Here is a 72089-nt window from a genome sequence, read left to right as displayed (position 1 = left end):
AGTGATTAATCCTGCATGATGATACCAGAGACTAAAATTACTACTGTTGGAAATGTCATTCCATTTTTATACAAGACATCAACAAACCTGTGCACCTAAATCTAATAGTTGAATATGATTGTTAGTTAACAAACTGGAAGCTATACAAATGTTCATTTGACTTTTTTTTCACTCAGTAAGCAATGACAGATGTGATATAGGGTGGAGGAAGCCAGGCCATGCAGGAAATGCAGGGAGGAGGGGAGGCGAAGCCATGAAGCATGTTAGCTGAAGGTCAGTATCCCTATATGATTCACCTTCACTTTATAACTTTGCCGTCATTTATTCCTGTCATCCACCCTCCATGAAACTGGCACATAGACCGGACCTATTACCCTCCAGAGAGCTGCCTGCAAATCCTCCTTCTAATCACCCATTGTCACACTGGGACTGTGGAGTTTTGCAGGAGGGCGGTGTAAGCAGGAAGCAGGTTGGGCTTTTCCTCCGTTACAAGATGGGAGTCACTGATTAAATATCCTGTGGGTCTACTTGTTCCATGCACACTTCTGGCTGGCAAAAATTCTTAGACATTAGGATTTATACAATCAAATGAGTGAAAAGAAAAAGATCAAAAAAGTTCAACTTGTGAAATCTTTTACATTTGTGAATAGACAGTAAAGTACGAGTGTGATCTGTTTGTTCATAGGGGATATGGTGGATTGGGAGTCCCACATTTCACAAAATATTACCAAGTATCTCATATAGCCTCTATAGCATCTATTTATGCAAAGAAACGAGCACCGCAATGGGTCCAATTGGAAACAGTTGTGTAAAACTTTAGAAAAAGTGATGAAATTAATTTAAATAATCTACACTGAACTTAGTAAATTAACGACTCCACAGGATCATAACTATGTGGTAGGCTGGCAGAGTGAACTTAGCCGTTCTAGAGGACAAATGGTACCATATTTGGTCAAGGATGGCCCCATGTTCTATAAACATGACAACAATTGAAAGGGCATACAAGGTTATGACCCGATCGATGGTATATGGTCTTTAAAACTACAACAGGATTGGGTTACTGTTATAAAGGACATCAGGATTTGGGCTTAGTCATGCATATCTGGAATTGTTCATTGCCATCCAATTCTGGGAGAGAACTTTTAGATTCTTAAACAAACTATTTCAAACACATTTACCCAAAGACCATTGGTTGGCATTATTGCATTTTAAACTGCCGAACCTATCCAATGTTCAATTTAAACTTTGTACCTACATCCTTATCGCAGCTAAGCAGACTATAGCGAGTAGTTCGAGAAAGCAATCCCTTCCGTTCCACGAGGTTGGACAACATTTGTATTAAATGATACTCACCAGAAATTTATGAATGTATGAGAACCTTGGATTCAATACTCCATGCCAACATTGACTACATCGGTCTTTGTGACCTGCTAATGGTAGTATTATGGTAGCGCTGGTGGAAGTATGTACTCTTTGGTGACCCTTCCCTTTTTTTCTTAGTGTTTTTGTATTGAATGTTCCTTTATCTGTTATTATGTACACCAGGTTCTTATATTGTGGTTTTGTGTTATTTGTTGCTTTGTACCCCCCCTCTACATTTTATTGCTATGGAATCTTCTTCTTTTGTGTTTATGTGCACTGTCTGTATTCTGATTCCTTTTGTTATTTAAACAAATAAAAATTATTGAAACCAAGTGTGATCTATGGTACTGCTGTAATAAAGTGTTATTTTGTAAAATAAAGCGATGCAGAAACATTAATAAATTAAGATTTTACTCAAAAGAACTGAAACCAGAGATGCCATGCAGTAGGTATTTTTAGATGCAGTTTAGCCATAGCAACATCCAAACCCCACTAATTGATGTTCTCTTTAAGTTGTAAACTTTCAGCTTAGGGAATGTGCTTGTCTATCTACCTGTGATCCCTTTTGGAAAACAAGTCCCTCATCCATACATACAAAAACACAGTGCGACAGGAACATGGCTTTATGAGTGATCATGAGTTCTTCGTCATGATGTAGACTTTATCGTAGATTTTTCTAAGTCCTTTCTAGAGTTTACTTAGCCACTGTTGGACTTTACTAAGCCAACAAAATAGGAAAGGTGTCTGTTTTATATTTGCACACTCAAAAGGTGGTGCACTATTCCATTGTAAGATGTTTAGTCCTACAGGTCATTGATGATAAACAACTGAAGATCTAGACCTGTGCTCCAGAACAGATTTTGGAACATGCCAATGGAGTTGTAAGGAGTTTGAGGCACCAATACAGCTAATGTCAGCAATTACTGGCAGATGATCCCACCTGTACTTTGGTTCTCTGAATTACCAGCACAACAAATCCAAGTGAATTTACTCATCACACATTATCAAGTGTTGATCTGCAAGCTACCAAATGACTATATGGACTTTATTTGTAATGAAATGTCAGCACACAGACTATTACATGACATTAAATTAAAGCTTATTTCATTTTTGCAGTCTGTAGTCACAGAACATAAAAAGGAGGCCTTTATAAAAGATCCTTATGATGTGCCTACAAGTGTATGAACTCTAAATACGACTTGCTTTTTTGCCACTATGATGATACAGAGAAATACAGAGAAATACATTGCGAATATTTATATCCCACTATGACGAGTCATTTAAGCTGGTTTTTCTAGTGACGCTTAGCACCTGGTGCAATTCCAAGCTAAACACTGGGAAAGAGAGCACGATGTCCTGAAAAAAGCACATTTTCCCTTGTTTGGGTCTGTGTAAAAATGCCCTGGAGGACATCCAAAATTTCATATTTCTTTAACCTCCAACATTCCAACATCAGTTCCTGTGAACCAGCAACCACAAAATAACGTTCCCTAAAGACCCCCAGTGTCTGGCTGACTTCACTGGTAGTGTGTACTGTGCTGACTTTGAATACCATTAAGCTAAATTTATAGTCTTAAAATAAATGTTTCTGTTCCCAAACAGAATCTCGCTGTCATTTCTAAGTTTGATATACACTCGTATTGCAACAAGTTTCAGATGTTTGGTTCACAATCTAGTTTAAATTTTAGCTCAGCATGAAAGTAAAAACTATAGCCAACACATTTCAGGGGCTTTACATATCCCACTTCATCAGGACTACAAATAACATATAAAACCTAGAGTTAGAACTGTTTATGCAATAAAGCCCATACACTAGTGGTGCAGTGTAAAAAGGAAGGTGGACTATTAACTAGACTGTCATACATACATCTGGAGGTGGCTAACAAGGAACTCTGTGAAGAACTGGCATGGTGCCCCTGCAGGTGTTCAGGACCCTCATGCACTGGCACACTTTGCATTTCCATTCATCCGACCCTGGTCTGGCACTTTCCTTTTTTTAAATACTTTCATTCCAGGGACCTCCTTACAGAAAATGAGAGAGGCACTTAAAATATCAACTGATCCAAATCCCTTTTAAAATGCTGAACCAGTACCACACCATGATATTCATTTAAAGTGGACCTATTATGATATTTTTAATGTTATTTGAAAAGGTGGCTAACTCCTTCAAATAATGAAAAAAAGTTTTTTTGATGTTTTTTTTTAGTTTGAAGGGGAGGACCCCTCCCAATCCATCTTTACTGTTGCCCAGACTGGCCACGAGCAGAAGGGGCTTTCCTGCATTTAAAAAGAAAAAGTACTGATCTCACGCATGAACAGTTGGGTCTGTACATTGTTACGTAAAGATATGTCATCTGATCTCACGCCAGCGCAGTCCAAGATGATTGACGTAAGAAGAATAACCCCAAAACTGCACACACGTGATTTTTGGAGATTCATTTTAAATTGGAGCTGTGGTTTCAGTGCACTAACACTTATTGAGCTCCATTTTTATCCATACATTCCATCCATCCAAGTTTCATACTTACCTCTCCCACTCTACCAAGATCTTTCCTCTGTGGCCTATTTGTCTGCTTTTTATACATGTATGCTGCAATCTCATTGAAATTCTATGTACAGTACATTCTCCATTAGGGTAAGCAGTATGATCTTTCCATAGCACTGAATGCAGACTGCAGCTTGCATGCAAAGGTGAATCTATACGCCAAATGTAAGCTTTTTGAAGAAAGGATCTGCACAGCTAATCCCAGTAAAGCTGAGACAAGAGAACTATAAGATCAGAAGGTGAGATGGGAATGGGCTTTGGACCCCAAAAAGTGTAGCTGAATAATTTTTTCATACATATTAGTCCGTCACATCCGAAAAAAAATATACCTGGCTACAAATGTTGCATTGGAGTATCAGTTTTGGGGTTTTCAGAGAAACCTTTTGAATTAGGGATGTTCTATTTGCTGCCCCCAAATCTATTGTCATTATAGTAAATTTGTTTTTACTACAGTTAGGTTAACTACCAAAGACTATAGGCCTCTCCTACTAAAAAAAAAAAAACATACATTTAACTCAACTGTATAATATTATTCAACAAGGAAACATTAGTAATTCCTCAATATTTTGGATTAATACAAATTAATTATATGTAGTGGTATTTAGCAATTATGGACACATTATGGAAGATGAACATTCTGTTGCTGTATGAATTGGAATCCACGTCTAGTTCAGATACTACTTAGTTTGTCATGAGCCCATCCCAACTTCAGTGGTTTTTGAATATGGATGTTATTACGATAAGACTTGTTTAAAATTTTATTAAATAAAAGATTGGCACTCAGTCTAGTTTATTTTACTATCAAAACTATTCATAGCCTTTGGATGATAAGGTCCAATAGCCCCAAGTTACATACTGTCTACGTGTTGGGCAAGGGGGGTAAAGGTTTTCTTCTGCTACTAAGATTTGCCTCATTCAGTTGCAGGTATAAAATATACAGAAGATTGTAATAAACACTGTGATGAGATAAAAGCAGACAGGAAAACTGTTTTAGTATACAACTCATTCTGTGTTGATATCATGTGCATTTCAGACCTTGTTTTAAATTAGGAAAAAGGAAGAGAATGGCGTTTGTTTTAGAATACAATTCCTGTTATTAAAATATCGCATCAAAGAAAGATTTAAACGATGTAATATAAAAGCTACATCGATGGGTGGCTGCAACAAACTTTATGAGGAGGATATCTTATAAATGACAGTGATGTTGGGTGCATCTACACAAGTTCTATTACTTTGGGTGTAGCAAACATTCTGGGTTCACAGCAAGGAAAACATTAGATGTGAGCCAATCTTTAAGGTACCCAGTGGGCAGCAATCCTAATGGCTAGTGATTTTCAGAAACCGTTTCTTTACAATGGGCCCATCGCCAATCCTACGCTTTCCAACCATTCATTACAATCCCAATGTGGGTGTCAACTAGGGTGAATCTGCAGACACATGCAGCAAAAACCTGACAATGAATCTGTCCTTTGCTTTGTATCCGGATGGAGAGAATATACCTCAGCTCCTGGATAAAAAAATTCCAAGTTGGGACCTTTTTTTCTGCAGACCCCCCCCCCCCCTCCTTCTATGGCACAATGATAGTGTAAAGCTGTTTTTAATCCTGAATAAAAATACACTAATATATAAAAAACAGTACTACTAAATTAAAAGTCAGAAAGTAAATTCAACAATTCCCAACACATTTCCCCACTTATGTCATCATCAGGGGTAGCTAAAAAGCAAAATAATGGGTCGGGCCATGCTACCTATACAGTCCACTGACTATGGCGGCTCACCCATATTTTTCAGTTGGTTTCAATCTTATTCATCTTATGTAAGGCCCTGGTAAGCACCAGTATTCCCCAGACCCCAGTCCCTCCAATCTACGCTGCAGTCTTTGCCTTTAGTAAGCCCCCACTCAGCCTTGGGAGACTGGTTGCATTTCCCAGGACCCGGTTGCCCCTAGTGCACAAAGGATGGTGTCTGGAGATGCCAGCAGACCAGGAGCCCACAGATAGAACTACAAAGATTCCAACAGAGGCAATCCAGAATTCAAAGCCAGAGATCATAACAGATAATCCATCTACCAGACGAAGTACAATAACAGAAACACAAGCAGATTTGGGGTCACAGGCAATAGGTCGGTTCAGGCAGCAAAAACTCGCAGGGTCAGAAACAGGCAAAGTCAGCAACAGTAAATCAACCGAGAATCTCCAACACAGATTAGGCCAGCTATACGCTACAACAGGCACTGGTGACTGGGAGTGGAGAGGCAATAAAGTCCCAGCAGCCAATGAGTGGAGAGGCTATAAAGTCCCAGCAGCCAATGGCAGCACAGGACTGATTTAGGAGCCGATCAGCCTCTAGAATTCTTTTCAGCGGTGTACAGCCTAACAGTGGATGCTGGGATGCCATAAAGTACATCAGGCTGCACGACTAAAGATAAGCAGGGGCTGCTGCTATTTTTCTATACTCTTTGATGCTTCAAGTGACATTTCTGGGTAAAATAGGCTGTGTGGGATACTGCGATTCCTATATCCTGTGGGATAAGCGTTTCCTTACATCCTATTTATGATACAATGCCTATATAGTTACAAAATCTTGAAAAGCTTGTTCCTTGACAACATGCTGAACCTTCTGTCCATAGCTCTTGGTGTGGAAGCAGTGGTCTCTCCATAAAAGTCCACCACCATCATCCTGCAATTCAAAATAAATTAATCCTTCATTTATCGATAGATCAAATGCACAAAAAATTACACATGAAACCTTACAGCTACACTTTTTGTTCAAATAAAATGTATTACTATATACTATAAAACCCTTAACATAGTTCAAAGGATTTTAAATAAATAAAAATATAATTTATGTAATTGTTATAAAAGGAATATACACTTCATAATAAATGTATGTGATATACATCCAATCTTACTCAGTAACGCGTTTTACAATATTTTTATTTTATTATTATTAAACAGGATTTATATAGCGCTAACATATTATGCAGCGCTGTACATTAAACATTAAAAAATTTGCTTCTTCATATATGATAGGATGATAGGATCATCAGTTATAAATCATATATTCTGCATCTTAAAATAGTTTAACTACTATTCACTGCCAAAGCTGACAGACTGAGACCAGACCGGCAGTGTTGGGGGATCACAGTTTATTCAGGGGTTTGACAGCCTGCAATTTTGAAAGAATAGAAGGCGCTATAAAGGAATGTCTCACTATTCAAAATGTTACAGATTATTACATTATTGGGGGTGTTTTTCTAAAATGCTTATGTCATCAATTTTTATATATAAATAAAATTTCTATGTTGACTGCGGACAACAACACTGCTGGTCTGTCCCAATATACATGCTAAGAAAGTTGTGCTGTAGTTTGACTTATGGAAATGTTAATCTGAGCTCGATTTCCTAGGTGTGACTGAAATTTGTCTGGCTTCTTAGTTGTCATGGCTGGTGGAACATTGGAAAGTCTGAAAAATCTTGTACATATTTAATGAAGATTGTAAGATGTCTACATACACTCCCGAAAAAATGATATGAAGGTTTATTTCAATTTTCACGTCCTTTATATAAGTTTTTATATGCTTTATAGGCTTATACAGTATATGACACACTGATCTTTCTTTTTTTTATGACAGCCTAATTTAAGGCAAAACTTTGTGTACAATAGAGTGGTAAAAGCGGTGAGAACTTCTGAGGCTTTTTAATTACATTCTCTTTTCTCCGTACTTCCTCTTTAACAATATATGAGACACCACTGACACCAATGATTAGAGCTTATTTTATCCAACTGACACCAATATCTGGAGCTTTTCTTATCCCAATGACATCAGTAATTGAAGTTTATTTTAACTCACTCACGCCAATGATTGGATCTTAGTTTATCCCACTGACACTGATGATAGAGACTAATTTTATCCAACTGACACTATTGATTGGAGCTAAGTTTACTTTACTGACACCGATTATTGAAGCTTTTTACATCCCACTGACACCAATAGTTGGAGCTTAGGTTATCCCACTCCACCACACCACAAGATTGGAACTATCCCAATGACATCAAAAATTGAAGATTATTTTATTTCACTGACAAAAATGATTGGAGCTTTTTTCATCCCAATGACACCAATAAACTGAGCTTAGTTTATCTTACTGGCACCAATGATCAGAGCTTTTTTTTTTTTACCGACACCAATAATTGGAGCTTCATTTATCCCACTGACACTGATAATTGGAACTTTTTTATTCCATTGACGCCAATGATTGGAGCTTGGTTTGTCCCACTGACACTGATAAATTGGTGCTTATTTTATCTCACTTACATCAATGATTGGAGTTTAGTTTATCCAGATGATTAGGAATTATTTTATCCTACTGACACTAATGACTGTGGCTTAGTTCATCTTACTGACACTAATATTTGGAGCTTAGTTAGTCTGACAACAACGATTGGAGCTTACTTTATCTCACTAACACCAATGTCTGAGACTTTTTATACCTCCAGTGACACCAATGACTTACAGGATGACTCTAGCAATGGGTCACAGGTTTACTCACATTTCTCACAAATTTTACTCACAAATTGCACAGTATCTGATTCTGAGCACTGGATTGGAATGGATCCACTTCTAATCTGTTTTACTGCATGTTAAAAATCTGACTTTATATGGGGATTTTGGTAGAAGCTGGAAAATGTATCCAGTTATAAACAGGATTTAGTAAGCCTGTTGTTTCAAAGATTTTGGTATCACAATAATAGTCTTCTTTTTTAAGAGTAAATTATCCCTACACTCTATTTAATTTTACCACTCACGCTGCTACCTAACCCCTTTGTTTGGTTTCAGGCCTCTGCTGCATGATCTGCATTTGTCATATGGATAAAAGGTTTCTATACCTGTTGAATACTCTCAAACAGGTTTGAGTACTTCTAGCTGCCATAATAATTGTGTTCAGTTTGGCCCTACGGAGGGAAAATCTGCAAACAGGGAAGTATAAAAAAGTTCTTGAGGCAAGAAGAACAGAGCAAACTGAAAGGAAAGCAATGATATAGAACTGTGAAAAATAAGAATCAGTCATAGACAAATCTTCTATTGCCAAACTTAGTTTCTGGTTAACCATTCTAATTCTAAGAAATTTAATATTAATAAATTAATAAAGCAAAATATGCTTCTGAGATTCTGAAAAGCCCAAGTTTTCTCTTGTAGCATACAAATTCTTTTTTCACAGTTTTTTATTAAAACATCTGTTTTGAAACGTAATATTTAAACCACACAAGACTGTACAAGTTGCAATTCTTTGGTATCATTTCCCTATTACAAACTTACATGCCTTGTCCTGGCCATTTCGGTGGAGAAATGTCTTTTCTTCCCTATATCAGAGCCTCCAGCAAGGAAAACTGTGAGCAGCACAGGACTGACATCAACAAAACTTACTACCTAGGTACCCTCACATACCAGGAAGTATGGGGTAAATCTTTCAGAGTCTGCAAACAAAGTAACATTTACAATGTACATTTCTACTTCTCATCCTATCTTTTATATGTAACTGAATATATTTTTGTATTTTTACTCACCTACTGCCATTGGCTGTTATTTGCAATGTTTATTAAAATCAAGATTTCTATCATTCTACAATGAAAGAATTACTAAGCATTTCTGGACATAGTGTAAATGTGTACAATTGAAGAGAGGTGTTTCAAGTTTAATATTCTTAGCAAACAAAAGATTATTTGAGAAAGATTCCCCTTGCCTGTAGGCTCTTCCAATCATTAACGTACCTGAAAACAAACCATAACAGCAGCCCATTGTCTTGCATGACAACCATGTATTGTAACCCAGCTGTATAATATGTGTTAGTATACCTTAGTAGTGATACATCTGCTTATTAAGAGTAAAACTTGTAAGCTTTGCAGTTGACTCAAACAGCCACAGACACACCCATAGACTATAATGCAAATATTGGGTATATCATCAAATTGAAACCAATTAGGATTACCCAATTCGTCAACTCTGCAAGGTCATCCCAGGTAGACGTTTGTCATATATGTTTTATATAGGACCACAGTATGAACCAGCATCATGGGAGGAAATACTATCTGTTGAGATAGTATTAGAGTCAAGTATAGATTAATGCAGCAGGTGAAAAACAAACATTCATCTACCAGCTACAAGCTTGGGAACTTGAAAAAAAATAACTTGAGGCAAACATGCAAAGGACATTACAGATAAGCAGCGGGAACACTTATACATAGCATTTGCAACCACTTCAAGAACTTCAAAAGATGAGACATGAGAAGTAGTTGTCGAATAGGAATGTTTGCCTTGTGTTCATACAGAAAAAGATGCAACAACCATTTTCATGACTTATACTGTAGTTATCTATATTACCACTAGATGGCAGTGTTATAGTTAATGCTTGTATAAGGTATTCTTTGCAGTGGAGCTATAGTACATGGTATGATGTAGTTTTCTAGGTTTTTTTTTTTCCAGTAAATAGGTGATCATGTGTCCAGCAATATTTAAGCAATTTAACTGATCAATGTCATTTCTGCAATAGTTCTCTGCATTTCCTATCCCCTCCTTCTCCAAGGTTAATCCTAATTTTAAAATTATTGGCACCATGCCAAGCAGTTCACAAGTCACAAAGAATATTTAAAAATAAAATCCACAAAAAAACCACCAACATTCCTCCTATTATTACACAGCATTTATATAGTGCCATCATATTACACAGTGCTGTACAAAGTCGTGTCACTAACTGTCCCTCAAAGGAGCTCACAATCTAATTTCCCTACCATAGTCATATGTGATTAATGTAGTCTAAGGTCAATTGTTAGGGAGACGCCAATTAACCTAACTGCATGTTTTTGGGATGTGGGAGGAAACCAGAGTACCCAGAGGAAACCCACGCAGACAACCTGCAAAGTCCATGCAGATAATGTCCTAGCTGGGAATCAAACCTGGGACCTAGTGCTGCAAAGGCTGGAGTGCTATGTCCTGAGCCACCGCACTGCCCTCCCCCTCTTAACTCAACAACAACTACAAGAACTGAAATATTAGCTTTTGATGATGGGGCCCTTTAAATTCTGTATGTTACTTTGTGTCAGGCTCATAGTGTACATATATTATATTACACATTAGCAGATCACTAAGGACCAAATAACATTTCATTATAAACAAATTCCTTCATAGTGATATCTGCAATATTCTGACATGTACTGTACGTAATAAATGATGTTCTGGCTTATCTCACTTTACCTTCTTCACTGACTGTTACAGGCAATCCCACTTGGCAAACTTGGAATTCCATATGAGTTCAACTCTTATAACTTGTTTTTTTTTTTTTTTTTTTTTTTTAATAAAAACTCAAATAAACAGATAAAATAATTGTAGGAAGAATTAAAGAGACTCGGTCTCCATATCCTGTGCCAAATACCATACAGGTGTAGGTGCAGAAGTGCTGCCTCCTACAGCAATTTGGGAGTAATACACAAAGTTATTTACAATTTTGGGGTGTCAGTCATCATTTATTTTCCTATGAGAAGAGACATTTAAAGCGTACCTAAACTCAAATATTTCACTTTACATAAAAGGGTAGACAACCCTTTTATGTGGAGTAAAAATTCGATTGTTTTTTTTTTTTTTTAAGTGCAACAACTTTTTTTTTTTTTAAATGTGCAGCACCGCCCCCTAATTCTTGTTTGTAAATGAATGGGTGTGCAGAGCCTCCCGGAATACCTACGTCATGCATCCTCGGTGGCTGTTGGGTGCTCCTTCTGCACATACCCGAACATCTCAGGCATGCACAGAAGGAGCCCTTTTGACAAAAGGAAACAAATTGCCGATCTCACACATGTGCTGTGAAATCGGCAAGTTTTTTTCCAACCTATGTCACCCGATCTCGCGCCTGGGTTGGGTGACGTAGGAAGAAAAACCAGGAAGAAGAGGCGAAGATAGCGGCCTCGGCCTGAAGACCAATGCCGGGACGATGCAGGACCCGATGCAAGAGACCTCCAGATGGATCAGACTGCCCTGTGGGATTGAAGGTAATTGTATTTTTGTTGTTTCGGGAACTTTTGAGTTTAATTCCACTTTATGGATGGGGGGGATATGATTACTCTGTATAATTATATACATGGTCCATATAGAGAACTTGCTTTATAAGGATTAACATTTGGGTCAAGGCGGCTCTTTGCGTCTGGAGAAAAAGAAGTTTAAACTCAGGATTCTTTACTGTAATATCTGTGAAAATATGGATCAGACTCCCCCAGGACGTAGTTTTAGCAGGTACTATAGATTGCTTTAGGAAAAAGCTGGATGATTTTCTAAAATATAACTGGGTAATAAAGTTTAAAAGGAGGCAATCCAATTTAGCAAATTAGGGAAGGGTTTTTTTCCCCAATGGAGTAAATTAAACATTAAATTGCATGTTTAATATATTTTCTATCTGGATTATTTAAGTAGAATGCATATTTAATTCCCTACTTGATAGTCTTTTGTTTTTTTCAACCTGACTATCCATGAAACTATTAGACATCCACTCTGGGCTCACCAAATAAAACTGTGCCTGAATGACCCAAATTTAGGTAAAACCTGGATGATGAACACTGGAGTTCACATGTTTAAAGGAAAGAAGGTTTTTCAGCCAAATAAAACAAGGATCAAGAACATGAAAACAAATGTCCGGATTGCAGACCGTGATACATTTCCTCAACACTGACAACTCTGATTCTGCATTTTAGAAGCCAACTTTATCTGCTATCAAAAACACATTGCTCAGCCTACTGAAAGACTAATAAAAGTTGCCAATTCTAATTATAAAATCCATTATCAAAGGAAAAGGTGGTATAAAGATTTACTGTTGTGTAGGTATGGAGTTTTCTTTATATTAGCACCGACATATTACATAGTGCTGTACAATGTCTGTAGTCATGTGACTAGCTGTCGCTCATAGGAGCTCACAATCTAATGTCTCCACCATAGTCATATGTCATTAATACAGTCTATAGACAAGGATACAGGAGGAAATTGGAAATTCAAACCTGTGCCCTAGTGCTACAAAGGCAGGAGTGCTAGCCACTGGGCCAACCATGCTTGTTTGTTTGAGCTTAATGCTATGCAGGTTACACAGAGATATTACTGATATGCTAATGTTGACTTATCGTAAAGTCAAGGCCTCATCTTCTTCTCTAACCCCCCCGTACTGGCCTGCTGCACGTAGATATGGGGGCTGTGATTGGCTGTTCAGACATTACTATTCTGTGGTATGGTAAGCCGGTAGAACGCAGTAGGAGAAGAAAAGAGAACTAAGTGTCGGGCTGTGATTATGAACCGGTGGATTGTTGAGAGATTGTTAACTAGCAGCAGTTTTCTTTAAACATTGGTATAGGAAATAATTGGTTTAATAGTCAATTTATAAACAAACCATACTGAATCTCTCCAGCAAAGGAAGTAGGTACTTGTACTGTTTTCCTGGCTGGTGTTCAGAGAATGTCATTATGTGTCTGTCTAGCAGGAACTCGTGTTCATGTGGGAGATAAGAGTTGTCATGTTGATTGTTTGCACGTTATTGCGATGGTTATGACAATGGATATGTCATGGTGGCCACTACGCCCAAAATCAGATGATCGGATCCAAGGGTAATCTGCAGAGAATAGATCAACTAATTGATCCTAAAAGATCAATTTTTAGGGGATCCATTGGCTGTGGATAGATCGTACGTGTTTGTAAAGACCTAAAACACTGCACACATGTGTACAATATTCTGTTCTTTTGATACTTTTCTCCTTACAGAAATCGATTGGAACACGTGTAGAATGTAATCAATTGCCATTAACCACAACACCAATGTACTTTCACCAATGTACTGTCTCCCCCAACTGAGCCAAATCCTTCTTCATTTGTGTATTTCATGCCTCCCCTCCTAGGCACTGCAGGTAACAGTGACAGGGTTTTGCCAGTAGAGGCAGTGCAGCCAATCCAGAAAGCAGTTGTTGGGACTGGGAGTGGCCAGGTGATGACTGACAAGCTCCAGGCATGTAAAGCAGCAGTGAAAATGCTGATAGCCACACCTCCTGCATCATTTTCTTATCCCACTGTAATGCAAACAGGCACAGCCTACATGAGAGTAACAACTCATTTCTGAATTCAGTAACAGTGCAGCATTGTTGCAACACCATCACAGGAAGCTGCGTTAGGTGGGCCTCAATATCAGGAACAACTGGTATTTGTGAGACTGTGCAAAAAAAGGTAACTGCAGTTCATTGTGCTACACCAAATATTTCTCGTAGAGGCTATAGTTCTTCTTCAGGCATTAAATTATTTTAAATCAATTCCTCACTGAACTATGTAGCTGCAGGCACTGTGGAACAATTCATCCTCAACTTCACAGCAGACATAGTGAGGCTACAAAAATGTTGCATCTGATTTTGTTTGGACTTTAGGATGCCCACAGCCATTAGATAACAGTTAATGATAATAAAAAAAAATTAAAAAACTTTAATCTGGCCTGATTTGTCAGTGATCCAGTTGGTCAGTGGACCAGGGAGATCACTGGATTTCTGGCAAGATAAACAGGTATTTCTTCAAGGGAGGAACTATAAGGACTGCATTGTTGGGGTTACTTTTTTTTTCTATTGATTAAACTCAATAGACACATGTTTTCGTACCTAACTATATCGAGATGTGATTATCAATAAAGTGAAAGTGTATGCAAATCCAATGTTAAATATTGCATATATCTCTATGTACACATTATATAAAACCTTGCATTGTGATTCTTTCCTCCTGACGATCCTGCTTGTTTCTTTTTTTTTTTTTGACCATGACAAGCACAGAAGCAGATCCGTGTTGGTATTTTCAGTTTTCATCCCAGTACTGCTGCTAAATATATATATGGTGCCAAGTAGATGCATTGCATGCCTGTATTTCCCAGGGTTTTTATGCCCACCACTCTGCCCTGCTTTGATGATTGATAGTGGCTCCCTGCTGTGTATAATAATAATACCTGCCATCTTTCAAGGCCTTTATAGTTCATTTTTCACCAAGCCCAGCCCTTTAATGAAGCAAGCATGCCCACCACTATAGAGATCCAAGGCATTTGATCACATGACTGCAGGTGTAAAAAATTATAAAAGTGTATATATACTCTTAGATTGTAAGATCTTCTGGGCAGGGTCCTCCTCTCTTCCTGCATCTGTCTGTCTGTCGTTTGCAACCCCTATGTAATGTACAGCACTGCATAATATGTTGGCGCTATATAAATGCAGTCTTGTAATAGGAGGTAGTGCCCATAGAAAACAGCATGCAATCTTGTGACTATAACATAGACAAGTGCGGTCTTGTTTACTGAATAATGACTGCTGTGAGAAGAGCGGTAAAGTCATTGGAAAATGATTTCCTGTTATTGTGTATTGCTATATGGTATTATAACAATGCTCGGGAATCCTGGAGAATTCTGGCTGCTATGGGCTTGATTTATTAAAGCTCCCCAAGGCTGGAGAGGATACACTTTCATCAGTGAAGTTTGGTGATCTAGCAAATCTGGAATGGATCTGGTCCAGAATTGAAAATATTTGCTAACAAATAGCAAATTACCCAGCTTCACTGGTGAAAGTGTATTCTCTCCAGCCTTGGAGAGCTTTCATAAATCAGGGCCACTGTAGACACATGGGGTCTGATTGATTAAAGCTCTTCAAGGCTGGAGAGAATACACTTTCGTCAGTGAAGCTGGGTGATCCAGCAAACCTGGAATGGATTTTTTCAAACTCATTTGCTATTGGCTAGCAAATGTTTTAATTCCTGCACCAGATCCATTCCAGGATTGCTGGATCACCCAGCTTCACTGATGAAAGTGTATCCTCTCCAGCCTTGGAGGGCTTTCATAAATCAGGGCCATAGTATCAATTTTCATGGGGTATTTCACTAAGCTTAGTTTTCTTTTCAGATTTCCTTGCAGGCCATAGTGTATTCTTTGCAAAGTGAATTTTAACTGTATTCATTAAGCAAAATATTCATTGTAAGGTGATAATTCACATTGTTAAGTGAACAGCATATTGCTATAGTAAATTGGCTCACTTTGCTATGTGAACAGTGTATATTCAATTAGTAACTCAACTCTTTGGCCCTGATTTAATAAAGCTCTCCAAGGCTAGAGAGAATACACTTTCACCAGTGAAGCTGGGTGATGCAACAAACCTGGAATGGATCTGGTCCAGGATTCAAAGCATTTACTAGCAAATAGCAAATGACATTAAGGAAATCCATTCCAGGTTTGTTGGATCACCTAGCTTCACTGGTGAAAGTGTATTCTCTCCAGCCTTGGAGAGCTTTAACAAATTAGGGCCATTGTGTCCACATGCGTTCATCAACTTTTTTTAACATCTGGACTATATTCGAAAAGTTCTGGACCATGCATGTGCAATGTTGGGCCTCTTGGAATAACCATCAGGAGAACTTGTGAGAAGATGACAACATAGGAAAAAAATTGGAAGACAGTTGTCACCCCATAACATGAACAGCCAGAACAAGAACCTTATGGACCACCAGGCATTAGTTTAATAAAAGCTACAGATATAATATAATGAACTTTATCTAAACACAATGTTTATATGAGTTTTAATGGTTGAGATTTACTGGTGCTGGTGTTGAACGCTGCCCTGATAATAAAGTGATGAGAGGTTCATGAGGGGGAGATGTTCGGCAACAAAAGCAAACCATGCTGGGAATTTAGCAAAGGATGCTGGGAAAAAGAGAAAACTCTGCCAAGTATTACATGACCGCCCTGTTTGGAATCTCACAAGATTTATAAAGGGAAACAACTGTATGTTCCTGCTGAAAGGTAAAACATTCCTGGCTCATGTACGCAGCCCTTCATCTTCTATCATATCTGTGTTGCATAATACGACCACTTACCAGGACTCTGCTTGTTGCTCCTTGTAATGTATTTCTGGCTTTAGCAAAGACTATATGACATAAAGAAGGCAGCCGCTTTTAATCATCGGGCTGGTATCCATGGACAGTGGCAACAGTGGTTTCCAGATGGCTCCAGGTATTTGAAACTGCCCCGGGCACAATCTACATTCCTAATTTACAAGGTTTTGAGCAATTGGCAGTGGGTGGTACTCAATAGTTTCCAACCTCCCCATTTATTCCATATGGGCACCTGCAGGTGAGGCTCCACATGAGAGTAAAGGGAAGAATACCCAATTCCTCCCACCATCAGGATGGTTAAAAAGATGTTTTTTCATTCATCCCAACCCTCCCTGCCGTAAATACTGACCAAACGATACCCCCTTGCTGCTTTTGAAATTCCTGATTTCCTTTGCAGGGCTTCCAAGCATGGTGGAGCTGCTGACCTTCCCTGTGTGACCCAACTAGGGTCTCAAGGGCGAAACCCCAAGCTTGAACCTCATCATATGGAGGGGATGGGTGCCATGATGTCATCTTCCCTGCATAACCGACGACGACTAAAACCTCAGATTAGACAAGTAGGAGTGCTGCAATAGCAAAGAATCTAGATCAGTGTTTCTCAACCAGAGTTCCATGAATCCCTAGGGTTCCTCCAGAGGTTGCTAGGGGTTCCTGGAGCAATTAGCAGTTTGTTCCCCCTCAGTTTAATTTAACGAACACCAAGTGTAACTGGAGGAATGGCATTTATCCGGAATGAAAGGAATCCCCTTCTTCTGAAAAGAATTTCCCTAAAACCTGAGCTTCTTTGAACTTATTACCATTGAATAAGGACACCTATATTCACCTTCTTGTAAATACATCTAATCTTTTCCAGTATACTTTATGAGTGTTTTGAAATTCCAACTCTCTTGATATCCCCTAAGGACGATTTTTGCAAAACGCATTGGGCCACTAGAACTTTTTGGAGGAATTTAACCATATTGTAACACCTGAACACTTTTCTATATCACCATACTAACGTACTTGTAATTTACATATGTATTGGTCTTTTGCTAACAACCTAAAAACTGTCATTTGGACCCAGATCTGGCTATGGGCCCCATGTTACAGACTTATAGACCCTGACAAGGAGTTTGGACCTAAACTCTCTTCTGCCAAAACTCTGCACTCAACCTGCACAAAAAACAGCTCAGACCCCTAAATGAGATCCCCCTTCTCAGTGAAATAGTTTCCTCGGTGAGACCCTAATGCAGGTCCTCCTCAGAGACAGTACCATACCATACCATGCCACTTTGCAGATCCCCTTCAGTGCAAAGCGTCACAGTGACTCCACAGTGAAGTCTCCCTTCAGTTGCAGGACCCCCTCAGTGCAGACCCTATTTAGTGACAGACCTCTTTTAAGGACAGAAATCCTCTCAGTGTGGACCCCCTCAAAGCAGACCTTCTAGAGTAACTGATCCCCTACAATGACATTACCCACTCAGTGTCCCACCCCACTAAGTTGCTGCTCCCTCTCAGGGCAGACCCGACTAAATGCAAACGCTAAGAAAAAGACCTCCATACTGCAGACCTCTTAGAGACACCCCCCTCAGAGCAGTCTACCCCAGTGACATATTTCCCTCCATTTAGATTCCCCTTTTGTACAGAACTCCAATCAGTGCAGACCCCCAGAATTAGCCTCCTGGGTAACCGTACCTACCTGATTCTCATTTCCCAATTGCCAATGAAATATGCAGCGGCAGAAAGATGGGGGGAGATTGACAGGACAGGTCATGTATGCAGACCCACAGTGAGGGGTACATCTACAAAGGCATGAGAGCGGGCTAAGAACCCTATGGCACCCCCAATCCCAGCTAGCCCCCCCTATGGGCCTGTATGCAGAGCCGGTTTCTACTCACATGTCAATGCTTTATAGGGATTTATTTTTTGCCTTCCTCTATCAACTATAAGGTTATATCTGGGAAATGTTTATTATTTCCCTTGTGATTGAACTTAACAGACTTATGTCTTTTTTCAACCTATTATTATTATTAACTTTTATTTACATAGTGTTGACATATGGCGCAGCGCTTTTCAAAGTCCATAGTCATATCACTAACTGTCCCTCAAAAGGGTATCATAATCCAATGTCTCTACCATAGTCATTTGTCATTATCACAGTCTAAGGCCAATTTTGGGGGTAGTTAGTTAACCTGACTGAATGTTTTTGGGATGTGGGAGGAAACTTACAAACACGGGGGAAACATACAAACTCCTTGCAGTGTCCTGGATGAGATTTGAAGCTGGGACCTAGTGATGCAAAAGAAAGAGTGCCAACCTCTGAGCCAACCGTGTCTATAGTTACACATACGTAACTACATGTCAATCTCCACCTATTCTGCTGCTCCATAGCAATGGAATTCCCTAGGGGAAGATGAGGTTCAGGGACCCGGTTGCTATTGCCCGTACTCCAGGGACCATAACCATTTCCTACTCTATCCAAAACTTTTGGCTTTGCATACACTGCCACTACCAGACTTCCAATCTCAAGAAAATTAAATCTAAATCTGCTGATCCAAAAACTTGATTACTCTGAGTCACTGACTTTGTATGCAAAATAGCTTTGATTTCATCCCATGATGCCAGAGACAACCAGGCACCTTGCATTTCCTGCAAGTGCTCAGCCATGGCAGCTTCTCTGCTCCGTTCAGCACAGCTTTCCTATGAATTTATGTAAAATATTCATCTCATTCCTGTACCACTCTTATCCCTCCCACACCATCCTAACCTCTGCTTGTCCTTTTCGAAAACTTTACCCATCTTCACTCCATCCACAACTCAACATTCTCAATCGACTCAGGGGAACAAAAAAAATCCCAGTCACCTTTTTAACCAATTGACTTCCTTCCTTCTATTGTTTGTGATAAGTCAAAGAGCTTTACAAACTCCTTAAAATTCATTCCTCTTGCTGCACTGAGATTTACACTGCTGCCTCATGGAGCTCTGCGTTCTCTGGACCCCGGCCATCATACTTGTTTTTCATGCTTTACAAGTGTACGGTAAGTTTGATTCTTTGGATCTGGATGTCTTTAAAGAATATTTTTGTACCATGGATCACTTTTATGATGCTGCCATTAATGCATGGAAAATGAATGTGAGTGTATGTACCCATGTAAACAAAACAAACCCAGTGTAGTCACAGAATTGTGACATTACTTATAGAAAAGATCTAAAACTTCAGAGAACTTCAAAATGCAGAACTACCGTAATCATATTCAGGTTTGTTTCTTGTGTAATCCTCATCCTTTAATCATATCCAGGTTTGTTTCTTGTGTAATGCACCACATGCATGGAAAAATGTTATGCATATATATATATATATATATATATATACTGTAAATAAATATATAAATATATATATACATATATACATATATATACACACACACACACATATATAGGGTGCATACAGCACGCACCAAAAAGCCTAATGCAAACTTTTTAAGAACTTCCACCACTAATTTGTTAATATACCGAATGCACTAATAGGCGTAGTTTGCTGTGTAATGTTTCCTCCAGCGTCTGAACATATGCCAGCAAAGCCGTGGGGTGCCTAAAAAATAAAGTGATTTTCTTCAGTGTTTTTGGGTCTTTCTAACCATTGTTTGCATTTTTTATTGTGCATTTTGTTAATAAATATATTACACATATACACAATACTTGTGCAAACTATAAAATGATTTAAATAGTGCACAACTGTTATTAAAAGAATCTGCTTGACTTATAAAATGCCTGAAACAACAGATAAAGGTTGATGATTTCAAATGTTAACCACATCATAAATGAATAAGTGGCAGTGGTTGAGTTTTTGGGGACTGTGTAGAAATCTTGAATTCTTCATTGTAGAATAAAAAAACCTTTGTGATGATGACACAGTTTATGTTCCATAAACACAGATCCAGCAAAATGTCCCATGCCATCCAAAGACTCTGATTTAAGTTTTGGGTTAGACTGAAAGAATTGCACCAAATCATCAAAGTAAACAAACTAAAATATTCACAAAGACACGGAGCATTTATTTTACATATTCTAGTCTGCGTTGAGGCTCGGGCACAGGGTGCTCCACCACCATGCTGGTTTTAGGAAAAACTTCACATTTTTTTAAACTGATATATAACTGTTATTTAATTTATTTTTGTTAGTATGTACATACAAGTAAATTCACAAAAATGATCTCATAGCATTTTATTTACGTACTTCCCCTTTTGAAGAATTGCAAGCTGCTTAATGGGATTAGAGCCAACTTTGTATTATTATTATTATGATACAGTATTTATATAGCGCCATCATATTACACAGGGCTGTACAAAGTCCACAGTCGTGTCACTAACTGTCCTTCAAAGGAGCTCACAATCTAATGTCCCTACTATAGTGTCTTCGCAGTGTGTTAATGCATAACGATTAATGCGTTACATTGCACATTTTAAAAATCTGTTGCATTAAGTCATCCCATTTATTTTGGATCTGACCCTTTGCAGCAATGCAGGGTATCCCAACACACAGTAATGCATTGCTTTGCAGTCAGACTGGAAGATACTACAACACACCAATGTGTGAATGGTGCATTAATGTGCATTGCGGTAATATGCGCTGTAAAAGTGTAAGGTCAGCCTAATTGTTTTGAACGTTTTTATGAGGATGACTTTTTAAAGTCATAGGTTGATGTGCATTTTGGTAACATATATTTTATAAGTGGGATGCCAATGATATCCAGTGCACAAAACACTTTTTTGGGAATGCCCAGTAATGCGTTATCATTCAATGCATTTGGGTTTCATACTCACCTATATTCCCGACCTCTACCATACCATTTTTCCTTTAGATGTCCCAGATCTTGGAGGTTTAATGATTGCCAGCAAAACCCACTTCTTCTGAGCCCAAGCTGTCATTACCTCCCCCATCCTATGGTGTGATTGTCAGTTCTAGATCCTCTATATTTGCTATGAGCTGTGTGGTGGGGTCAGGCAGCCCATTCACGAATAGCATTGTAGTACACAAAAAAATGTGCATACGCTTATTTTTTTTTTTTTTTTTTTTTTTGATTATAAGTGCACTGCAATGCACCACAGGCACATGAGTAAGGTGTGTTGGGTTTCCTGCCATTGAACAAATGCATGCTATTGTATGTTGATGTGTGCAGATTCATCACAAACAGCAATGAGATCATCTTTATATATATCCCTTCAGCTTTAAAGTTTTATACCTTTTTTTGTATAAACAAAAAGTAAGTAAAGTGGGGCATCTGAGGGAGGAGATAGGTGTAGGGAAGTATGGGTCTCCGGAGCAGTGGTAAGGGCAGGGGGTTCAGTGTGAAGGGTGGTGAAGAGGGGGTACAAGTGGTGGTGGGGATGCTGGCGCAGTCATAGGGGTTACAGGCATGGTAGTAAATGCTGTAGATGTTGGCAGGTTGTAAAGTTGGGCTGGCTTAGTGATGTGTGTTGCCAGCTTTTACAGTGCTTTGATTCAGCCACAGCAAGAGCCTAGGGGTAGGGTAGGTAGGGTGGTAATATAGGCTGATGAAGCCAGAAATTTAAAGGTCCTATTCTGCAGGGACTGCTGTAGGTGTTACTACCAAACATGTGCAGTAGTGTCTTTGGAACAAACAAAAATTGCATTATTACTTGGCACATGCTTGTTAGCAGGGCTGTAGTTGTAAAAAAAGAAAGGGCACATTAATAGTGAAAGCTATCCATGGCGAGCACACAGGAGAGCCTATACGGGGGTCCCCGAAAAAAGGCGCACCAACACGAGCCACCCCACTACACCCCTGCTTGTTAGTGTTACCAAAGCAAAAAAGTTACGTTACCCCTTTGAGCCTGACTATTAGTAACAGTACTGCCGATCTACCTCAACCTGCAGCAATCTTTGCATGGAAAAACTCAACGTTATTGCCATATTATTTTACAAATATGAACAGAATTGGATAAAAAATGTACTTCCAATCCAGTGCTTAATGGAGGCATAGATGAGATATGACAAATGTCTTCTTCACATAAACTTGTAGGGCTTAGGAGGTGAGGATGCATGTCTGACCAGTCTTGCTAAGATTATGAGTGCATTGGACTTGTGTGGTCAAATTCTTGTGTTGATCGGTACAGCCAAATTTAGATGCATTGGACTATTACAATACCTAAGCAAATGTGATCTGTTGCATACAAAATGGTAATAATTATCATTAGATAACATGAAACTGGTAAATCATATGCAGTCCACCAATGGTGATTCTTAGGCCAATCGCTCTTAAAACACAGACCAAACACATGTAGGTACCATGGAATTAGGGTTATGGTGTCAATTTACAGTAATGTTGGCAACACAAACTGAAAATTTCACATTATTTTAACCAAATTTTAGGCAAATGTAAACTTTCAAGTAGTAAGTTTCAATCACAACAAGCAATTGAATAGATAACAGCAGCCATCATTACAACGGTATATCGTATGGATAGTAACTGTTTTTTTTATGCTACTTTCAACCATTTGGACATTTTGGACCAATTGGGGCATTGCAGCTTAATAAGCTTATGCCTAAATCCTAAAATGACACCAGCAGAATAGGGATAACCTTAAAAAGAGATAGAAATAGTAACAAAACTGCTCCTTTATAATGTTTATTACATACAAATATATTTATGCCTCTGATCCCCGCTAATAAAACATTTATTACCTGTCTATACTTTGTATTTGAAGTCATCGGCTTTTTCCCATATTTATAGTTCATGCAGGACAGCCAGGGAATCTGTGACCACTCTGCATGGAAGGATCATGTCCATTACAATATATTATAATACATTATATCACAGCTTGTAGTAGAAACTGAACCTGCAGCCAGTAAAGAGATAGAATTAACATTGAGATAATATCTTCAAAATGAAAAATAAATAAACTGCACAGCATGGAATTTTCTTGACAGCCACAGTATATCATTAATGTATATAATGTATACAATATAAACCATGGAGAGCAGTACAAATATAAATATCTGTTGTTATGGAAAATTTCCCATCATTCATAATGGGCATTCATAAACCAAATCTGGCACAAATTTATTCATTTGTTTGTATAGCACTGACTTTTTTATCGAATGCCGAATTCGAACACCATTAAAGTCAATGGTGGGAGAATTCGGGTTATGTGTTATTGCATAATCTCTATCCAGGAAACTCTATCCAGGAATAGGGATAGTGCTCCCGAATTGGCTGAGGAAAGCTTACCTCAGCCAATCAGAGAGCACTAGAGCTTTTGAATGGGAAGACTGTCCCCATTTACCCCTAGTGCTCGGAGATTGCTCACTGTTTCCAGTGAATGTTGGCCGTGGCCGCATTAATTGTGAGGATCCCTGGCACGAGAGGTTATTCAACCTCTAGTGCCACGGATCACACACTGTTCTCAATAATTGCAACCGCAGCCGCATTCATTAAGAAGATCCCCGGGGCACTAGAGGCTAAATGGGGACATGTTTCCCCATTTATTCATCTCCAGTGCTCTATGATTGGCTGGGGAAGGGAAAATCCTGTTGACGCTTGAGCTGTCATCAGGGTTTACCTTTACTCAGCCAATCACAGAGCACTAGAGGTGATGAATTGGGAGACTTGTCCCCATTTAACCTCCAGTGCCCGGGTATCCCACACTGACAGGAGGATTCCCACGGCTGTGCAGCACATTCCAGAAATTACTTTTTTTTAACACTATTTTTACACACGAATTTGCGCCGTTGAATCCCGTGTTCTTTGGGTCGAGGTCTATCCGAATTTGAACAGCCATATTCGAGTCGAATATAGGGACAACCCAAATTCGAACACCAACACTACCCTTGAAATACCATTCAGATCTTAGGGAACCTCTGCTATAATTACTGTATCCACAGATCACAGTATATTAGCTTGGTGGCCACTGGGAAGAATGTCACCCTGACAAAAAGTTCATTGGTGTCAGTTATTCTGACCTGAGAGCTACAATTTGCTCATTGCTCAAAGAAATCCCCAGCAGCCTCTGGAGGCTGTTTCAGTCCTGGATCTGATCTTTTTAAGGTTTGGGTCACCCAGGTTCTCCCACAATAGTCGATCTTCTCCAGTATTGCAGAGCTTTAATAAATTTGGCCCATTGTGAACAAATATTTTTGGGGGATTATTCATTTGTGAGCATCCCTCAGAACAACAACAAAGCATATAGTCTCAGCGTGTATGAGCAAATCAAAGAGCTGTCCTTTGATGTGCATTGAATGTGGGATCCAGGAAAGCCACAATTACATTCTAAAATGAACCCCTTGGACACTTGTTTAATCAGTCCTTGGTATATTTCCCTTCCAACTACTCTTTTTTCTTTTTATTGTTCCTATTTAGTCTTATTTTCTGTTCATGCTTTCTATTTGTAAGTAACTTAACCATGCACAAAACATAATTATAGCACAATAACGGACAGATTAGGAATAATGTTGCTGTTCATCCGGAACATCCAACATTTGTTTCTATTTCATTGGAACCCAAAAAATCTGCTGCCTGCTCTGAACATTAACACCAGGCTCACACAGAGTGCTGCCAGATTTACAGCCTGATATTTACATTGTTACAAGCTGGTAACTAATGTAAATATTGTCCCCTGATTAACATTAGTTTATTGGAACACTGCCCAATGTTTTCCTTGACAACTGGATACAAAGCCCTAAATATTTTCAAGACTTTATTGTAATACAGTGCTGTAAGCTCAGCAGTGTTCCCTATTACTGCATATAGTGGGCAGCAACAGCCTGCTGTTTGCAGCTAAAAAAGTTCATTTTGGTTCCAGTTTAAAATATTCTGAATCAAAATTTCAGATTTTCAAATTAAAGCAAATTTGAGAAACACTTCTCAAAAACAAAAAATATGCTCCTTTGTTTTCACTGACTTTAATTTTTAAGCTTATTTACACTAAAATAGGTATGCTGATTTTGAAAGTGCAGTTAGTTTTCTGCTATCACATCAGGTATTTTCTCTACCGCTTATATTAATGTGATTACTCTAGCGTGGATTTGTATAGGCTATTCATTTACACGCAAGACAGTGTGGTCAGAGGTTACCGGCTGCTCTACATAGTGAATAAACAAAATTTATTTTTCTACTTACGTATTTCCTTTCTTTCAGATCATGTCTGGCTCTGCTGTTTCTCATTGTAAGTGCATAAAAAACCTGATTCATTTTGTTATATCTGTGGCAGTTTCACCATTCCCAGTCAAAGGGTGAACATCAGCACATTAGTAGGGCAAGTCTATTGGCATATTTACAAAGTTAAACTTGGTGATCCAGATAAGTCTTGGGCCCCTCATAAGGTGTGCAAACAGTGTGTCGAGGGTTTACAGATGTGGACAAAGAGAACACGTAATAAGATGCCATTTGGTATACCTATGGTTTGGCGAGAGCCAGGAGATGCTTTCAGTGACTGTTACTTTTGTATAGTGAAAACTTCGGGATATAACAAGAAAAATAGATGTAACATAGAATATCCTAGTCTACCATCGGCTATACGCCCAGTGGCTCATTCAGATGAAATCCCAGTGCCGGTTTTCGTTACACTACCCTCTCTTGAAGAACATGATAATGGTGATGAACTTGGTGACAATGATGAAAAGTTTGAAATTGAAGAGGACTCTTCGTAAGAGATTTGATCAGAATGAGTTGAGTGATTTCACACGTGATTTGGGACTATTGAAGAAGGCTTCAGAACTCCTAGCATCAAGACTGCATGAGAAAAACTTTCTTGAAAAAGGAAAGAAGGTATCGTAATTTCGAACCGGAGAAATTGCATTTCTGCAGTACTTTAGAACTGACAGTGGCTTTGTGTATTGCCATAACATACCTGGTTTAATGGAGGAATTGGGAATTCCAATCTATAACTCAACTGAATGGCGACTACTCATCGATAGCTCAAAGCAGAGCTTAAAGTGTGTCCTCCTTCACAACGGCAAAATATTTGGTCAGTCCCAATTGACCATTCAGTTTTTCTTTGTGAAGAATATGCAGACATAAAGAGAGTCATTGATTTTTTGCAATATCACCAACACAATTGGGTCATCTGTGTTGACCTTAAAATGGTATGCTTCCTTCTTGGTCAGCAACGCGGATACACCAAATATCCCTGTTATCTGTGCATGTGGGACAGCAGAGCTCCAGAGAGGCATTGGGTGGAAAGGAATTGGCCTCCAAGATCTGCCCTAAAACCAGATGATCCAAACATTCTACATTAGCCACTTGTTGATAAGAATATTATATTCCCGCCTCTGCACATGAAACTGGGTCTGATGAAGCAGTTCGTTAAAGCTTTGCCAACTGAAGAGTTTCAAGTACCTCATTTTGGCATTTCCTAGCCTGTCATTTGAAAAAATATAAGCTGGTGTGTTTGATGGTCCACAGATTCAGCAGCTCATCAAAGATGAACATTTCATCCGGACAATGTCAGAAGTCGAAAAGAATGCTTGGTTATCATTCAAAGCCACTGTCAAGGACTTTCTTCAAAACATACGGGCAAATAATTACACAGAAATTGTCCAGAAACTCCTGAGAGCTACAAAATGCTTGGTTGCAAAATGAGCATGAAGGTGCATTTTCTGCAAAGCCATCTTACTAACTTCCCGGAAAACCTTGGTGCAGTCAGTGATGAGCAAGGTAAACGGTTCCACCAAGATTTGAAGGTCGTGGAAGGATGTTATCAAGGTAGATGGAATGTACATATGATGGCTGACTATTGTTTGAGCATCCGGCGGGATTGTCATACCCATAGGGGAGCTGATTTACCTGCCAAAGGATTTATATTTCTGTCCAGTTTGCCCAGTTTACAGGGTAATTTTACAACAGATTAAAGAAACATTTGCATTCAAGTAAAATGGCATGCTGAAAAAAATAGGGGGTTAAAGACACATGTTTTAATCCAAACATGAAAACATAGATTTTAGCTTTATATACTTTTTAATTGATTTGCATTAAAATCTATTCCACAAAGTTTACTTTTTTTACTAGGTGCTTTAAAAATGATTTTAAATAAATAAAATATGTTTTTAGTTGTAAAATGTATTATAAAATGATGTATATCATAACAAAAACTAAGATTTTTTGACTCATCTAATATAAGTAGCCATTCACCATCGCATGGTTTCCTCCTCCCACAATGCCAAGCATTGGTGCAGTTTCCTGAGTTCTTTACACGTTAGTTTTTTTTATTTCCTGCCATTCGTATGCATCTGAATTAAACAGGAAATAAAGATATGAAAAGTGCACATGGTTAAAGTGTTTTTTTTTTTTTTTTTGGTAAACCTCAATAAAATGTGATTAATCAGCTCATTAAATTCAGAGTGGGTGGTTAGTTCCCCTGTTCATAAGTAACAGCTTTGACATTTTTGGTCTTTAGACACTGAGACTTTGGGACTAATTAATTCAAGTTCTCCAAGATTACTATCATCGGAGAACCTGGGTTATCCAGAGAACATGGATTTATTTCTGTAGCAAGATCTTGTATTGTATGATGGGAGTATAATGGGAGTCAGAGCCTTGTGTAAAGTCTTCTCCAGCACTTCCCAAAGATTTTCAATGGGGTTAAGGTATGGACTCTGTGGAGGCCAATCCATGTGTGACAATCTGAGCCAATGATTCCTGGCATTGTCATCTTGGAATATGTCTGTGCCACTAAGAAAGAAAACATCCATTGATGGGAAAACCTGATCATTCAGTATATTCTGGCAGTCAGCTGACCTCATTTTATGGGCTCATAACCTTTGTCCTCCGGCTTCTGCCTACGTCACCCGATCTCGCACAGCACAAGAATAAGATCGGCTGACATGTGGATGGGAAAAAAGGGTGCCAATCTTACTGCGCACGTGTGAGATCCACATTTTTTCCCCCATTGAATAAAAAGCTCTTTTTGTGCATGGCCACAGAAGAAACTGCCAAAAACCTCTTGGGATGCGTGACATGGGTATCCCAGGAGGCACTGTGCTCCCATTCTGTCTACTCTTTTATGTAAAGTAAAAATTTTGGTGATAGGTCCACTTTCAGTGCAGATAATTAGATGCTGCAGCACTTTTCTCTAAAGGAAAGTCGTATACTTTAAAGAACATCCAACCATACTTGATTTGGAAATCTTGAAACCTGCCAGTATTAGAGAGTTTTACAAAATTGTGGAGTTAGCTCTCCAGGTTTTGATTTGCCATTGGAGGTCGAGTCTCAAAATTACTTGAACTTAAAAAGGAGATTGGCCACGTTTAGAAGTGTTACAAGTACCCTATAAAAGCCACCTTTTTTGGAGTTCCTCCTAAAAAATGGCAATGCACTTTCTGCTAAATGAGGGTGGCTAGGCACTTCTATATCTACATTTTCATAGTTCTGTATTGTGAGATTAAGTGTGCTGCTGTTTCTTATGGCTAGCCTTAGGAAATCTGGTGAGATTTGGTGTTGTCACTACTGTGCTGCTCCCTGTTCTCCTTGCTGGAAGCTCTGACATGTGGAAGCAATGCCCTACCTCTACCAAGATGGCCACTTCCACACTGAGACACAATAAGAATACATCAGCAATGGAGAAACTACCCGCTGCAGGGAGACCACAGGCAATATGTTTACCTCCAGGGTCCAGTGACATTGCAGGGATCTCCACATACAATCTTTGAGCTAACTTTAACTAAATGGTTTAATATAACAACCTATTTCTATTATACAGTTGTATTACATAATTGTTATAAGACTGCACAGTCAGATTATATATGTGCAGGGAGCTTTAAATATGCCCAGCCTATACATGGGAGAATGAAGTTATGTTTGTTTATAGCAATTAAAAAAGTCAAAAACTAAAATGTCACAACTAATTTATGATAATTCCAAGGAAGGCAAGCTAAACCACACTTGGGGAATTTGCCAAATCTCTAAAACAGATGCATAAATAAGATCTTTCCTGAAAATTAAAAAGACAATGCTATTCAATTGTGAGCCTGGAAAAACATCCACACTTGATTTTGTGTTGCCACACAATTGTCTTTGCTAAATATTGTGGGTAATTGATATTATATCTATCAACACAGACTTCCTGCAAAGGCATTCCACACTCACACCGCCTTTCAGTGAGCAAAACTTTCCCTCGGACACTGGAAGCTTGATTTCTTTAGGTGCAACTCTACTTTTCTTCTATAAAGCCAAAATAAATAGTAACAATGCTTTGTTCTGATGATGATGATATTAAACAGGATTTATATGGCGCCAACATATTACGCAGCACTGTACGTTAAATAGGGAGTGCAAATGACAGACTAATACAGACCGTGATACAGGAGGAGAGGACCCTGCCCCGAAGAGCTTACAATCTAGTAGGTGGGGGAATAGTCTGCTGTTAGGGTTTCCGAGATTCCAATGGCCTTTCAAGTTCACTGCATGCATTAATTAGTGTAAATGCATGAAGCCAAGAACTCAGACAAGGGAAAAGCTATATGCAGGAAATAAAAGAAAGGAAAAAAGAAAAAAATTACCTTTACGTTCCTCATGGACCAGAGCTAATGTTACATTTCCACCATGGAGCTGTATATTTGGGAATAACTTTGCATCACTTAAAAAAACTATCACATAAAAAAAATAACAGAGACAGCACTCCCAGTACTAGATCCAGAGGTAATCACCCAATTGGAATCTCCATTTACTGAAGACGAGGTATCGGTTGATATTAAATCGACACCTGCAGAGAAAAGCCCGGTCCCAGATGGTTTTACACCACAGTTTTACAAGCTCCACGCTGTCCAAATGGTACCCTTCTTGTCCAGGGTGTTTTCCTCTATTTCACCCAACACGCTATTTCCAACACAAAGACCTGGAGGCCCATGTCACCGTTATACCAAAGCCTGGAAAGAACCACACACTTTGCTCAAACTACAAGCCTATCTTCCTAACTAATGTAGACATTTTTAAAATTTTTAAAATACATTTTTTACAAAATGATAGCTAATAGAATATCGCAGTATATGCCATTTTTGATTCACAAGGATCAGGTTGGGTTTATCCAGGGGAGAGAAGACAGAGACAACACCATTAAACCATCCTGTTGACCCAGTAAGCTACAACTAAAAAGATTCCAATGTGCATGCTTTCAGTTGATGCAGAAAAAACCTTTGACAGGGTCAGCTGGCCTTTTATGTATGCAACATTAAAGCAGATAGGACTGGGACTCAGCATGGTTTCCAGAATGGCTGCGCTTTATTCCTCACCAAATGCTAGGGTACAAGTAAACGATTTACTATCAGTCTCCTTCCACATTTCCAATGGTACCAGACAGGGAAAAGGTTTTCTCCAACTGTATATTGACTGTACAGGGTCTGACATTCCTAACATTCCGAAGGTAACTTTTTTTTCTTTGGTCCCCGGATCGATTCAATCGATTAAAAAGGGGGTTCTTTGTCACTTCCTTACAACCACTAGGGCTCTTATCCCGAGACTCTGGAAACAAATGTCAGCTCCCTCCATAAAATATTTGGTCTCTGAGTTAGAAAAAATATTACATATGGAGCTGATGGTTGCGGAGGATGATGGTCATTATGAACAGTTTTAAATTATCCTGGGCCGTGTGGAACTCCAGGTATATCTGTAATAGCTATGCTTGTGGAGTCAAGAAGAGTTTTTTTTAATGGTCATATTATAGGCCTTTAGACAGAAATTCTATCCCCATTTCCCCCCCCCATTTTTTAGGTTTCCAGCCATTGTTAGTCTTGTTTTTGTCCCACCCCCCACCCCCCCATTTCTGGCTTAGATGTTTATCTACAAAGGTAATAAAGTTGTTTCAGGGCATAAATGAGCATGTACATACCTGCTAAATTAGCTAGTTGTGTTTGATATAAGATGTATAGGCGACCATTACAGTATAGAAGGCTGGAGCCCTCATGAATGCGGTTCTGTACAAGCCATGTTGTATACTATAAGTTTTATTCTGTACTCCTTTGGATTGTTCGGATTTTGTATTTTCTTTTTAATCTTTTGTTCCTGTTCAATGTATGTTCACTGTGTATGTTCTTTGTTTTGTTGATTATGTTATACTTGTTTAAAAATTAATAAAACAATTGACAAAAAAAAAAAACAAACACCTTTACAAGTGGAAAGCCATCAATCGCTTTGGGATCCTAGTTGAGCCAGTTGCGCTCGTTCTTGTCTTCCTTCTTCATCTCATGGCGGGCTGCACACCAGGCACAGCCATCTTCTTCCATCTTTTTCCTGGTTCTTCTTCCAACAGCAGAGACGCAAGAACAGGTTATGCGTAGAATAAAAGTGCAGATTTCCTTGCTCATGCATGAGATTGGCTCTTTTTTTTAGAGAAGTAGAGAAAGGCACCTTCTGTCCATGCCTGAGATCAGGCATGCACAAAAGGAGCAGCTCACAGTCTCCTAGGATATGTGACGTAGGTATCATGGCGGTAAAGACAATAGGGGAGGGGTCTTCCCTTTAAATGGCAAAAAAGTCTAAAAAAACATAAAACAAGGGTTATTTAACTTTTTGCACACTTTTCTAACTTGTGATGGTAAAGCTTTAGGGTTTTGTATATTTTTTTTTTTTTCTATAAAACCTGAACAATTTTTTTTTTCAAGTTTATTTAAAAAAAAATATGAAAATAGCACAAATAAGAGCTAAGATTTAAAAGGGAAGAATTAGTTAATAATGGCTAATTGAGGTTAAGTAAAGAGTTAAACAGGAATACATGATGTAAAAAAATAATTTGTAAGTGATGTCCTCTGTAGGTCAAATTCTAAACTAAAAAAAGACTTTCAAGGTCAGAATGAAAAAGCTGAATGTCACAATATAAATATACATTTTCAGAGTTTGACATTCTATTGTTTATGCCAGGAAAAAAATAATTGCAAAGCCCTTGAATATAATATCCTCATAAAATTACTGGGGATGTCAAAGAAACTTGTGGGAATTTAATTTCCAAAAAGAAAACATTTCAAAAGAAACAGGAGGCCGGGTGTATGAAAGCCCATAGGGTGCCCAGGCTGACCAATCGTCCTTTACTGTCCATTATTCTGGGGGAGATTGGAGACAGAGCAAGAAAAAACACATTTATTGGTATAGGGTATAAGTATAGGTGACATTTTGTAAGCTGCTGGGGAAGTACATTTGTATTAATTTAGGTTGTAAACGACCCAATGTTTTAATCAACAATAGGTTTTTGTTCCAAGTCAACTGGCAACATTCTTTAAGTGACTCTTTCAATTATTCACAAATTTGTCTCAATAAAGACTATTGTATTTTTTTTTAACACAGAGACACTTGCTGGCTGCTGCCTAAAGGAAATATTGTAACAAATTATTGCACAAATCATTCAATTAAATGTGTTTTCCTGACAATCATTTAAAGCTGCATACACACGTGCAATAATAGTCGTTGGAAAGGATCTTTCACAATCTTTTCCATTGACTAGCACTGCACGATGCATGAATGAGTGTTGTACATACAGCACCGTTCTGCCAGGACGAGGACGGTCGTCGGGGCGATGGACGACTGGCGCTGTACACACCCCAGATTCTCGCCCTATATGGGCCCTGAGCCGATTATCAAGCGAGAACCATTGAACGTAGCTTAACTTTGGGAAAACAATGTTTTGTTTTTTTAATTTACTTTAGAAATAAAGTCAACAGGCAGCTTTTAAATTGGATTTGTCTGACTGTATTTTAACTTTGGATTACGAAAAAAAAATGTGCTTTTTTAAATTATATATAAAATATTCCTATAGTTCCCATTATATCCCCAATATATACTTTGCAATTAACTAAAATAAATCAAACCATGAAAAAAGGGACATCTGTAAGTTATCTACACTCTTTTATTCATATGATCTACAAATGAAGTGGTTTCTGCAATTGTTGTTTCTGAATGGCAAATAGCATTTCATAAGCTTCTATTGCTGGAAGAGTTTCAGGAGTAGTGCATAGGGGCATGTATGGATGCAAATGATCCTAGCACACCTATTAAACCCAATTGTCTTATATTCATATGGCTGCCTTATGTGATTATATAAATATATAGGTAGTCCCCAAGTTAAGGACATCCGACATACCGACGACTCCTAGATATGAATGAGCTTCCCTGCTTGGTTGTGTGCAGGACTGAGTCTTGATGGGGGGAAGGGGGTGTTTACATGACTTGCAGAAGAAGTCTTTTGGTTGTAACTCTTTAAGGACCAAGACAAACTCTGCAGTTGTTTCTTTTTCATATCAAAGCACAGCTTGCTCTAGAAGTTAATGAATGTCTAGGCTACATAAAGTTTTTTTTTGCTTTGTTTGTGATTAATTCACAGTGAGGATTTTATACAGTAACTGACACTACACTGTCTAATAATATGTTGAGACAAACATCTGTCCTAATTGGATTTTTTTAATATGTACCTTTTCCGACTTACATACAAATTTAACTTAAGAACAAACCTACTGTCCCTATCTCGTATGTAACACGGGACTGCAGAAATGTCAAATACCCAAATGACCCATTGAAAATTTGCTTCACTGCTGTAACAGAGGATGATGTATCTTACCTTTCCAACATGCCATGTTCAAAAAACGCTGCCATTGCCAATATTGCAGATCTAAGGCTTTTGCACGTATCTGACCTATATCTTATAGGATTTTATATCCGGGATATGTTGATTTCCCTAGTGGGTAAACTTGATGGACTTATGTCTTTTTTAAACCTAACCTACTATGTAACTTTGAACTTTCCAGCTGAATAAAATACCCTGTCAGACACAGTGGTTTCTTCAATTGTCTTTAAAGTGGCCATTCTGTAGTTCTGTAAAACTCTAGGATTCCTTTAAAGATTCATATACATTCTGTAGGGTGGAATTTTAACCACTAACGTAAAGGGGCATTTTTTCCAATGACCACTGATGTAATTGCCATAGAATTGATTTTGGCAGAGGTTCCCTGACACCTGAAAGTTATTTCCAGAGTTCGTCTTGGATAAAAAAGTAAAGTGTGCTCCAAAGGATATAGGGTCTTGTTGGAGGATCCATAGTTTCTGTTTCTGATCATGTAATGACCATGACAGCCAACTGACAGTGACTGAAGAACTTTATTTTAGGGTCGTGAAATACAGTGGTATTGGTGGTGCTGGAGAGTGGTGGAGGAACCCCTCTTTGGTTTGGTTTCCTCTTAGTTTTAAGGAAAATGGTGATAAACAGGTGGTGAGACCAGAGGTGGGTCTGCGGATAATTTGATATCAACATTTACCAAAAATATTAGTCTGTCACAGATTTCAAAGGCTAATGTGCTTGGTTAAAATCTCATCAGAGATCTAAAACCAAAAAATGTTACATTTTTTGGTCAACATCACTTATATACCGTAGGTAACTTAATTTGAATTTGAGAATCATAGGGTTGCATATGTAACTTTTTGGTAAAGGTTTTGATTTGTATATAATAAACTGCGGCTTCAGTTAATTTTATCCCAAATGTATGTTTGGTTGTACTATTTAGGTTAAAAAAGGGGTTAAGGTTGGCCGGGCAATAGGAGTGGGAGATATTGGGGCCATTTGAACTATCATGGTCAAGGATTGTACCGAAAGTTTGCCTAAAAATAAACTTTTCTGCACAGTATGCATATAAGGCTTTTTTAAATTGTGCTCCATTTATAAAAGTGTCAAATAGATTAAAGATATCTGTTACATTAAAGTGGCTAGAAAAAATCAGTCATACGGCTACTCCATCAAAGTGTTTGGAGGTTCTGATGGCCAATTTATGGTAAATACAATATGAGAGTGTTTCCCGACCATTTTAACATTGAAAAACCCTTTGAAATAACTTTCAGGTCTTCAGGAAATGCATGGAAGAATGTCGTGTACATTGCTGGCCATTGGGAAGAATGTCATCCTTACACATAGCCAAAAAGATCATTGGTGTCAGTTATAGTGACCTGAGAGGTACAAATTACTCAAGGAACCCTTAGCAACCTCTGGAGGAACCCTGGTTGAGAAACCCTGCAATATTGTAATCAAAGCACTGACCGCCATTGGATAAAATCAGACTTTTTATGAATATTCAATCAGATTTTTTTAAATAGAGAACTATCTGATTACAGTTTCTTCATAAATAGCCCACAAAGTCCTAATACAATGGTTTATTATGGAAGCCAATGATATGTTTTTCTTTTTCTCCTTTCAGGTAGTCTGCCAATTCCCATTTTGATTTTCGAAGACAAAATTATTGAAGATGAAACCACTAAAATTACCTGCACTTTACCCTACCTCGGCAGCCAAGATGTTGAATTAGTCATCATTGGTAATGCGACGTTGTTTGATTGCATCCATGGAAGAGGAAACTACCCGAATGTCACTTGTACTTTAGATGTCACCCAAGAGATGCATGAGATGGAGTTCACCTGCGAGGCTAAGTTTAAAAGCCAAAGTCTTCCTAAAAAGATGTACATTCAAAGTAAGTATGAGTTCCATGAGTTGCAGGATGTATTCTCCACATTGATAATGGTCAACCTATGGCCCTCTCACAACAATTTGGGCAATCGTAAGGGGACCAGGTTCCAAACATGACATGTCAATTAGGGCCAGAAGAGGGACATATCTTTCAAATTGGTTTATTTCTTTCACACGTTCCTTCTAGGCTGTCTACTCTGTTTTTATATACAAATTACCATTATTAGGGTCTTTGTGAGACAAACATCAAATGTTGAGCCAATACATTTTGTTAGAGGGAATCTAGATAGCACATCCATTTTAAGGGCATTTTGGCACCCTATATTCCCCCTCTGTATAACAAAAGCTTAGCTCCCCCTTCCTCGCCATATAGGCAAAACAAAACAAAAAGCTTGGTATATTAACCATACAAACTTGTTCTTGCACTGAGCTGAGAAGTTGTGAATCCAATCCCAACACTTGTATTGTGATTAAACTGGAACAGTACACTAGGCTAGCTCTGGATCTTATACCATTCTTGGTCTGCACATTGGGTTAAAAAGGGGGAATATGGCTCTTGTGATGGAGGGTGGGCAGGTATGTGGAGAATGACACCTGCCAGTAGTTGGCACCCAAGGGAACTTGCTTAGGTTTTTATGCCTAAAACTAGCCTTGGCAGAGAAAATTAATGTGGTTGCATTGACATTTAGAAAAGATATTGATACTGTTCTTCAGAAGTAGTAATCCTTGAGCAAGCCTCTGTTCAGTTCAGGTATAGACAAACAGAAGCTAATAATCAACTTTAGCACTTGGTTGACAAAGTAAATTATATTTGTTGATCCTAAATATCCACAATGGGCAGCTGCTGTGTACATCCATCCAAGATCATACCTATTACTACCATTTACTACAATGGGCTCTAACACTCGGTTCACTTTTGGCTAATGGTTCCTCCCCCTGACACCCATTCCATTCAAAGAACTCAATAATATCATTGAAAATGGGTTTCCAGCCTGTTGTAGTTAAAAGTAATTCAAATGCAGCAAATGTACACAACAGACATCACTGCCCACTGTGAACATTAACAATCCATATTCTTATAGCCCAAACCAAAAGTCATTATTTAAAAAAATGACCCAAATCCTATCTCACAGTCTCATGTACCTTAGGTCTATTGTTCACGTGTAGGACCATGTAAATATTTTTTCACATAATTACCAAATGTGTATAGATTTTGTAAAACTTTCATCGCAGATTCATAAGTCTTTAGATTTAGTAATTGCAATAAATTTTTTTTTTTTTAGACTCCTTTCCCATTATTTCTACCTTGTTATACTGAAAGTAGCAACTTCCAATGGCAATGCACACTCACTGTACTATATCTATGAAGGAACAGGATTGTTACCATAACAAGGAAATGTATTGCTACTACAGAATAACTACCTATCTATTCTGTCTCTATAATATAGGGGAATGTGTTCTAAGGTTCACTGAGAGAGCTAGCAAAGCAGTCCACAATATTTGAGATTTCAGTTCAATACACAAGAAGTTCGGATCTCTTTGGTTTACTTAACGGATCAAAAGGTGTTTTATGTAATTGCAGAAAATCCCTGAAAAACGAATACAGCCGCTGCAGCCAAAGACTGTGGAGCTGCAATATATGATAGTTGTGTTCTAGATTTTTTATATATTTGAAGTAGAGTTAATTGTCATGATGGTAACATACCGAGGTTTAAAATAGGTTAATCATGAGAATTGCCTTTACCGATGATAATGTTCATATTTTGGCTTTGTCTTCCAGTTGACCCCGAGTTCACAGACTGCCCTAACAATTTGGTGTGGGTTGAGGGAGAGGAGAGAAGTTTCTATTGCAAGGCCAAAGGATACCCCCCGCCCAATGTGACATGTACGAAAAACAACACCACCTATGAAGAAGGGAAGACATTCCAAGTGATGAGAAATATGTCTGGGGAGTTCACCTGTTATGCTAAAAACTTTGACGTAGTCAAAAGACAAATAACAGTGTCTGTACAGTGTAAGTATCTTGTAAAGCAAAATTACAGTCTGACACAACATATATTAAAAGGTCCCCTGCTCCTTATTGGCCATATCATTATCCTACCTACCTTTGTCCCAATGTCATCTGCGTAAAAAGCACAATTCTCCCATAGTTCATTGGTAAATGTAGCAACCATGATGTATGGCTAGATCATGTCCTGTTTAAAGGGAGAGAGCTGTACATGAAAGAAAAAAGCATTTTGCTCTTTACTATCAGTTGAGTGTGGTTATGTGGGGTCTTCTTGGTTTGTTTACTTAGCAATTAGGAGCTTAACACCTTCTTCCCTACATCAAATAATCACAGCATGTAGTTGATCGGCACAGGCTTAGATCATACATAACATTGTATGCCATGGACTATAATGTAGAAGTTACATGGCCACCCTTCATCCTCACAGCACAATGTATAATATCATGTTTGATGTACTGGGGTCACATTGGAGCTTTGTGGATCTCCCTTGAAATTTCAGGCCTTGGGGAACCCATGCTATAATTACTTTATCCATAGCATAGCAATCATAAATTGTTAATTGCTTAAAGAACTCCTAGAAACCTTTGGAGGAACCTTGGCTTACAAACCCCATGCTAAAGCACTGAAGGTGGCTTTCTCTTCCACCTACTTAGGCCCCGGATAAAATGATCATTTTATAGTGGGTACAACAGTATCCTATACTGAACTTGTCATCCACAGAGGAGCAGTTATAGCTTCACTAATCCTTTCTACTCTTCTGTTTTGTATCAATTCTAAGGCAGTTCTAGGCAAAGGGGTCAATCTACTCCAAACAGATATTTCCTTTTTTGGTAGATACTGGAGAATTAAGATACACATGTTTATTAATCATAGAAATAATCATTGTTGTTATAGCAAACAGTGGTTAGTGTTTCAGTTATCTATTCAGGCTGTTCAGGAGCACTCCCTGGTGATTTACATTAAACTTTATGGATGGCAAGAAAGCTTGAAAGCCCAATCAGGCTGCTCAATGGGTGCACCATAGTTATGTCAGTTAAAATATTGATGTAAAGGTAATATAAGTCATTAACTGGTTGTGCACCTATCCACACATTGGGCCTGATTTATTAAAGCTCTCCAAGGCTGGAGAGGATAGTTCATCAGTGAAGCTGGGTGATCCAGAAAATCTGGAACAGATTTCTTCAAAGTCATTTGGTTTTTGCTAGCAAATGTTTTGAATCCTGGACCAGATCCATTTCAGGTTTGCTGGATCACTCTGATGAAAGTGAAAGTGATGAAACTCTGATGTTTGCTGGTTTCACTGATGAAAGTGTATACTCTCCAGCCTTGGAGGGCTTTATTAACTCAGGTCCATTGTGTATGACCACCTATAGTGTGTTGACTGTTAATTACATTGTTTCTTAGAATGACAGAAACACATTCCTCAAATCGTATTTCTTTTGTCCTGGTGTGGAAGGAGAAGTGATTGTCAAAATGTTAGTGGCCAGCTTAAAAAAGAAAAAATATGCACAGGAATGGCCCTGCTCATTGTATGAAATGAACATTCTTCTTTTTGTTTGATCCTATTTAAAAGCTGTTGATTAATTTACAATAGCTGGAGAAGCAGATGTATTTATTTTGTTGTCTCTACTAACTTTCTTCAATTCGTGTATTTCAGATAAACCTAAAATATTAGGCATACAAGTGAGTCCGCCTTTACATGCAGAAGGAGATAAAGTAGAGATAACTTGTGAATCTGATGGCATTCCTGAACCAAATTACAGATGGAGAACACCTTCCTCCTCCGATTTACTGTTCTCATCTGATAACCGAACTGCTACAGTCCAAAGTCTAAAAGATAGTGATTTGGGACAATACCAATGCATGGTAGAAAATATACATGGGACTGACACCGCGAGTCAAGCACTGAATTTTGCAGGTAAACTCTTTCTTTGCTGAATACTTAAAACAATACTACCATACAGGGGAAACCTTTTCTCCCACAGATACAGTCCTTGTCTGACTGCTTAGACCAGCATTTCTCAACCTTTTTAACATGGGTTTGAATATGTAAATATAAAAAAGAGGAGAAGGAAGCTGGTGTTTTTGGCAAAGTGATGTTTCTCAGCTTTCCTCCTCTTCTTATTTATATTGACATAGCTAAATCATAAAGCTTACAAAAGTATTTACCTTCTTGCAACTGTCAATGCTTGTTTTGTATAGATCTTTAAATAAAAATGCTTTCTGTTTCTGTTTTAGTTTAGCCTTGTACACATTTTTAAACAAACTATATTTTAACTATATTGCCCTGAAGCAAGGGTTTTATTAGAGATTTCTTTAAGAATCCAGGCTGTTTTGCTAGAGAAATTTAAGCATCTATTTAAAGAAGTTATACAAATATAGATATGCATGCTCTAAACAAAGAATGAGAGAAGTGCCACATCTAACAATGAATTGATTAGATCAGAAACATATAACCCAAACATTTCAGGGGTCAAAACATTCCTCCCTTCATCATGGTTCAATAAAAGTAGTTGTAAAATAGGTTAGATGTATAATGACCAGAAAATACTGGAGATATGCTTACCAGTGTAGCAGGAAACAAGTGAATGCCATTCTTTGAGTCTCTATCATTGCTTTCATTCAGCCCTGATGGGGTAGATTTTATGGTCCCTTTTAGCAAAAACCAACAATAACAATATCAATACCAATATCAACATAATGAGTAAATCCTAACTAGGGGAGGACTAGACGAGGAGAGAACTAGGTGAGGAGCACCTCACCTCCTTATTGCCTTGGGTATTATGCAGTCACTTGGAATGTTGTGTTTACCTAAATACATAACTCCCATCTTTAGACTTAGAAAAATAGTGTCTAGTGTAAATATTTGCTGCAGACCTTGAGGAACATACTTCAGAGGTCAACCCATTCTGTGCACACATCAGTGAGCTACCCCTAGTGCAGGTATCAGTGATAGACCCCTCAATAACAGATTCCTTAGTACAGACTTCCGTTGCAGACTACCTATTAACAGACCCCCTTTGCAGACCTCAGTAACAGATGCTTCAGTGTAGACCATAGTGACAGACCCCCAGTATAGATCTCAGTGACAGATCCTTTATGACAGACCCCTCAGTGCAGACTTCAATAAAAGACCCCCTAGTGACAGATCAAACCTAAGTAACATTAAAAATAATTGATACATGAATGTGTAATTTGCTTTATATTTTTTCCCAGTGAAGCCCACCGTATTACATGTTACATTTCACCCATCTGCACAAGTACTGGAAGGCGAGAATGTAACAGTGACCTGTGAAGCTAATGGTTTCCCCCCTCCTGTTCTGAGTTGGAGCAATCCAGTATCTGATGTAGAGCTGTCAAAGGATAACCGTGAAGTCAGAATATGGGGAGTAAAGAAGAGACACGTAGGATCATACAGCTGTACAGCCCAGAACCAGTATGGCACTAACACACAGAGCCAACAACTCTCCCTAGCAGGTATATGTGTTTATGTATTAATGATGCTTTCCTTTCTCCTGTTGTTATTAAAATATGTCAATTAGTACCCATAAATCCCTTATATCTATTGCAGAGGAATGGATATCCTTCATACTTATAACAACAATTCATGCGCTGTTCAGAATATCTTCATTAGTAGCCACTTTGTATTTCCCTTGAGTAATGTGCAGAAAGTGCACCGAGGTGCACAGTGCCACCTTGAGACTGAAGAGAATTGTTTATAAACTAATCTCCCTAGCCTGTAATTGGCTGCCACGGCAATCATATGATTAAAATCCAAGCTAATTGGTTCCCAGTTGTAGGTCTGATATATGGCCCTTTCAGTGGCAGCTGGATCTCAGAATTAGTGTGTTCATTGTTCTCACTTATAACATAAAATAGCATTTTCATGGCACTGTGCTAAAGAATTTTATTATGCAGATTGTAGGCATCTAGTGATTAAAGAATCACTCAAAGCAGAAATGTAAAATGTTGCTTGGACTTTTGAGATACATATTAAAAACTATGTTAAATATTTCGTCTTGTTCTAACATTTTCTTTCATACTGTTTGCTTCTAGTGAAACCCAAAATAAGTAAAATCAAAGTCCAACCATCGTCCCCTGCATCAGAAGGTTCCAATGTAACGCTGACGTGCGTAGCAGAAGGAGTGCCACCTCCCACCTATGAGTGGGTGACCCCAACGGCCACTGTCCAGTTTAGCACTGATAAAAGTACAGTCTACATCTTCAATGCAAAGAAAGAACATAGTGGAAGTTATGAATGCAAAGTGGATAACAAACATGGAGTGGACACACAGATCGAGAAAATCTCAGTAAAAGGTAATTCATTGTCTAGAGAGCCATGCTGCTACAAATACTAGAAATAAGCATTTAAAGTCATATGCAAATCTTGGGTTGTTTAGTAAAAACTGTTCAGCTTGGTTTTACCCCTCAAGTCTCATGAGCATTCCTATTTGTCTTTAATATGAAGACCATCCACTGGACAAATAATAGACTCAAGCATTGATTTTTCTTGCCGATGTTAAGGTTTGCCAGCAGGCAATGAGGGAATACCCAGTCCTGGGTGTGGGATGTTTGTGTACTTCATCTAATCACTATGGGTGTAGTGTAGTGGTGTTGGTTGAGTGAGAATAAACATTTAGGCATAAGCTTGTTGAGGGAATTCTGGTTGAAAGACAGAGCAAACATGAGAGTTTGGGCCTGGCCCAGCCAAGATCCTAGACCCTGCCCTATCCTTATTGTTTTGAGCAAAGTGAATCATATGTGAGGTGTACTATAGGTTCTTATCATTAGGACCTGGTCAAAAAGGTGGCTTCCATTACGGAACATCTACAAGGCTGAGTCTTCTGCTGAGTAGTGTCTGTTGAGGTTTTGAAGGTAACCATATTGCAAGAAGAACTCTCAACTTTACTGAAGGAGGAAGATTGCTTTATGTTAGGTCTTTAGCTTAAAGAGTGTCTGGAGAGGGCTTGTATGTAGTCCCTCGATGACATGAGGGTTTGGGCCTGACCCAGCCAGGATCCTGGTCCTTGTCCTTGCTTTATTTAGTGATGTTGCCTAAATGGCCCATGTTTGGGATATTTTAGTATCCCTAGAGGACATGGCCAAAAGGGTGTCTTCCATTAGAGAGCATCTACAAGGTTGTGTCTTCTGCTGCGAAGTGTTTTGGAGGTAACCATATTGCAAGAAGAACTCTCAACTTTACTGAAGGAGGAAGATTGCTTTATGTTAGGTCTTTAGCTTAAAGAGTGTCTGGAGAGGGCTTGTATGTAGTCCCTCCATGACATGAGCGTTTGGGCCTGACCCAGCCAGGATCCTGGTCCTTGTCCTTGCTTTATTTAGTGATGTTGCCTAAGTGACCCATGTTTGAGATATTCTAGTATCCCTAGAGGACATGGCCAAAAGGGTGTCTTCCATTAGAGAGCATCTACAAGGTTGTGTCTTCTGCTGCAAAGTGTTTTGGAGGTAACCACATTGCAAGAACTCTCAGCTCATTGAAGAAGGAAGCTTGTTTAGGTTAAGTCATTAACTTAAAGAGTGTCTAGAGAGGGCTTGGAAGTAGTCCCCCGATGACATAAGAGTTTGGGCTTGACCCAGCCAGGAACCCCAACCTTGTCCTTGCTTTATTTAGTGATGTGATTTAAGTTACCCCTGTGTGAGATGTTTCATAAGTTCTCCTCAGGAGGACATGGTCAATAGGGTGGCTTCTATTAGGGAGCATCTACAAGGCTGAGTCTTCTGCTGAGAATGTGCTCTGAGGTTTTAGAGGTAAAGTAGAATGTACGCCTTTTGCTTAAACAGTGTCTAGAGAGGGCTTGGATATAGTCCCCCAAGGATCTGTGGGTTTGGGCCTGACCTAGCCAATACACATGAGTAGTCAATTTGCAGATAATAATTTTGCCCCTTTTCACTTTCTTTCTTCTTTCATTTGCAGAATCAAAGGGCAGAGGAGACAGACAAGAGCCTGTAATTTTCACCATCTTGGTCACACTGATCTCCACACATTTGTTTTATTATTTGTGTTAAAAGATTTTTTTATATCATGCCAACATTTCTCATAATTCATAAATTTAAAATCTCTACAACAGTGTTTTCAGTCGATGAGCCTCTACATGAAATAAACTACTCCATAAGATATATTCAGAGTCATTATTCATATTTTACAAAAAATGGGTTTTTATGTGTGCCTAATATAAAATATTAATTGGGACACTAGAGTCTGGGCTCGGAATACTTTAAACAACCTTTTGATTTTGTTTCCTGGACATTTATTCTTCAAATAGTAACTTCAATCAGAAACATTGTGGATGAAATCTAGTGTCTGTATGTATCTTCAGTCTGTGGGACATTTTTTGGTAGTCCTTCAGTCCAAAAGTCTGCCGTGTTTGATTTTTATTTTATGTTTTTATTTTTTATCCAGTTTGGCTTTAAGCTTTTAAAGCTTTTGCTCAGGGGACAGAGGTCATTTTTATGATGAACAGCAATGCAAAGGGGCACTTAAATAATGACCAACGCAAGGGGACTCTTTTTCACTGATACTCATTTTTTCCATTGACCCCCACTAAAAAAATCATCAACTAATGTAGGCAGGATTTCTCTACTATAGCCCCCAATGTAGGGTGTATTTCCACACTAAAGACTAATGTAGATGGGTATTTCTTTACCATAATTACCAATGTTGTTGAATATTTCTGTACTATAGCCACCATTGTAGGGGGTATTTCCACACTAAAGCCAGTAATGTAGAGGGGGTATTTATCTACCTTAGCCACTATTGCAGGGATATGTCTGCACTATAGCCATTAATGTAGGGGGGATTTCTCCACTAGCCACCAATGTAGGGGGTATTTCACCACTATAGCCACAAATGTAGGTGGGTATTTCTTTACTATAGCCACCAATGTAAGTGGGTATTTTTCTACTATAGCTACCAATGTAGGTGGGTATTTCTCTAAAACAGCCACTAATGTAGGGGTATCTCTGCACTATAGACACTAATGTAGGTGGGTATTTTTCACTATAGCCACCATAATGTAGAAAGGGGTATTTCTCTACTATAGCCAACCATGTAGGTGGGTATTTCTTCATTGTTGCCACTAATGTAGGGAATGTTTCTACACTATATTCACTAATGAATGGGGTATTTATCCACTATAGCCACAAATGTAGGCAAGTATTTATTTACTATAGCCACCAATGTAGGTGGGTATTTTTCTACTAAAGCCACCAAAGTAGGAGGGTATTTCTCCATTGTTGCCAATAATGTAGGGATTTTTTTGCACTATATCCACCAATATACGGAGTATTTTCACTTTAAAGCCAGTAATGTAGGTGGGTATTTCTCTAATATAGCCACTAATGTAGGGGTATCTTTGCACTATAAACACTGATGTAGGTGGGTATTTTTTTCACTATAGCCACCATAATGTAGAGGGGGTATTGCTCTACTATAGCCACCCATGCAATTGGGTATTTCTCCAATATAGCCTCCAATCTAGACGGTATTTTCATACTAAAGCCAGTAATGTAGAAAAGGGTATTTCTCTACTATTAGCCACCCATGTAGGTGGGTATTTCTTCATTGTTGCCACTAATGTAGGGAATGTTTCTACACTATATTCACTAATGAATGGGGTATTTCTCCACTATAGCCACTATTGTAGGGGGTATTTACACATTAAAGCCAGCAATGTAGTGGGGTTTTTTTTCTACATGATAACCACCAATGTAGAGGGTATTTCTCTACCATTATCACTAATGTGAGGGGTAATTCCCTACCATAGCCCTCATTGTAACACTATAGCCAGTAATGTAGAGGGGGTATTTCAATATTTTATTATATATTTCAATATAACCACTGATGTAGGGGGATATTTCTGTAAAGAAACACTATATTTTCCATTGTTCATAATAATTCTCTGTTCATTATTATTTATTGATACTATTAATTGCTGAAAAAAACATTTTCATTCTGTGAGGTGATGCTGAAAATGGTGTGTGTGGGAGTAAAATGCTCAACATATGCCACATTCTTTTTTATTTTTATTTGAAACTTTTTTCAGCTTAGCTTCCTGAGACCTAACATAATTTTAAGTGTTCTCATGAAGGAATGAAGAAGTTTAAAAAGACTGCAGTAAGGGGATCTAATAGAGAAGTGTAATTTTCTTACTCCATACTTCAGTTTATCTAATTATTACAACAATTAGGAAACATTTTTTCTCTCATGGCTTACTTTCATTTTTCAGGAATTGAAACTAAGGTTCTTGTTTGTACCATATGATTAGAGCTGCAGACGGTCTACAGTTGGTGCTCACAGTGCTGAGTCATTGTTAAAAAAAAGAGTCTGTGGCAAGACTTTATGTAGGCTGTGTATTGCATTTATTTCTTGTATCTATATAGAAACATATGTCAGCATATTATATTAGCCTGCACTTTAAAAAAGAACCAATCAAATCAAGTCATCAACCTTGAACTAAAACATTATTTATCTCTCCTAGTACTACCAATGTAGTAGGTAGGTTTCTGGGAAGAAGACCACCCACGGTGAAAATGTAGGTGATTGCACACACATAGAGCCTGATTTAATAAAGCCCTCCAAGACTAGAGAAGTTAGACTGTCAAGGGAAAACCTGGGTGATCCAACAAACCTGTAATTGTTTTCTATTACAAATCTTTGTTATTAGTTATCAAATCTTTTTAATCCTGGACCTGATCCATTTGCTGGATCACCCAAGTTCACCCATGATAATTTATTGTTTCCAGCCTTGAACAGCTTTAATAAATCAGGCCCAGTGATACAATGTTTAAGATTTCATGTGTTGTGTATTCATAAAAGCTCTTCTGCATACATTTAAATGGTTATTTTAACTTTATATTAGCTCAAACCAGTCTAGCCATTCTTATTTTACCTCTGGCATCAACAAGCAATCTTCCCCCAGAGAACTGCTGGTCACTGGATATTTTCAGTTCAGACCATTCTCTGTAAATCTGGACATGGTGGTGTGTGTAAATTGCAGACATTTTCAGGCCAGCCTACCTAGAACCAACAACCATAAAAAATTCAAGTCACTTAAATTACCTTTCTTCTCCATTTTGATGCTTGATTTGAATTTCACCTGGTCATCTTCTCAATGCCTACATACCCAAATGCTTTCATTTACTGCCATGTGATTAGCTGCTTAGATATTTATGTTAACAAATAAATGAACAGGTGTACCGAATAAAGTGTCAGGTGAATTTGTACACACACGTTTTATGCTATACATTGCCCTTGCTTCTTCCTGTTTCCTCCTTCTCCATTCTTCATCATACCTACATGTTTAGTGGTCTATAGCAGTGGTCGCCAACCTTTTATCGGACCCATGAACCACTAAATAACCTGCTCCGGACTACGCATGCGCGGGGAGCCATGTGTCACTCAAAGGACAAGGAACTTCCCCAGAGTGACGTCATGATGACACAACACAAAAAAGTTTCTAGCGAACCACCGGTTGGGGACTGCTGGTCTATAGTAGTAGCTGCAGAACATGAACTAAAAATTGTAGTTTAGCACAAAGTGTAGGTAGGAAATATTTAGTGGTTACAAAGAAACACGGCTCTAAAACAGCTGCAAGGGAATGCCTTAAAACCATTAGGAAGGCTGGATACAGCAAGTCTTTAGAGTTTGAGTAAACATAAAGCTAACTATAGCAACCTCATACAAACTCCAACATATTTATTCCATTGCAGAAGGTATTCTTTTTTAAAATAATACCTGCTTGTCATGGTATGGGGTCTATAGGTTGTGCTCTCGGATTCTCACTTTCTCAACTCACCATTGGTGAAGACCACAAGTGGCTTGAGCGAGAATAGTCTACCACCATCCCTATCTGGAAGGTAGTCCATACTCATGATGTGCAGCTGATGCTGAAGGTAGTGAATGTAGACAGGAAGTAGACTGTAGGAAAATAGAAGTGGCATTTATATTCCAATACTAATACAATGTTCTCACCACCCTAATTGACCTGGATATTGAATCCAGCCGGCAGTCTCACCACAAACCAAAGCTATCACCAGAGACCTGGCTAAAGAACTCAAGGAGAAACATTAATCAAGCAAGTTAGAAGCAGATCAATTCTGCCCATCAGTAAGTTTCACTGTTAAAATATATGCAAGCCCAATCACTACAATCTCTTACATAAGTTTAAACATGCTAAAGTAAGTTCAAAATTGTTTACTTAATTTTGTTTTTCAGCTGCTATAAAACAGTACCTGGTGATCTTGCATTGAAAGTTGTTTTAGGAACATCTCTTGGTAAAAGTTAACAATGCCCTTTCTTTTTCTTATTTTCCTTGATCCCTGTTAGAGGCGAAACCGATTGAAACTGCAAGATATAGACATTTTTTTCACTGTTGCCACCATCAGGAAACATAACATGCAACACTGAGTGCTTTATTTATATAACAGGAAATCAGACATTCCCTCAACCATTCTCTGGTGGGAATCTCCCTGGCCTATGTGTTTCAATGGCAGTAATTTATTCCCACCAGGGAATGTTTGAGGGAATGTCAGATTCCCTGTTATATGAATAGAGCCCTTAGATCCAGAAGTGCTAAGAATGAGAACGGTTGAGAACCATTTTTTTGTAGCAGATCTCAGCACAAGTTGATTTTGGCTACATCGTTGCTGTTGGAAGATTCGCTCCATAGCTTTGTGCAAATGTGGTTTACTGTACTGTGGTTTGCAGCAGCAGTTTGCCATGTGCGCAGAAGTGGACAATTGTGGGCTTTTCAACCACAGGTGTCAGAGGGCCCTTACTGAACAGATGCATGAAGATGTGAAAGTGACTGAGTTTAGCAGTGCTGATAGACAACGAAGAAAGTTTTAAGAGTAAAGTAAAAAAAAAAAAAAAAAAAGCTATTACTGATTTATGATACAAAGTACTTTACCAAGCTAAATCTCATCCAGTTAGGATTTACATCTACTCCCTGTACTCCCTTCTCTGCGCGGTGCCGCTCCAACAATTTTACCCACTATGCCACTGGGAGTGGGAGGAGGAGGTATTGGCATACATTCATGAGCGTTTAAAGAACACTCTAGCAAGCAGTTGTGGTATGATTGTGGCTCTCTCACCCCAAGTTGCAAAAAGATAACACTGATCAGCTGTTGTTTTCTACAACACGTTTATTACATTTTACTGCTTTCAACTACTTGCTAATGCTGTTTAGGGGCAGACCACCCTGAGACACTGGTTATTTAATGATAACAAAGGCTTTAGCCTACGTACACATGTGCAATAATTATCATTGGAAGTGAACGATTAATAACCGATCTGCCGATAATCATTAACATAAAAAGTGCACAACGACGACAACGAACAAGGAATATCACTGTTAATGAACGACTGTCCCAGCAGATCTGATTGGGTGACGATCATTCGCTAAATATTGTGTGTACGGTCGTTCAGTGATCATGGGTTGTTCTGTGATACACTTTCTCCTGTACACATCACTTCCTTCATCGTTGAAACAATCGTATCTAGCGTGTGTACATTATTGGTGGTCTATATTTTAACGATCGTATCGTTACAGCGTGTACAGAATTGTGCACAATACAATTGTTCTGGTAAGATTCTGGTTGATTCTGGTAAGGGACCTGAACAACAAATTAAATACCCTGTTTCCCTGATTATAAGGCACTGTCTTATATTTTTTGAAATGCCAAAATATGCCCTTGGTCTTATTTTCAGGGGGATGTCTTATTTTTCCATGAAGAAGACTACAGTACACATTTATTGTTGAAAGTCACTCATGATCACCCATGTGTCATTGATTGTCCCCTTCTGATCACTCTGTGCCATTGATTGTCCCCTTCTGATCACTTTAGGGCAGGTAACTCCGTTAGGGCAGGGATCTCCGTTAGGGCAGGTAACTCCGTTAGGGCAGGGATCTCTGTTAGGGCAGGGATCAGCGGCTTGCTTCCTGGTTCAGAATCGCAGGGGGCGCATGTGCCAGCTTCTTACTTTCAGTTTGGCTCTGCACTGCAGCCAGGAGGAGACACACACTGCAGCCAGCATCGAGGAGACACACACAGGATCAGGTATCGGAGGATGTCTTATTCACGGGTGAGTGCCTTATTTTATTTATTTTATAAAAAATCGGGGGTGGCTTATTTAATGGATGCCTTATGTTTGGGGAAACACGGTAGTAATATATCTTGATTTGCAAAGTCACAAAATACAAAGTCGGAGGGGGTTATTGTTTGCCTGCCCCACAAAGGAGAAAGGGCGAAGCTGCCTTCAGGGTGCTGCACTAAAATAAAGGTCAAGGATATATAATTAAAATAAAGATATAAATAATGATAATACATCACATAAATATTAAAAAATAAACAAAAGTTGTCCTCTGTTTTTAAAAACATTTTGATTTTCCTTCACCTATTTGTATTTGCGTTTGAATATTTCTGAAAAAACAAATATGACTCATTAAGCTGATGATACCATCTGACACTTTTTAGAACTTCCCTAAGTTTCTATGTCACCTTTGTCCCTCCCCATTAGAACAAACTTTTTGTTTTAATAAATACTTTCATTTTTTTGTTCAAGAATCATCTGAGCTTTCCACAACTACTATACCTTCACTGTCCTCCTTACCTGCACATTCTGTATAACTGTAACAACATTTGGGGTAAGCAGAAGATTTGTAAGAGATCTTTAATGACAAACAGACTTCCTGCACTGCGATCAACACTTCTGGCTAATGGCGTTCTACTGTTTCTGGATCTGGGCCATTATTCTCCTTCTCAATGTTACAAAAGTCAACAGTAAGTTTCATGTTAAAATATTTATCATCATTTTAACTAAAATGTTATTACTATTATGCAAATATATGTATATTCAATATTAATATGTACAGCTGTAACTGTACAGACATGGAAATGTACAGATGATTAAAAGAGTGTACAAAAACACAACTGTAATAAATTGCAACTCACCAGATCTTAGATTTGGAGCTACATTTGTTTTTTTGTAGGCTTTTCCCCATTTTTTATTCTCCCATTAAAACACCTGCTGTTCTAGCAATCACTTGTTGTACTATATCTATGAAGGCAAATCATCGTCACCCTAAGAAGTGTGTTAGGACACCCCACTACCCCTCCTTACCTCAATAGGGGGCTTGCTTTATAATTCATAGAACAGAGTATATACCAATATTTCAGATTAAATTGCACAGGGGGTCTCTGGATTGCTGGCAGGACAGCAGACTAAACATAAGGAAATATGCATGTGTTGCAGAGATGTATTTCTTTTTATTTTGGTCATACTTAAAAGGAAAAATATAGTGATACATGTAAAGCATTTGCTTCCATTTATTTTTTGAAAAACAGCTGTTTGAATTTTTCCTGTTTTAATAGTGAAATGACTGTGAACTTTGTACAGCGCTGCGTGTTATGATGGCGCTATATTAATACTGTGTAATATTAATAGTGTCAGTGCTTATTGTTACAGTGGCCAGAAGCATAAACTGATGGGGAGTTCTGAACTGGTTTAGGCGGCTTAATACCAGCAAAGAAATTATCTATATGTGTATCAGTGCACATATCCTTTAAAGTAGCACTCTAGCTGTACAGATATACATAGACTGTACACCCTGGCCTGGGTTTTTCACAGTAATGTGAAATATTGGTCTGAAGGTCTACAATAGCAGGTTTTGTGCAGTGGAACTACAGCTGTGTAGACTCAGCACCCAACACCCCCACCCTGAGTTCTGGTCTGGTGATGCCATGGGTCCTTCTTCCTTATTCTTATTGGGAGCTTCGGGTGGTATTTCCTCCTGGGGTACTATGAGCCCAGGCTGCATGATGGCACACCTTCAAAGATATTACAGGTGGGCTCATTATAAATTGGCAGAATGGCATTCACTGGTACTTTGCCCATGCTGGACAGAGGAGGAGGCCGGGGACAGTGTTAGGGCATGGAGAGGAATGCGAAAAATGAAAAAAAGAACTGGAGTGTCAGTGGCAAACAAAATTATTTTATACAGTATATATGTTCCTCTTTACCTTCTATTGTGAACAATATCTGCAGCAAAGGAGGCAGAAAACACTGCAAATATACAAGGGATCTAAAGCTCCCAAAACACTTCCTTAATAGCAGAATCCCCTAATGCAGGCCACATGGCAGCCAGTTAGGTAATAAAATGTCTTGGCATATTGTTAGATGATTTCTGCTGAAGAAGAGGATCAGCCAGTCCTTGGACCCAGTGATAAGCAGTAAGGATAAGCAGAACAGAGTAGTTGGTACCTTTTTTTGTAAATGGGGACCTTGGGGTAATAGGTATACTTTACTTATGTAAAATATATCTGCAGTGCATGATACTGATTTGTAAACCATATCCTATATCGGTTTCTATCTGATTTAGGTACAGTTATGTATAAAGCGACCACACCATGGTTTCCCTTTATATAGACGTCATATAGGACTCAATGGCCCTGATTTACTAAAGCTCTCCAAGGCTGGGGATAATACACTTTGATCAGTGAAGCTGGGTTATCCAGAAAACCTGGAATGGATTCCTTAAAATCCTTTGCTATTTGCTAGCAAATGTTTTGAATCCTGGATCAGATCCAACCAGGTTTGCTGGATCACCCAGCTTCACTGATCAAAGTGTATTCTCTCCAGCCTTGAAGAGCTTTAATAAATCACGGCCAATGTATTCATGTGATGAGCTCTCTGCTGAAGATCAGAAGAAAGGGTTCATCAAGCACTCACAAGGACCGGTAGTCAGAATACTAAAAGACAGAAGGTAGATACATTGCTGTGCACAGTGAACGCACAGACACAGGATTCTTTGTATTCACTGGTGAACAGGATGTTAAAGGTTAATACATTCAGTGTACATTATTAAACTCTATTGTTGCATAATGTATTTGGCATTAGCCTGTGATGAACAAGAACGAGTGCTTTTATTACTCTGGAAACAGGAACACGTGTATCTCTTACGAGTGGATTTCGCTTTTGTCTGTGGCTGCAAACACACAAATATATATATATATATATATATGAGCCTCCGGAGGTGATATGCCTGGATTGGTAATCAATGGTCCATACACTCAAGCATAGCCCTTATTGGCCTTTGTATAGGGGTGAACCCCTGAAATAACTGGGGAACCCCTGATAATAATTACTATACCCACAGCTCACAGTATATTAGAATGGTGGGCCGTGCTGGCCAGAGAGAAGAATGTAATAGCCAATAGCCCAGTAATAAGAAGTACAAATTGCTCAAGGAACCCCTAGCAACCTGTGAAGGAATCCTGGTTGATCTAGCACTTTCAGTATCCAGTTCTATACATGGGAATGTACATGGGATCTTCAGCCTGGCCAGGGTGACATACCCCATATATGTGCATAGGACTCCAGTAGATGCTTGGAATGAATAGTATTGTTGTCCCTTTACAGCATACTTAAGACTGGGAGAGGGTGAAGTGATGCTAATAAGTTGTTCTGCAGTGCTTATGTTTAAACTAAGAGCATGTACAAAAGAGGAGGGAGTAGATTGACAAGATGAGCTCATCAGTCTGTTGCTTTCAATTGTGTTTAGAAGTTTGCTTGCAGTTCAGCTTTAAAAACCATCACTGACCTTCCTAGCTGTTTGTACTGTGAAGTAATTAATTCTCAAATATCCTCAAAGACCTCAACAAGGACTGTACAGTTTAGTTTACATAGATTGTGGCTTATAGCCTGGCATGACCTTAGCCCCACCACCACCATGCTTATTCATTAGCAATGGTACAAGTTGTGGATCTTAATAAGGCAAACAAACATTGTAACATGTACAGGTAGTCCCTGAGTTAAGGACATCTGACAAAGGGACTACTGCTAGATACAAATGGGGTTTCTCTGCTCGCTTGTGTGCAGGACAGAGGCTTGATGGAGCGGGGGGGGGGGGGGGTTTGCATGACTTGCAGAAGAAATCTTTTGCTAAACACAGCTGAGGTTGTGTGTGATCCTAAAGACTGAGCTCTTTCTGCAGCCTCTTGTAACTCTTTAATGACCAAGACAAACTCTGCAGTTGTTTCCTTTTTTGCAAATCAAAGCACAGCTTGCTCCAGGAGTTAATGAATGTCTGGGCTCCATAAAGATTTTTTTTTTGCTTTGTTTGTGATTAGCTCACAGTGAGGATTTTATACAGTAACTGACACCACCCTGCCTAATAATATGTTGAGACAAACATCTGTCCTAGTTGCATTTATTAAAATAACGTACCTGTTCCGACTTACATACAAATTCAACTTAATAACAAACCTACAGTCCCTATCTTGTATGTAATCCGGGGACTACTTATATAGCGAATGAAAACTAACACACAATGGAGTGAATGAGCACAAACACAGCATCATCCATGCATTCACCAATGTCTAAGACATTAAAGTACATTCGCTCATCTCCAATTTATTGATGAATAAATTCTCTCAGCTTGCTATCTCATTCACTGGGGTTGATTTTACTAAAGGAGCATATATTGTTCACTTAGCATAGTGAATTATCTTTTTGCAAGTAAATGATTTGAAATTGACTTTACACTTTACAAAGAATGTGCAATCACATGAATGGAGATCTAAACAAACAAGATTTTACTAGCACATGACTGGAGGTCAGCAGAGCTTCATCCCATTCACTAACCTAACTTAAATAATTTTTTGCAAGAGGATAATTCATTTTTCCATGCATACAGCCCATATCCTATATACCAGCCTATATTTCCTATAATAAATCAACCTTACCATCTCAGTTCATACAAAACAATAAAACAATCACTTTTGTTGCACAGATCACTATGGGAATTGTTCATGAATATACCCCATGGGTGGGAAAAATCCTGCCTGCTTGCTACATTTATGGGGCAGATTCCAACCAAGCTTGCCTTCCATGGGAATAAGTATCAACACATGTAAACTGCATCTAAAACACATCAGAAAAAAATGCAGAACTATTAATGTTGCCATAAACAGCATTCACTTCCTAATCTTCCCGAAGTATATAGTCAGGGCTGGTTTCAATTTCTCAGTTTGCTTAATCTGGTTTCCATTTGTGTTTTGCTGTCCCTGATATCAGCAGGAAATGCTTACAACATCAGAACTGCTTTATGTTACAAACTGAATGATTACAAGGAGGTGCAGGCTTTGGTTCTTTCCCCCTGACCATGGCACCCCTACCCACTGAGTTGCTAACCATAGTCTAAAATAAGGGTTGGGTAACAGATTTTACTGGCTGCTTGCTTGTTCCATTTTATAGGCATGCTGCTTAATGGCAGCCCGAAAGAAACCCATTTAGGTCCCCTTTACATCTATGCATATGTACTAATGTTAGTTTTTGATGCTCACAATCACAATCCTTTTATATACATATATTCCAAATATAAACCAGTCCGAATACCTACTTTTACCTGAAAAAAAACATAAAACTACAGTGACTCTATTGTAAAGCTAGAGAACAAAATGTGGCTGTTACTGGAAACATTTAAAACAGTAATCAACAAAAATGCCAATAAAACTAACTGAATAATATGTCTATGGTGTGCTATTTTCAAAACATTAATTTAAAAACTGAAAACAAAGTCACATGGGCACAGTCTGTTCTGTTTATTTTTTGTTTTTTTTACAGTATTTTGTACTTTGGAGCAGGCTCGCTTGATGGCTCACTTGCTGTTAAATGATAATTTGTGCAACCTTGTTGCCCACTAGGAGATAGCACAAGTTCACAGCAAGAGTTTGTTACACATGTTACATAGGGACACAGCGCCATCTATTGATGGGATCCAAATAGAAACAACATTTTTTTATTTCAGGTGAAAAACTCTAGGCTTCCAAAATTTTTACTATGAGCAAAAAGATTTAGAATGGAGACATTTAATGGTGCGGATTTATCTAAAGTGCAGTTTTTGCGGAGGTTATGGAGGGATGTCAGGAATAGAAGTAAGGCTCAATGGGTGCAGACTTGGCCAGTGTTTGCTACTAGTGACACTCTTATTTGCCAATTGTTCTCACTCTGCTGCAAATCTCTGCTGGTATCAGTGGCTGCTGTCATAATTTTTTTACTCTTCCCCACCTTCTTTATGTTACTAATTATGATTGGGAATGGGATAACTTGGCTAGTGGGGGAGTGACCCTTGGCAATTGTAGGTGACCCCTCTCATGGAAGATTCCATAAAAGATAAAGGTGGCACGGTGACATCATCCTTTGGTCCAATAAATTCATGCTTTTTTTTCAACACTTTTTCCAAAAGTGTTTTCCAAGAATTCACGATTCTTTAGATTGGAATACTTTCTAATGTTACACCTAAACTTTCCCCTGCTAGTTGAGATCATGGCCCACATTCTCAAACTTTCATATTCAAAAAACTATCTTTCTGGATTTTAAGTCCCTCACCTATGATATTTCAACCGCTAGACCAGGGGTTGGCAAACTCCAGCCTTTAGGCCAGATACGGCCTAGCTGGTAGTTTGTTCCAGTCCAACACCCCCTGACCGATCCGGCCTAATGCCCGCGGCCAACCCGCCACGCCAGAGCTGCGGGTTGCAGGCCAAATCTGCCAGGGGGCATTAGGAACTACCGGAGCTTTGGTGCTGCCTTCTTGCTGTGGCTCCCCTATTTACCACGGCAGGCCTGATACTTCCGCTGCTGCGGTAAATAAGGAACGCTCCCTGAAAATAAATCCCTCTCCTCCGCAATGCATACAGAGGAGAGGGATTTCACTTCAGAGACTCAGAGTCCAGCCTAGTGTGCTCCCGCCCACCCCTGAAAAGGCCTAGTGGCCATAAAAGTTTGCCAACCCCTGCGTTATACATTGATTGCCTGTCTGTGGACCGGCTTTACCTTTCTCCAGAAATGGACACAGTATTCAAAGGATGATCAAAGAGCTGTACATACTTCCATGTTTTAGCAGAAAATGAAAACAAACTGTTCTAATAGATTTTGTAGTCTGACCATTACTTTTTCTCCATCATTACTCATCATTATATATGAAAAATCCAACGTGTGAATCTTGTGGCAAATTGTGACAATGGAAATCTTTCTTTCATCAGGTACTGCTCCAGTTCCTGTGTTGAATCTGCAAGAAAACATCATTGAGGGTGAAGATACATCCATCACATGTACACTGCCTTGCACCAACTGTCTGGATGTGAATTTAACCATCAGAGCCAATGTAACATTCAAAAGCTGCAGCCCTAAGAAAGGAAACAACCCAAATGTCACCTGTATTTTGGATGTCACCCAAGAGATGCATGGAATGGAGTTCACCTGTGAGGCTCAGTTTAAAACCAAGAGCCCATCTAAAAAGATTCGTATTCAAAGTAAGTAGGATAGTTACACAGTCATTCTTAGCAAATTGCACAGTGTGCCATAAAGGTTTTAAGTGAAAATATTCAATTACACGTAGAAGTGTGCCTGTTTGGGTGCAGGAACAAAGCCAAACATCTGACCTATGTATCCAATAATCGTGTCCTGCTGTATTCTGCCCCTAACAATATCCCACTTTCCTGTTGCTCCCTTCCCATCCTTTCCCTTCTGTTTCATGGCCCCACCATTAATTTCTACTACTTTTTTGGGTTCCCCAATTAAGAAGCTGTTACCACTCCACCCGCAGATAATCTGTTCAGCATGCTGCAGCATCACCTCCATCCCTGTAGCCATGAATTTTACACTATTCTCGGCATCCCCTGCACTGAGGCTGAGGCTGTGCATTACCTCAAGGGGATGTTTTAGTAGATACTGCAGTCAATCCAGTGATTGTTCAGTCCTGCCATTGGCTCCTGAGCCTTTTTAAACATCTCCAATTCCAGACTCAGGCTTGATGGATCCTCAGTGCACTTCCTGCCTCTCTGCCAGCTAGTCCTGGTTTTGATTCTCTGTGTTTGACCTCGGCCTATTACCCGATCTCGCCTTGCCTGCCCTGACTTCGCCTTGCCGGCAAGTCCAGCTGCCTTGATTACCTGTTTTCCATCCTCATCACCATTCCCAAGCGTAAGTCTTCTAAACCGTGTCATCCCCTGGTGTAGAGAGCCTGGAGACCGCAACCTGGTGATCCCCTTGCAGCAAAGTTGTACGGTGGCCATTAGGGTCACTGGTCCATCACTTCTTGAGGGGTGCGCTGGTGAAGACCATGGGTCACTTAGATTCTGCTCCTCAGGTAATCCCATGTCACCTGCGGGGGGGAGACAACCCGTAACAGAAGCTCAACTATCCTTTTCCTCCATTGTTCTAATCCTTTACTAATGTCGTTTATCCTCTCAAGATTCTCCACCAATACTGATTTCCTTCTCCTCCATTGTCCTCATCATTCTTCTCCTTCCCCCTCCACTGTTAACACTTGCACCATTCTTCTCCAGTGTCTCAATTTATATCTCTATGCTTGTTTCACTACAGTGTTCCTCTCCTGTTCTGCTCTTTCTCCTCTTTCAATTTACCTCCCATATACTGCTATTCCATCTTCAGTGTCTCCAGTGTCTTCATGCCCTTCCTGTTCCATTCCTCTCCCTCACACCAAGTGTACCCATTCGTATTGCTCCTCTACTTCCCTTCCATCCTGTATCCTCATCTTTACTCCTCTTCCAATCCAGTATCTCCACCTGTTCCACTCCTTCTTTTCCAGTCTTGCCAACTGCTCTATATCTTTCCTTTCTCTCCATTGTTTTGTACAACGCATTTCTTTCCACCATGCCGGCAACTACATCACTCTACTTTACCCATTAATACCAATATTCTCCATTCCATCTAGCATCTTTCTTTCTGCACCAGTTTTTCTTTCCCCCTTCAATTTCCCCAAAGGCTCCTAATTCCTTTCCTCTGTAACCTCCTGTACTGATCCTTCTCCTTCAAAACTTCCACCACTTCCATCACCCTCCATTGCCTTTCCCTGTGCTGCTCCTTTTGTTCCCCATAGAAAGAAACTAAATTCAAAAATAGGCAAAAAAAAATACAGTTAGGTTTAATCCCGCAGCACAGTAGATCCGTCTGGAGGTGTCTTCGATCGGGTTCCACATCGTCCCTGCGTCCATCTTCGGGCCAGCGCTCCAGGTGCCACCATCTTCTCCTCTTTTTTCCGGTTCTTCTTCCTACGTCACCCGACCCGGGGGCGAGATTGGGTGATGTAGTTGGGCGAAAAATACTTGCCAATCTCACTGCGCATGCTATCATAACCTATACTATTCCCCCTTCCCCTTCACTGACCCCACCTGTCCCTTCCTATCCCATTTATCTCTATGGAGAGGTTGGCAATTATCAATCAAAGAAGGTATGTTTTCCTTGAAAGTGCTGAAGAATTCAGAACTGACTGGGAAAGGTTCCTATTGCAGCTTTAGGGTTCCTCATGGGCATCATGGGATGGTTGTCAGAGGTTGGCTGACAGCTCTTGAGTTGGGGTAATATTTAAAGGAAAATTGTACATTGTTATTGTATTGTTAACCTTAAAGCTGAAAAACGTTCTCCTCCTGTTAGATTGTAAGCTCTGCTGGGTAGGGTTCTCTCCTCCACCTGTGTCATTGTTTGTATCGGTCTGTCATTTCCAACCCTTATTTAATGTACAGCACTGTATAAAACATTGGCACTATATAAATACATTGTATTATTATTAATATTTCATTTCTTTTTTTTATTTCAGAAAACACCACAGCTGGCAACAGAAGTGAGAGAACAGAATCCAAATTAGCCTTTACCTTGGCAATGCTGATAGCTACTTGTTTTTTGTGGTATTAGTGTTAGACGACTCTTTATATTATACTGAAATACATTTTTTCTTCACATATTAACATGGAAGCCTAGCAAGTCCAAAACACAGTTGTCTTATTGTGCCCTTTCAGGCATTAAAATGCATTATTATATAAATAGAGATAAGGTCTAAGAGATAGGGACAGAACAAAAGCCAGTGGATAATATGCACAGTGGGCAGCATTTCTAAGCAGATCAACTCCATCATGAGACAAATCTATCACAAGAGGATACTGTTTTGAAGGATTCTAACTCCAAACAACACATGTCTCTGAGTCATTTAGATCTTTTAATTGAAATAAAATACACACACATACACCTACCTTATTTTATAAATGTATTACAGGCCTAAGGATTCCCTGAGCACTATGGGTTAACTAAAGAGAAATCACAGCAGTAGTTGTCTTTTTTCATGCAATGACCTGATAAAAAAATGTCTCTCTCTGCTCCAAATGATTTGCTTCACTATTAGTTTATAGTAAGTAGTGGGTTAATCCTGCTGTTCTACGTTTAAATTATTATTATTTTGCTGCCTCTATTTTTCAAGTGTTTTTCTACAAACTTTCATCTCTTGTCCCAGAGTCAAAACAGATATCCTCTGCAAAATAGGGAGACATTTCTAATTGTTACCAGAACAGTGGTCCCCATTGGATGACTTCCCCTAACCTCCTGCTTTCGTGACAAGCATAACATTTTCCATTATTATCTGCCCCAGTGACAATGATCAGATAGCATGATCACCATAACGTTGACCATAGCGTTGTACTACTGCACTCCCAACCGCTCTTCAACCAATGGGGAACAATTTGTGTCTGTTTTTTGCACACAAAGTTACAGTTGCATTGTAGTTGAGCTGTGCTGAAAGCAATCATCCAGGTTCCTTTCTTCCTCTGGAAGAAGAATCGCAGCGCAACATGCAAAAGCATTGACCTGCGGTGTACTTTGTCACATGGCTAAATTAAAGATTCTTATTCCTCTGTGAAACTAACTTTTTTGTAAAGCTAACCAATTCTATGAAAAGTTCATTGTGAAAAAATAGTACAGTATTCCCAAATCAGAGAAAGATCCACAATTAACTAAATGTATATAAAACTCCTACAAGGAAAGGGCTCTGTGTGCCATCTGGTGGTTGTCTGATTTTTGAACAATTAAGTCAATTTTATTCTTTAAAAAATACATCATTAGGACTTTGTATTGTATTTGTTTATTTGGTTGATAGGTGCAGAGCTGGTAATTAATAGCTTTGTTGGACAATTTTTGCTGAAATATATTTTATTCCTTGTTGTCCTCCTACATTGAAGTTTGTCAATTGTTAATGAAATCTTTAAAGAAATAATTTGCATAGTTATTGTGGTGTGTATCATTGCTTGCAATATAAGCCCCTACCTTTTCCTTTGCCTATAAGTTTTAATATAGCAGCTCTCATTTTCTTTGTTGGGGGGTTATTACTAGTGTTGGTGTTTGAATTCGGGTTGTCCTTATATTTGACCCAAATATGGCTGTTCAAATTCGGATAGACCCGACCCGAAAAACACGGGATTCGACTGCAAAAATTTGGGGGAAAAAAAGTAAAAAAAAAATAAAAATGAATATTAAATGAATTTAATTAGTGAGTGTTTTTATTTTAACTAATTTTTTTTATTTTTTACAGGTTATCCGACAATGACATTATGAATCATAATGGGGGGACCGTGGGAACTTTGGGGTTACAGCTAACTGGAAGCACGTGCCTTCAATTAGCTGTATACCAAGGCATTAGAGTTTCAATGGGGATAAGTATTCATCACCTCTACTGCTCTGTGATTGGCTGGGTAGAGGAAAATATATATACACATATATACACTAATAAAGAGCACCTGTCACATGAATATTAAAGTGGACCTGTCACATGAATAATAAAGGGGACCTGTCACATGAATATTAAAGGGGACCTGTCACATGAATAATAAAGGGGACCTGTCACATGAATATTAAAGGGGACCTGTCACATGAATATTAAAGGGGACCTGTCACATGAATATTAAAGGGGATAATAAAGGGGACCTGTCACATGAATAATAAAGGGGACCTGTCACATGAAGGAGCAGAGCAGTCAGCGGAGCTCTGCTATGTTGACAGCTCTGCTCCCCTGATTGCTCCTGCAGCCCTAGAGGGGCTGTAGTATATGTTATAGATACAGAACATGTCACAGCTCCTCTAGGGCTGCCGGAGTAATCAGGGGAGTGGAGCTGTCAGCATAGCAGAGCTCCGCTGACTGCCCTGCTCCCTGATTGGCTGAAGATAAGGAAATCCTGATGATGCTTGAGCTGTCATCAGGGTTTCCTATTTCTCAGCCAATCATAGAGCACTGGGGATGAATGGGCACACGGCCTCCCATTCATGTCTAGTGCTGAATGGCTGAGAAATGTAAAACCTCAATCACAGTGAGCACCAATCACAGAGCACCACAGGAGAATGGAGAGCCTTGTCCTCATTTAACCCCTAGTGCCCTGTGATCCCTCCCTGTCAGGAGGAATCCCATGGCTGTGCTCATGTCAGGATTGCAGTCCTGGGAATCATCCTGTCATTGGGATAACCTGTAAAAAAAAAAAAAAAGTTTAGTTATACATAAACACACACACATTTAATAAAATAATTTAACATTAAAGCCTCCTCCAAGGTTCTACACATATTTTAACCCTTTCAGGGAATGAGTAAGGGTGGGGTGGTGGAGATCTAGGAGTCTCCTTATTAAAGGGGGCTTCCAGATTCCAAAGACCTTCTAAAAACGTTTAATAACCCATTGGGAGCGTTTTCAAGCGTTTATCCTGCGCTTTAATTTTTTAAACGTTGCAAGCAACGTTTAAGATAAAGCTCAAAAGCGTGCCTGAAGGAAACGTCCTGGTGTAGATTACCCCATTGGAATGCATGGGGACTTCAAACATGGGCTTTAAAAGCCTCAGGTTAAACGCTGGGGAAACAGTCCGTGTAGACTAAAGCTGCGTACACACGTCCAATAATTATTGTTAGAAACGACCAACGAACTACCGATGAACAACCGATTGGCCAAAAAAAAGTGACCAACCACGCCGACGAACGAGGATTGTCGTTGGAAATGAACGACCGCCACGGCGGATCTGATTGGCCGACGATCTTTCACTATCTATCCTGTGTACAGTCGTTCAGTGATCGTGCATGTTTCTGCAATACAGTGTCCACACTGCAATACACGATTGTATCTAGCGTGTGGACACTGTTGGTGGATTATTTTTGAACGATGGTATCGTTACAGCATGTACAGCATTGTGCACAATATGATTGTTCAAGTATAATCGTGCATAATCGTAGATTGGTCGTAATCGTTCGTTTTCTAACAATAATTATTGGAAGTGTGTACCTAGCTTTAGCCTAAAATTGATGTGACAGGTGCTCTTTAATATTCATGTGAAGTACAGGGGTATGTAATAGTGTTATGTATCCTTTTACAATGTATCTTTTTACAATGTATATTTTTACACCTGTTTGGAGGCTGTAGAAGCTCTACACAGTCCTGAAAAAAACCCAAATTTTTCCTCTATTGACTTTAATGGTGTTCGACTTTGACATTCGACCACCCGAATAATTTTGCTCTATTCCAGCGAATAGCTGACGAATTGAATAGTGAGCTATTCGACCAACACTAATTATTACTGGCACAAATGCAGTTTAGTAGCAGCCCCACATGCAGGTAGGGTGGCATGACCAAAAGGGGGCGGTATTACAACATCTCATTGTGGTACTGGAATCTGCTGCTGCTGGGCAATAAGCTCTACAGTAACAGGGTGTACAAAATAAATTAATTAATACAAATAAGTAAATAAAAGTATATAAAAAAAAATAATTACAGTGTAGAGATCTGTGCAAGGTGACATTTGTATTGAAGGTATCACTTATCTTTATTCCATTCTCCCCCTCTTTACCACCCTCTCTCTCACCCTCCCTCTATTCCCCAGTCTCTCATCCTCTTTTCCTCTCTCTGATCTATCCTCTCCCCCTTCTCTTCCTCTATGTCTCTGCCACCCCTTCAATTTCTCTCCCAATCTCTTTCTCTCAGTTCTTCCTCCTTCCCCCTATCCTTCTCTCACTCCCCTCCTCCACCCTCTCTCTCTTCTCTCTCTCCCCTTTCCCCCTCCCTCCCCTCTCTCTGCCCTCTTTCTTCTCCAATCTCCCCTCTCCCTCTTCACCCATTCTCTCTGTCTCTCTCCACTCTCTCTCTCTTTCTTTCCCTTCTTCATCTTTCTCTCTCTATTGTCCCCCACCCTTCTCCCCACTCTCCCTGTCTTTCTCCCTCCTATTCACTACTCTACCTTTCTATTCTTCTCTCTCCCTCTCTTTCCCCTCTCTATGTCTCTTTCTTTCCCTTCTCTCTCTCTTTTTCACCCCATCTCTCTCCCTCCCTTTCCTCTCTCCTTATCTCCCCCACTCTCCTCTCTCCCCCCTGATTATTGCTTTCCCTGCCATCCCCTCCCACCTTCTCTGTCTCCTTCTTCTCTCCCTTTCTCCCCTCTCTCTCCACTCATTCTACCCTCTCCTTTCTTATGTCTCTTTCTCTCTCCCCTTTACTCTCTCCCCTCTCCCTCTTTCTCCTTACCTCTCCCCCAGTGTTCAGGCTGTTGGTTAAGTGGGAGGAAGCACAGTCTAGGGCTGTCAAACTCAAATACACAGAGGGCAAAAATAAAAACTTAAACAAAGTTTGGGGCCAACCTTGAAATTTACTGAAAAATTTGAGGACATTTTCCTTCTCATTAAATATAAACCGTTTTCATATAGAAACAAAGAGGTTTTGCTTAACATTTAACCCGGAACAAGCTAATAACAGAGAAAGGCAAAGAATATTAATTTTATTTAGGAAAAAATCTTATGCCCCTTTCTTTATTTGTAGCCTTCTGAGTTAAATTTCAATGGTAACCTTTTTGCACAGGCTAACAATAATAATACCAATATTCTTCTATGAAAATCCAACCTTTCAAGTCCATGCCTTGGGGTAGCAAGTACAACTGAGGGGGAGTGCTGGAAATGCCAGATGTGGCCAATGCAGAGCCGCAGAAACTCCCTCTTCATTGAATTAGTGCCACTACTAAAATTCCCATCATTATTTGCGTCTATAAAACAGTCCAATGCGGGGCCACGCATAGGCAGGGAGCCCGCTGGTCTATAGTTGCGAGTGATGCCGGGAATTGTAGTAGCGGCGCTATTTCAGTGCAGTGGCGGCCAGCTGAAGTTCATATTTAGGATTCCTTTGGGGGGCAAAAAAAAGGACGTTGGAGGCCAGATTTGGCCCCTGAGGCAGAGTTTGACACCCCTGGTCCAGCTGGTCCTGCCTACATGTAACCTTGCACATTCTTGCCCCCAGGTGCTTTGTGGACCACATTGATTTACCCCATTGTGATATTACCCTAAAACCCTGCATGCTGTTGAGACGGCCCTGGTATGAATAGAAGCTGCATCGTTCTGTAGGTTGTTCTGTATGCTGCCTGTAAGGCTTCATATATACACTTAATATTTGTACAGACACCATTATTTTGTTTCATGAAAAAGGAGGAGGGAGAACATGCAGGAGGTGGCCGGCTGTGTCCTCCCCAACAGTAACAATAGCAGTCCTTAGCAGCTGGTTGTTTTAAATTTAACAAGGAAAATCAATTTCAACCTGTAAACACCCTCATGCGTGCTCCCAGTCTCTTACATTCAATCATATGGTAGTTGTTAGGATCCATTCTGTACACAAATTTTCTTGTGGTTGTATTCTTGTTGAGGTGTTTTGCAGCACAATTCCTGGATGCGACATTGGCCAACCTTGAGTGGTTAACCACTTGTATTGACCTTAATGCTTTAATCTAACTGGTTAAATTACTTGGGATGGCTTTTAATCTCTTGCAATGCAGAAAACCACAACTGCATTCAACTGCAAAGCAAAGCAAATGTTGCAGATGACTCTAAAAACTGTTCCCGAGCACTTAAAGGGGCATCCAGGAGCAGGTAATCATGCAGTTTTAGACTGCACATCCACATGAGGCTAAATAGTAGACTTTCACATTTAAAAGAGGCCAAATGGAACTCCAACATCTATAGAAGTCTTGAAGCCCAACTAAACCCCAAGTCAAAGATGTCTCTTTGAGAAGTGCTGACTTCTTGGGTGCCACATGGTTACATCTGATTGACTGTCCCACAAGGTGATTTGAGAGGAAATTAGAAGTGCAGTGTGCAAGCACATTTGGCCCATGAAACTGGTTTCTATCCACTATTTTGCACGGTCTCTTCTGTTTTGGTGTAAGGTCCTGTAATTGGCACACTAATTATGTTGTATTTTTTACGTTGCTTCAAAAAAGTGTCCCTCCAAATGGCGGGATTAACAACATTGCGGCCATTTGTTTTTGGAATTGCCCTTTATACACATCACAAAATCACTTACAATCAACATGCCCCCCTCTTCCTCATATTAAAAATAAATGTTAAGCATATACTAGTTCTGTCTTTTCTCTTTACCTTAAAATCTCTGTTCTTTTAGTTCTTGAAAAATAATTAAAAACAAAAAACACTGCCTGCACCATGTGTGTTTAGTGTATTAAAGCATCTTCTCACTAAAACTGTCCTGTCACTGACCAGTTTTATGCTGCTGTATCACCTGTGGTCTCTTAGTAAGAATTTGTTAGAAATTGGCCAGGGGGTAGGATATTTTTTTATCAATAAACACAGAAACAGCTCTAGAGAACAAATGTCAGGCCTATTATGCAAAAGTACCACTAAGAATATCAGATGACATTTCTTTTTTAAAATGAAATGACTCAGATGGGGTTGCTGCCGTTGTTGCATATGAACCAAGCTAATTGTAAAAGATAAAAACCTTCAGCCAAATATGTGCTAGCAGTGCACATTGTTTCTGTGTCTGTCTATAAAAAAACAGAGAAAACCAGGTATAAGATATGTTTCCATGCATCACTAGAGAAAATGTATAGGAAGAAACTTCTCACCACTTTACAGTATTTTAGCTGGGGACAGTCCATAGCTTCACCCTTAAAAATGGGCAAACTTGGCTTCTAAGATTCCTCTTCCGCCCCCCTAGACTTCTGCAGGAAGATGAAATTCCATCCTAGTTAGGTTTGCTCAGCTCTACTGGTGTTTCTCCCATTGGCGTCAAACTACAAGCTCCATCATACACTAGCAGACCAATGTGTATTTATGCAGCCTACATCCTAACTCTGTTTGACTTTTCGCCCCCCAGAAGTCTTCTGCTGCTATATTTTATATTTTTTTTTATTTTTTAAAGTCTTCAGACCAATTACATAAAGCTCCTCTTCTATCTTGGATCTTCTCTTTTGACAGCACTTGAATGGACATGAGCATTCCAGCCAGAACTGCTTTTATATGCTTGGTACTGGCTGGGACTTTTCAATATTTTCCCTTTGGGCTCTATTCGGTTTTTTTAAATCTTATTCTATAGCTATTTTATCAAACAACACAAATTTTAGCACGTTTCATGCACAGGAACATTACTGGTTGCTAAAGTAGGGGTTACTGTACTTATTTTTTGTCTATTTAGGACATAACTGGAAAATATTGAATGTATTATTTAAGAATTACTTGCCGATTGGGCAGTTTGCATAGGGCTGTGAAGTACCACTCCCAGGTCTGCTCCTGGATGTACTGATCCATATTGGGCAGGGATGGGATAAAATGCAATGACTCCTCTCAAAGGCATGTTCTTTCTGGCCACCGTCCATTTTACTCTTTTTCTCCCTTACTGATGTGAGAAACATACTATAAGTGGAGCCAAAAAAAATCATGAAGCTACAATGGTGACAAACTGTAACCATATCAGTATTATTCCTCTTTGGAAATGTTTCTTTATTGTAATAATAATTGCAACAGTGGCCAATTCGTGAGCCTACACAATTCCATGGAAAAACTGAATACTAAAGGAAAGATGGGATATTGTTTTCTGGTGAGCAGATTAAGAATTATTTTTGCAGCTTTTACTTTGAAGTATTTTTGGTGAGAACATTTTTCTATACCATATTTTTAATAATAAATACAGATATTGGTCAATAGATCGCTTCATTGAAAATGTTGAATAACACAGGGTGTCCAAAAAATGGAACATCTGCTTATGCTGGCCAAGCCCCCCTCAAATTTCCAATTTGAAAAAATTATCTGTATAGAATAAAATTAGAAATCTAGAAATTACCACTACCACTCTTACAGGTAGAGTTCAATAGAGGCAAAAAGAGAGAAATCTCACAAGATGGACTTCAAGCATCGATTTGGGAATCTCTTAAATCCCCGGGACTCTCTATGGCAGGATAGAGATTGTTATTCCCGAAAATGTAAATGACAAGGGTAAGGAATGTAGAATCCTTAATCTTTAATGGTGTTTTCATCTACATATAGTGGGATGGAGAGGGGGAGGTCCACTTTAACCTCTTTATGAACCACAAATGGGATAAATTATAATCTGCATGGGTAGTCCATTAATGTTAATGAATCAGTAAATTAGACATAGGGCCTGATTTATTATAGCTCCTCAAAGCTGGAGAGGATACACTTTCATCAGTAAAGCTCAGTGATCCAGCAAACCTGGAATGTATCTGGTCTAGGATTGAAAACATTTGCTAACAAATAGTAAATGACTTTTATGAAATCTATTCCAGGTTTGCTGGTTCACTCTAATTCGCATTATTCACTTTTTTAAATCAGGCGCATTGTGACCAATGTGTCCAATTTCCAATATGAGAAGCAGGAATAAAGGCCTGATTATGTAATGAACAAATGTGGCTGCCCCCATAGACAAATTGTTGGCAAATGGCAAGCTGGTCAATATAGTTGGCATGTTGGCAAAGTTTACTTGTTCCATATAGACAGCCTACTGGTACAATGCCCAGGTACCATGTTAATACCTACCTGTAAAAAGCTAACAAATTATTGGTGAGGAGGAACCATTCTGTCAATCATTCTTGCATCACAATCACATAGGACAATAATTAGAGTAAGATGGATTTGATGCAAACTATCAGCAAATGACTCATCTGTGCAGGGTCATTTTCCTCCTGGGTGGCCTTATATGACACAGAGAGCAGTACTAATGACATCATGTGATCAGGGAATAAAGCCATGACACCCTGCACTCCCCTTAGTGTTTAGGGTTTGATGGGTGTAATTCAACCTGAAGGTCTAAGGACACCTTGTGTCAAATAAGAGGTACTGCAGTGAGCAGCTTCTAACTGAAGCTGTATATTGCAGCCTGAGCTGCAGGGAAAATTTATAGGAGCAAAACACTTGAAATACTTTTATGTAATTTGGTATCCAAAGACAGAATCTGCAAAGGATTAATAAATGGAAGTTTAATATATTTATCATAAAAGAAAGAAGGCTGGGAAGCAGAGAGAAACCTGGAGCACAGGAGGAAAATAAATGATGCAAAAGGCTGCCAAGTATTTCGTACCGTCCTGCGATCTCTCAAGACACGAAAGCAATAGGCAGGCTTTGTTTTAAAGTGCCCACTAACTTTGGAATAACACAGACTACTTTCATGGAACTTCTTTCCCTTGGTACATAACATATTTATGTAATGTGTAATAAAAATAGAACTAATACTATCATGGATGTAAAGGCGAAACTTTTTTATTACCTTTTCTCATTTTTTTATTTTTCTTAATGTGTCTCTTCTGGAGTGATTCACTTCTCTATTTGGATTAATATGACAATGATCTAAGATGGGAATTTTCTTTACTTCCCTCTCATTTCCTGATGTGTCTTCGGGAAACAACAGGAAACCTGCTCAGAGGGATATAGGCAACATAAAAAAAATAATATTGGATTTAACCCTTTCCTACTCTATCCAAAACACTACCCTGTCCTGCATCACAGTTGCCAATTTTTGCAATTTTTTAAGAACAGATCTCCTAGCAAAAATGGTATTAAATTTGGCTAATTGATTGAGCAATCAAACTTTAATTTCCATAGTTTGTCCAAGTCATAAAGTAGTCAAAAAATAAAGTGGCAGTTTTAAATCAGCTGATGGGATTAAAATGAACCAATTCCAATTTAGGTTTCATTTTTTATTTTTGTTATTGAAGCTGCAATTTATTGGCCAGTTTTGACTTCACCATTGACCAATTTCTGGTTTTTAGGTGACCTCATGGGTAGTTCAGTAAATTGCTTAGTTTTTGGCCAACTGTTTGCAGTTTCCAGTGATGCAAAAGTGACTTTGGATATACATGGCCAATTTTGAATTTACCTAACTAGGACAGCATTTTTTTTTGACCCTTTCAACATAGGGAAACCCTTGAAATAATGTTCAGGGAACCCCTTCTATAATTACTATGTCCACAGCTCACCGTATATTAGCTTGGGGATCGGTATGAAGAATGCTTCTTATATCGTTGGCAATTATGAAGAATATCACCCTTACAGATAACCTAAAAGATCCTTGGTGGTAGTGGTAACCAACATGAGAGGCACAAATTGCTCATTGCTCGAGGAACCCCTAGCAACCTCTGGAGGAACCATGATCGGCAAACACTGAACTGTGATATTGAATTTTGCCAAGGTATCATCAAGAGATGACAAGATAACTTATAAAAAGCAAGAAGAAGAAGCTAAAGAATTGTACGGCTTAAATGTACAAGAAATTGAGATTACCAACAGAACTTGTGTTTTAATTATTTCTTTATCCTTTCTTGGTTTTTCAAGTATTATCTTCCTCTAGCTTTTTCTTTCCATGCTCTATAAATGGTAACTGTTATTCCAAACAATCCCGCCCCATTCATCATACCACGTGTCATAATAAACCACATGAAACAGTTACTACAAGTTTCTTCCATTCCCTCTCACACTGACAGATTCCCAACTTTCTCAGGGAGGAGAGTGAGAAGCCCTGCAAAGTTTTCCCTGACATCTTTCACTTCTGACAACGTGTATCTGAGATTCACGTTCTTCTGCCATCTGTGATAAACTGAGATTTACTGTACACTGCTTTCCAATGGAGTACTCTGCTGTATGGACTGTGATCATTTTTTCTGTTTTCAGAGTCTGCAAAGTGCATGGTAAGTTTATTTTTGAAATATTAAACTTTACTAATCTCGGCAGTTAGCTTGGCTGATATCTAATATCTTTAAAAATGTAATGTTTTAGAGAAACTTTTAGTTAAAAGGCAAATAATTATCAGTTTTTTTAACATGCCTAAAAGGGATATTTCAGTTTGCGCAGATTCCTGCAGGTTGAGTCACCAATGGGCTTTTCATTTTCCACAGAGAGCTCCAGCTGCAGTATCCATAAACTGGCCACAGATGTACAGATTTTCAGATGAATTTTTATACTAAAAAGCAAAAAAAATCTTCCTGCATTAGAAAACACTGAATATTTATCTCTATAATGGGCAGCAAGTTGATACTTTTGTCTTACAGTCCTCCAGCATTCTTCAGCTAGTTCACACGGGTGGTAGAACTGTGGTTCCCAGGTTGGTCCAAGTGGCTGGCATTCCAAACTGCCATGCTTCTTTAACATGAACGTGCATTTGTGCCATTTAGATGGGCAGTTGGCAAGCAGTAATAAACCACAACCTACCATTCTTGTTTATTCACAGTTTAGAGCGAGATGGTGCAAGGAGTATTTTTTGACTATAGGCACAGTTTCCGAAGGTGCACCATAACCTCATCGGCCATGTGAACTAGATCTACATTTGGCATTTGTCACTTCCAGAAGTGTCAAATATCTGAATGCTGGTTCCTTTCACCATTCAATATATCACTATCCACTAAACAAGCGTAACTAATTTACACACCCAAAAATGTCCTAATTCTGAAGGTTCTGCTGGAGGCTTTAACATACGAAGACGGGGTGTTAGAGCTGCCCACTGGAGAGTATTGGGTTTTCCCTATAGCAGGAGGATTTTTTAGGTTCTTTTGGGGAAGTGGATTTTTCAGCAATATATTTAGTAGTTCAATTAAAATTACTCAGAAACGTATCACTATGATTTTGTTTTTTAGATACTCATGCAATCGAATGTTAGCATTCAGTTTATTCTAGATACTATCCAGTTTTCAAGATCTCTCACCACACCCATTTGT

General features: G+C 39.0%; 2 protein-coding genes across 2 annotated transcripts in view; both read left to right on the top strand.

The window, feature by feature from the left end:
* The first annotated feature begins 19488 nt into the window (after nucleotides 1-19488).
* Nucleotides 19489-44399, top strand: LOC140322950 (intercellular adhesion molecule 5-like). The gene is made up of 7 exons (XM_072399621.1): nucleotides 19489-19849; nucleotides 35991-36260; nucleotides 38037-38270; nucleotides 39922-40182; nucleotides 41481-41741; nucleotides 42321-42581; nucleotides 44197-44399. The coding sequence occupies exons 1-7, from the start codon at nucleotides 19786-19788 to the stop codon at nucleotides 44286-44288; spliced, it is 1443 nt and encodes a 480-aa protein (XP_072255722.1). The 5' UTR covers nucleotides 19489-19785; the 3' UTR covers nucleotides 44289-44399.
* Nucleotides 44400-70845: 26446 nt separating this feature from the next.
* Nucleotides 70846-72089, top strand: part of LOC140322949 (intercellular adhesion molecule 5-like) — a 23510-nt gene continuing 22266 nt past the window's right edge. The window contains exon 1 of the mRNA XM_072399619.1: nucleotides 70846-71066. Within this exon, the coding sequence (XP_072255720.1) occupies nucleotides 71003-71066 (64 nt within the window). The 5' untranslated portion in view covers nucleotides 70846-71002. The remainder of the gene's footprint in view (nucleotides 71067-72089) is intronic.

Source organism: Pyxicephalus adspersus, chromosome 2, assembly GCF_032062135.1.
Source record: "Pyxicephalus adspersus chromosome 2, UCB_Pads_2.0, whole genome shotgun sequence".
Taxonomy (NCBI): Eukaryota; Metazoa; Chordata; class Amphibia; order Anura; family Pyxicephalidae; genus Pyxicephalus; species Pyxicephalus adspersus.
Note: the sequence above shows the minus strand (reverse complement) of the source record. Positions and strands in the feature narration are given on the sequence as shown.

What these genes read in the sequence shown, in the direction of transcription:
- LOC140322950 (XM_072399621.1), top strand. Translation starts at nt 19,786, where the DNA reads ATGGAGCTCTGCGTTCTCTGGACCCCGGCCATCATACTTGTTTTTCAT. An exon ending in TCAAGCACTGAATTTTGCAG is followed by an intron (nt 40,183 to 41,480) that starts GTAAACTCTTTC and finishes ATTTTTTCCCAG; the next exon opens with TGAAGCCCACCGTATTACAT. An exon ending in CGAGAAAATCTCAGTAAAAG is followed by an intron (nt 42,582 to 44,196) that starts GTAATTCATTGT and finishes TTTCATTTGCAG; the next exon opens with AATCAAAGGGCAGAGGAGAC.